This window comes from Oryctolagus cuniculus, chromosome 3 (genome assembly GCF_051225735.1).
Source record: "Oryctolagus cuniculus isolate XC-2025 breed Fujian yellow rabbit chromosome 3, ASM5122573v1, whole genome shotgun sequence".
Lineage (NCBI taxonomy): Eukaryota > Metazoa > Chordata > Mammalia > Lagomorpha > Leporidae > Oryctolagus > Oryctolagus cuniculus.
In genome coordinates this window covers 69,486,887-69,547,834 of record NC_142869.1, presented here as the reverse complement: position 1 = coordinate 69,547,834, position 60,948 = coordinate 69,486,887, and the positions used below count along the sequence as shown (strand labels likewise).

The 60,948-nt window shown below is 48.6% G+C and overlaps 1 protein-coding gene across 3 annotated transcripts; it reads left to right on the top strand.

Moving 5' to 3' along the window:
- Nucleotides 1-2,120: 2,120 nt before the first annotated feature.
- On the top strand, nt 2,121-37,608 carry CYBRD1 (cytochrome b reductase 1). Of its 3 annotated transcripts, none has more exons than XM_002712282.6 (4): nt 2,121-2,313; nt 17,289-17,497; nt 33,073-33,227; nt 34,094-37,608. In XM_002712282.6, the coding sequence occupies exons 1-4, from the start codon at nt 2,121-2,123 to the stop codon at nt 34,389-34,391; spliced, it is 855 nt and encodes a 284-aa protein (XP_002712328.1). In that variant the 3' UTR covers nt 34,392-37,608. The 3 variants fall into 3 exon arrangements, with proteins under 3 accessions (XP_002712328.1, XP_069926803.1, XP_008256948.1); XM_008258726.5 differs by lacking the exon at nt 2,121-2,313 and adding an exon at nt 9,491-9,764; XM_070070702.2 differs by lacking the exon at nt 17,289-17,497 and having other exon boundaries at nt 34,094-37,601.
- Nucleotides 37,609-60,948: the final 23,340 nt, after the last annotated feature.

The following is a 60,948-nucleotide window of genomic DNA, read 5'->3' as shown; positions in this document are numbered from 1 at the left end:
CGGTAAAGGTCACCAAGGGAGATAAACAGTATCGAATTCAACAGAGATGTTTGCAACATTCAGGAACAGAGTCATTCAGGAACAGGTCAGAGTAAATCAACAGAGCCTAGGAAGGTTTCCATGTATCCCTATAGAACTCCTCTGACCCTTCTGCAGCGTGGGCTCTGCCTGGGGAACTGACCTACATATACTACATCCGCTGCCCTCTGGCTTCTGGTTAGGTTCTGGTTAGCCATGGGGCCATAGCACCCAGGAGATCAGAGGGACGGAGGCTATGGTGGGACATGTATCTGTTTTCCCAGCCTTTCTTCTTGCCCTGCAGGCCTCCATGCCACCCCTCTGGTGGACTGCCCTCTGTACACCCATCTCCCTCTGGATTACAGCAACCAATGCTTCTTCAGGTGACGGCACTGTTCAACTGCTGTGGTTTCCTATACCTGCCCACAAGTGTGTCTCTCTTTTATATATATATATATATATATATATTTATTTATATATATAAAGATTTATTTATTTGAAAGAGTTACACAGAGAGAGGAAAGGGAGAGGGAGAGGGAGAGACAGAGAGAGAGAGAGAGAGAGGTCTTCCACCCGATGGTTCACTCCCCAATTGGCCGCAATGGCTGCGCTGCTCTGATCCAAAGCCAGGAGCCAAGAATTTCTTCCAGGTCTCCCACACAGGTGCAGGGGCCCAAGGACTTGGGCCATCTTCTACTGCTATTCCAGGCCATAGCAGAGCTGGATTGGAAATGGAGCAGCTGGGTCTTGAACCGGTGCCCATATGGGATGCCATCACCTCAGGCCAGGGCATTAACCTGCTGCGCCAAAGCGCCGGCCCCACAACTGTGTCTCTTAGTCGTCCTGTTCATCACTCAACTTCCCAGTTAGAATGTGCTATCTGTTTCCTGCCTGGACCCTCTTTGACACACTCACTCCCAGGAACCAACAAATGTTAAGTAACTGTGATATGCCAAGGTGGAATAAAGTGATAAAGTGGACAGTTAACGCCTGTAGGGGGGCAGTCTGGAGAGTGGAGAGGGCCAAACAGATCATTATGTTACATTCTGGTAGGTGATGCAGAGAGGTCTTGGGTGCGAAGGTAGGGTGTAAAATAGGAACATGGCAAACGTCCTAGCTTCCTGTCTGAAGAGAGGTCAGCAAATATAGAGGAAGGGAAGTGGGTAGGGAGCGGTGTACAGGCAAGGACATCCAGAGCGTCAGGTCAGGTCCTGAGAAAGGACTGAGTAGAGGGCTGGGCTGGGGGAAGGGATCTTTGCCTTCCATTTGCTTACTCTCCTGCTTTGGGGGGTAGGGAGGATAATGGCACAGGTGAAGTCTGCAGTCTCCTATCCCTCCATCCTGCCCCACTACCCCGGCTGGACGCCTGTACTGCTTTGGTCTAAAATCTCTATGGAAAATCACCCAGACATACGTGGGCACATTCTAAGGTCTCCGAATGCATTCTGGAAGCCCCGCTAAGGAGGACAGGCTCCTGGTCCAGAGCACAGGGTGACGGGCACGCTAGGAAGAAGGCAGAGACCCAGGTTCACTTCATCAAGGCGAGGCTGGGAGTCCGACTGGTCGGGGTGCGTGGGCGCTTCTGTGGCTATTTCTGTGGCACTCTCCACGGGAGGCCAGGGGCCAGGAGGTGCCAGTCTGCCCTCTCTCCCCAGCAAACTGCGAGCCTGGCCAAGCCCAGACCGCCCCGCGGCCTCCTCCCGCAGGAACCCTGGCACCAGAACACTACACACGCACGACCCCACCCGGGGGATCCCCGTATCTGACGTCCAAAAGAGCGTGCCTGAGCCCCTGCCCCCGCGGGGCTTTGGGCAGGGATCCAGTAAGAGGGCGTAAGGTCCTCGGCGCCCTCCCGACACTACCAATTTGGGGCGACGCGAGCCCTGGGCCAGGCGGCACGCGGGCGAGGGGCGGTGCAGCGCCATCCCGGGGGTGGGGCGCGCGGGTGGACACGGGCTAGGGGCGCGCACCCCCGGGAGGCCCGCGCAGGGGCCCCGGCCGAGAAAGCCCCTCCCCGGGGGCGGAGACAGCAAGCGAGAGTCGCCGCCCGGGGCCTGCCGCCGGGACCAAAAGGCAGCGGCGGCGCGGAGCATGGGGCTGTGATGGCCATGGAGGGCTACAGGGGCTTCCTGGTGCTGCTGGTGTCGGCGCTGCTTGTCGGCTTCCTGTCGGTGATCTTCACCCTCATCTGGGTCCTACACTACCGCGAGGGGCTCGGCTGGGACGGAGGCGCGCTCGAGTTTAACTGGCACCCGGTGCTCTTGGTCACTGGCTTCATCTTCATCCAGGGCATCGGTACTGAGCACCTCCTGGCGGGGTGGGGGGGACGGCGGGGCCGGGGGTGTGTGGGGTGCTCTTAGGTCTGGGTGTGCGCGGCCAGCGGTAGGAAAGCGTGGAGACGTCCGCGACCGCACGAAGGGAGCGGCGGGGAGCGCCCCGAGGGCACCTGTAAGGCGCGGCCTGGCACTGAACTTGCTTGCGGGCTGCAAATTTCGAGGCTGCGGCAGCGGGCGAAAATGGAGGAGCTAGAATTTGCTTCGAGGGCGACCTCCGCAGCCGCGGGGAAGGGTCTGGTCAGCCGAACGGCGCGCTCCGTCGAGCCGGGGGCCGCTGCCCTGCCCGGCCATGGGACAGTCTGGAACCGAGCTTGTTGATGTGGCGGCCGCCTGGCGAAAGCTCTTCCGTGGGGCTTTCTGTTGGGCGCTTGTCCCGAATGCGGGGTGGGAGCCGCCCGGAGCAGGCCCGCGGCTGCGCGGCCGTCCCGGGCTGGCCTGCCTTCCCGGGAATGCGGTTGGCGCTGGCCAGGGGCGTCGGTGTGGATCGCGGTTGTGTCGTGCCCGGGGTCCCGAGGGTTTTCTTTTCCTGTTTGGCCTCTAGCTGGTGGCGCAGGCAGCATTTGTGTGCGGCCACTTTCCAGAGAGCGAAGTCCAGGCTGTGATCTTGAGAGAGTATAGAGGAAACGGGGTCGTGCGTGGAAAATCGTCAAGCGTTTGGAAGCGCCGCCCACCCTGCCTTGTCCGCACCAGTATTTAACGCTCCACGAACAGCAACAGAAGCGCTGTCCTCCTTCCTAAAGGAAAGCGGTGGTTTTTGTTTTTCCCGTTGCACACTTGGCCCCAGCCGTAGGCGAGTGTGGCCTGTGTGCTCCCACTCCGGGAGGCGCTGGGGGACGCTGCCGGGCCTCAGGCCAGCCCAGGCTGTCCTGGTGCGAGCTTGGCATCAGGCCTCCAAGTGATCCCACTGCACAATTCCCGACTGTTTTGCCCCAGCACAAGAATGAGAAAAACACGCTCAAGTTCCATAGTCACTGGCATCAGAAGCACTTTTGGGCCGTGCGCAGCCCTGGGGTTGGTCCAGAGCTGGCCACGCCTGTTGTCTCACAGAAGAAGGAGCCGTCTCTCTCCTTTAACTTCTCCGAGCAGCTCCTAATACCCACGCACTTTTCAGAGGTTTGAAGTGTACTCTCGTGGAGTAAGGGAAGCACAGGTGATACCACGGTTGCCTGACTCAGCAAAGAGGACTTAAGTCACAAAACACGTGGTGCTCCCTGAGTGCTTTCTGGGTCACCACTAAGTGCATTCTCTGCAGGTGTCTGTGGGGCGCCGGGGCAGAGTAACCTATCAGTAACCTATCTGTGGAAGTAGCCGGTTCTCAGTGGCCTTAATTTTCAAGGTTCATTTCTCTGCTTTTTTTGGCAATAGGCTTGTTTCCTGTAAAATCTTGTTAGGGAAGCAAAAAGCTTCACCTAAAATGTGCTTTGAAGCCTCTTCTTTCACGTGAGAGGCTATTGCACAGTTCTCCTTGAAGGTCTTCTCCTTTCTCAATTTTGGGCTTGTCTTAATGTGCTTAGCCTTTGGGGCAAATTGTGTAAATGGATATTTGGGGATTTTTATCTGCTCCTCTTAAGCAACCCTGTTTTCTTTACCTTTTGTGCTAATGTTCCAGCGGCCCCCCTGTTTACTGTTCAGGTTGAGGATTTGTGGAGCACTCTGGTCACTCACGTCATCATACATTTAGTTGAGAGTGACATGAGATGTTGGTATGTGTAGACATAGGCGTAGGCCTCCCATATCTGGGCCACACACATGCCTCACTCAAGCCGTAGGAAGGCTTCAGTGGTGCTTTCCTACATACTGAAAAGATGACATTGCCCCAAGAGCCAAACTACATGGGAATCTGAAAAGGAGCAGTAAATACAGATGTTTCCCAATTTACTGTGGGGTCCCGTCCTAATAAACGCACCATAAATTCAAAATTCCAAGTATGGTTTCCATTGAATGCACTCCATTGTAAGGATGAAAAATTGTAAGTGGAACCGTCGCTGAGTAGGTGCTAGGTGGAGGTGATGGGCTGTGAGGGAGACACATGTTACAGATCAGCCACGACAGAACAGCATTTCTACTGTGTGCAGCTACTTCAGGGAGGATCACGTTAGGCGGTGAGATTTCACAGGTCCCATACTGAACTCACGTGATGTGGAGTTCTTCTCTCCAGTAGTGCACAAATATTTGGAGGTGAGGAAAGGAAAGCTAAAGTTTAGTTATCACTCTAAGCAAAGAATGGTTTATAAATGCAATGTAGCAACAGTGAACTGTATTTGAAACTGTGAGGATAAGTATGGTTCTTCTGAAACGTGCTGAAGAAAGCAAGGCTACCATAGAAGTTATATAATCTCCCTGTCTCTCTGACTCTGTCTCTGTCTCTCTCTGTCTCCCTGTCTCTCTCCCTCTCGTCTTCTCTCCCTCTTTCTCTCTCTCTCTCCCCCTCTGCCTTCCTCCCGACCTTCCCTCCCTCCCTCCCTCTCCACGTACAGCCATGCTCCAAGTGCATTTTGGAAAATGGATGTATTGTAAAATACAGTGTAACACACTATAGGAAATCTAACACTAAAATACAATGTTAAACTAGTGGGAAATCTAGCTAACAGACTCTGCCATGAATGAGGAAGAGTTTAGTAGAGGCTTTGTGCTTCTCTAAAAGGAGCATTTCTCATGAAATAAGTATACTGCCAGGAAATCAGAGAAACACACCTTGAAAAGGAGGCCGCCAAAAAGACTGAAACAAATCAATGCTTTCAGAGTGGCAGCTGACCTTTAAAAAGGCTTAGCAAGGTGGAATGTGTTCTTTAGTAAAAGGTAGAGAATTCAAGTGTCTACATTTAGCCAAAAAGAAGTCTTGGCAATTCTATACTCCTTACTTTCCCACGTGTAGGACTCCGTTATTGTAAAAACTGAAGGAAGAGAAATCAGATAGTTTAATGATCTCAGTTTGATTTCATGAGACAATATAACTACATTTGAGCAACATAAAAGATGGACAGAAAGAAATTAAGAGAAGTTCTTAAAAGGCAGTGGCAATGAGGGGCCCGTGTTGTGGTATAGCAGCTAAAGCTGCCGCCTGTGATGCTGGCATCTTATATGGGTGCCAGTTTGGGGTCTGGCTGCTCCACTTCGGATCCAGCTCCCTGCTAATGCACCTGGGAAACCAGTGAAGATGGCTCAAATGCATAGGCCTCTGCCATGCATGTGGGGAACCTGGATGAGGTGGCCTGTCCCAGCCCTCCAGCCCTCACTGTTGCAGCCATCTGGGGAGTGAACCAACAAATGGAAGATCTCTGTCTGGCCTTCTCTCTCTCTGTAACTCTGCTCTTCAAATAAATAAGTAAATCTTTTTTAAAGAAAGGCAGTGGAGATATCCTACTAGTGTATCTGAATGTGACCAGATTCCAACATCACTTACATATATTTCAAAAGGCTCTTGGGATAAGAGCTGGCAAAGAGTGAGAGAAAGTGTCCCAAATACCCACTCTCAAATAAAAGCCCTTCGCTCTTGGGAAAATGAGAGCTTTTTTCAAAGCATAAAAAGACAACTCAGAGCAGCTTAGAATCCATTTATAAACACAAGCAAATATCTTAATAATGTGACTAATAAGCATGATTTATAAATGATGATTTTGCTCAGTGCCATATCCCCGGCCTGCGGGAACTGGGGCGAGGTAGGCCTGCAAAGAGCAGCTGCATGAATGAGTGCTTATTTCTGCACCATAATTGCATTGCTAGTAACAAGATGCACTTTTCCAGCCCCTCACTGGTGACAGTGATGATAGAATCTGAAGTCCAGGTGCCTTGCCTTTTCTGTGTTAGACACACTGGCCTGGGCAGCCTCAGGGAGAACCGACGTGGTGTCCCTCAGGAAATGCACCCTCATCCCAAGGCCTCTGACTGCTCGGAACGTCATTGCATCAAGTGCCAGCTGAGCCCTTCCTGCCCGCCCGAGGACAGCACTTCACCAGTTCTCCCTTAATGATGCTTCCCAACATGCCGTGATCTCTGTCATCTTAAAAAGAACACCGTAGTCTTGACCCTGAACCCCTCCAGCAACTGCCTCAATTTGCTGCTTGCCTTACCACACAGCTTTCTGAAATCCATGTCTTTACCTGTGGCACCCAATTCCTTTCCTGCTGTTTTTTCTCAACCCTCTGCAACCATTGCTCCATGCCATTGCTCCACGGGGTTGCTCTTAGTGTAGTAACCAGTGGCCTCTGTGTTGCTACTGCCAGGGCTTGGTTCTTAGTCTTCATCTCACAGGACTGGGGGGGAGGGGCAGTACTGATGGAACTGTCTCCTCCCTCTCTCTTGGGATACTTCATTTACTTGGAATATTCTCCGGGATCCTTGGCCGCTTCCCTGGCTGCTACGCAAGGCTGTTTTTGTCTGTCTTTTCCTGCAAAATAGAAACCTTCTGAGGAGAAGGATTGTGTCTGTTTTCTTCGCTGCTGTACCCACAGCCTTACCTACCATGCATACGCACTTGGTGAATATTTATTAAATTGATGAAAGTTTGGCTGATCCTTTAAATCAGAGGCCACACCTACCAAGATCAGGTGCACAAAATACTTAAGTGAAGTCGATTTGGCGTGTAGCACCAGCAGAGTCAGCTGTACATTGGGACACAGATGACCAGGTCTGCACTGGGCACCGTTTACTGAGATGGACTCAGGTCAGGAATCAGAGCATGCAACAGGATGGTGTCAGGTGCTCCTCAGTGCGTTCCCTGCAGCAGCAGTCAGGGCCCAGGGCCCTCCGTAAACTCCCCTGTCCCCAGTGGAGCTTAGGCACCAGCACACGAGATCCACCATGGTGGGCTCAGAGCTTCAAGTCCCCAACCCCAGGGGAACCATTATTTTTGAGACACTCTATAGACCCAGATTCCATGATGCCCTCCCTGCCGGAGGCGGGTGATGGATTCAATAGTGCCCCCTTCCCCAAATATATTCAAGTCAATCCTGGATATCTGTAAATGTGACCTTATTTGGAAATAGGGTCTTTGCAGATACCATCATCCAGGGGCTGGTGTCCTTAGAAAGACGGAGTTTGAAACACAGACGCACGGCAGGGGGGCTGAAGTGGAATCAGAGGCGGAGATCTGGGCAATGTGTCTCTCAGGCAGGGAGCTCCCCACGGTTGCCTGCAGCCACCAGACACTGAAGAGCCCCCAGAAAGAACCAGTCCTGCCAGCTGCTTGGTTTTCAAGCTCTGGTCACCACAGCTATGAGATGTCGCTCCCCCTCTTCGCGGAGGAACGACACTAAACCCTGCCTAGGCTTCATATCCGAGTCACGGCACCATTATGCCTCCTAGGCTTCCTATTCGAGTCACGGCACCTTTATGTCGCTCCCCCTCTTCGTGGAGGAACGACACAGGACCCTGCGCTGTTCTTTCGTCTGCTCGGCCCTCCCCGGGTTTGCTGCTGGTTCTTCCCGGGTTGGCTACCGTCCCTTCCACTTCCGTGGAAGGGTGGTTCCCCCTGCCACTTTCCCCACTTCCGCGGGGGAGCGGCACACCGCCGGCCGGCTCTCTCGGGGGCTGCACAGGTGTTCCTTCAGATAGATGTTCCTGGTGCATGTTGTCTCTCCTCCTTTATAGTCCTCTTCCACCAATCCCAACTCTGCTACCCACACGCCGAGTACGCTGCTCTCCTCCAATCAGGAGCAGCTCCTACAGCTTGTCAAGTTGGTGAGAGGCAGCTGGGTAGAAGCTGTTTGCTCCTCTCCCAGCGCCATATTGTGGGAGAGCAGATGTATAGAATAAGTCTTAATTCCAGTAACAGTATAGTCCGAGTTGCTCCCCACAGTGAGAGAATACATTTGTGTTCAGTTAAGCCAGGTTTGTGGCAGCTTGTTATGGTAGCCCAAGGAAGCAATTAACTGCACAGCAATTAACACAGGTTCTCACTGCACCCCGGGGGGGCCCAGAGTGTTGGCCTCCTGCTTAGGTATTTCTAGATTTTTCCATCCTTACTCTCAGTCCAGATACAGTTTACTGATCAGGGATAGTTTTTATTATAAGCAGTGTTGCCAAACAACACTGGTAACAAGTTATTGTATCTGTTTATAAACACAATTAGCCAATGGTCAGAGCCTCATGCAACAGGAGATAGGTATGTACCTTGTTTTAGAAGTGACTCAATATGAAACTTATACTTAGCTCCAGTGGATTGTGTCTATATGGGGATGCTTCAATTTGCTGCTCTTCTCATTTTTTCTAAGCGAATCCAGATTTTGTAAAATTGGTTCAGGGGCAGGTGTTTGGCACTGTAGGTAAGTCGTCCCAGGTCAGAATGCCTGGTTCAAGTCTTGTCTCCACTTCCAGCCCAGCTGCCTGCCAGTGTGCACTCTGGAAGGCAGTAAGTATTAGCCCATGTACTTGGGTTTCTGCCTGCCATGAGGGAGACCTGGATTGCATTCCAGGCTCCTGATTTTGGGCTGGCCTTGCCCTGGCTGTTGCAGACATTTGGGGAATGAACTAGCAGATGGAAGATTTCTCTCTCTGTCTTTCTGCCTTTCAAATAAAACAAAAACAAAAGAATTTTTAAACCATTTTAACATTTTTAAGCCATTTTAAAAAATGTTTTAAAGTAAAACTAAATAAACAGTGCCCCTCCTCCACCACCAACTGGCAACATTGTGCTTATCAAACAAAACAACATCTGGGAACCAGATTCCAGCCCTTATCTTCCAGGTTACATGATTCTGCTAGGGTTTTCTGCCAGTTTCGTGAAGTTTAAAATGTTTTTTTTCTTTTAAAGAAAGACCAACTTTTTTGATTCATGTAATAACTGTTTTAAAAGGTGAATGGGCCTTGAAATGACTGTTGAGGCTTGAGCTGTAGTTTCCTAAGTTAGTTCTACTTTTATTCATGTAATTATTTTGTATTTTATCCTGTTCATTTAATTAGTGTGTTTCTGAAGCACTTCCTTTATGGCCAAATATTGTGTGAAACAAATGAGTAAGAGGAAGCCTTTAAAATGCTGTTCCCATGTGAGTTGGTTAAGGACGAGTTATGGTTTTCTTCTAGAAATGCAGGTTATGCTTACCCCTAAATAGTTAGAGCTGGCAGGGGCCTCAAGTTCAACTCCTCATTTGGAAAATCAAATACCTGACCAGGGTGGGGACAAGCAGGCAGTGTCAGAGCCAGTACTATTTCCAGTCTGTCATCATGTTGATACGAGGCCCAAGAAAATATGGCTGATCTAACAACACAGAAGTCTCTGGACACTTGTCTGTGTCTGGCCAGTCAGTTGAATTTTTCTCTTTTCTTGCACGCATTTGTACAAGTAGCTGCCTTTGTGAGGATTTCAGTCATTTCCGAGAGTTGTTTGCAAGGCCAAGGAGCTAACAGGAATCTTCCAGACTGCTTCCTTTGTGCTGACTCTCCAGAGGTCCTGGGTTATGCGCCGGTCAAGCTGTGAGTCTGTTTTGAATGCATGGGTGTGTTCCACAGTTCTGCTTCTCTTTGACAGCCACGCAGAGAGCTAAAAGAGGGTTTTCTGCTTTTTCATTTAAACTTGAATTCCTTTGGATAGGAGCTGGCAAACTTTTGGGTGCATGAGGAAATGAGTTCTAAAGATTGATAATCCTGATAATTCTGTCAAGGAGGGCAAAACCCTACTTACTCTGAGTGTAACGGGCACACTATGCTTAAGTAGAATTTCTAAGTATTTCTAAATTCCCATGTACTTCAAACTCAATAACTTGTTCTTATTTCTGAATTCACTTAAAGCTCTTAAGTGGGTGCAAGTGCAGAATACTTCTTATGGTTTTGAAAGGACCTTCTGGGCTTTCGTTAGCAAGTACTTGGGTCAGCAGTACAATTTGTCTAGAGTTTTTGATTTGTGCATATAAAAAGAGGCTCTGGGGCCAGTGCTGTGGCTTAGTAGGCTAAGCCTCCGACTACAGTGCTGGCTGGCATCCCCTGTAAGTACTGGTTTGTATCCTGGCTTCTCTTCTTCTGATCCAGCTCTCTGCTTAAGGCTTGAGAAAGCAGTGGAAGATGGCCTAAGTGCTTGGACCCCTGCACCCAAGTGGGAGACCCAGAAGAAGCTCCTGGCATTTCACAGTGTATTCCTCTAACAAAAAATCATGTTGTACATGTAAACAGTTACCATTTTTGTCACTGTGCCTTAATTTTTAAAAGTAAATTTGAACAAAATGGAAAACAGTTCTACTAGGAATACTGAATGAATTCCTGTGCTTTATTAAGATTTATTTATTCTCTCATATTTACTGAATTCCTGCTACATGCCAGCCTCCATGCTGACGGCTGGAATGTGACAGTGAACATGATAGACATGTTCCCACCCTTGTGAATCACAAGATTTAAACATAAGAACTAGAATCAAAATATTGTTCTTGTTTGGGAACTTTCTACTTTCTCTAAGTGTTTCTCTCCATGCACTTTGTCACATTCTGAATTTGCATTGCCAGTTATAAAGAAAACTCGTGTATATAGAGAGTTTTTAAATGCAATGTGAGTGGATAGCTGGTGTCAAACCGGAGGTTACATCTTACGAAATATGTTATTTTCTAAAAAAAAAATTCTTAATTTCCTGAGTTTTGATTGTGCAACTAGGAACTAACAAATTTTTGGATCATTACATTCAAATTCAGTTTACTGTCCGGCGGCTCAATAGGCTAATCCTCTGCCTGCGGCGCCGGCACACCAGGTTCTAGTCCCTGTTGGGGTGCCGGATTCTGTCCCAGTTGCCCCTCTTCCAGGCCAGCTCTCTGCTGTGGCCTGGGAGTGCAGTGGAGGATGGCCCAGGTACTTGGGCCCTGCACCCGCATGGGAGACCAGGGGGATGCACCTGACTCCTGGCTTTGGATCAGCGTGGTGCGCCGGCCACAGCGCACCAGCCGCAGCAGCCATTGAGGGGTGAACCAACGGCAAAAGGAAGACCTTTCTCTCTGTCTCTCTCTCTCTCACTGTCCACTCTGCCTGTCCAAAAAAAAAAAAAAATCAGTTTACTGTCTTTTCACCGTCATTGTCCAAAGAGTAGCTATACGCAGGTGTTAATTCTTCCTCCCTCCCTTCTTTCTTTCATTCTAAGGTTATCACATTAGCATCTTCTACCATGGATAATTTTTCCTTCTGAAGGCTTTCTTAAACATATTTATTTATTTATTTAAAAGGCAGGGTGACAGAGAGGGAGAGATGGAGAGAGAGAGCTTTTCCATCGATGGTTCACTCACCCAAATAACAACAACAGCCTGGCAGCCAGGGCTGGACCAAGCCAAAGCTAGGAGCCAGGAGTCAGGAGCGAGGAACTTCATCCAGGTCTCCCACATGGGTGGCAAGAGCCCAAGCATTTGGGCCGTCTTCTGTTGCTTTCCAGGTGTATCAGCAGCGAGCTGGATCAGGACTCAAACTGGTGTTCTAGTATGGGATGCTATGTCACAAGCAGCCGCTTAACTTCCTGTGCCACTCTACCACCTCCAACCCCCCTTTAAAGGATTTCAAGCGCATTGCTTACAAATATAAGTGCACTTCAGAGTTTGTAGGAAAATGGAAATAAAAGCTAAGGCTTTTTTTGTTTTGTTTTGTTTTTGGTAAAAAATGTATGTTTGGCTCCAAAACAGACTTCTTGTTGACTTCCCTTTCCAAGAACTTGAGAGGTGCCCTCACATGTGCTAGTGGGTCTTGCTAAGCAGAGCCTCTAACAGCATAGCGTGTGTTCAGTCCCAGGTGGCTGTTTGGTGACGTTTCCCCCTGGAGAGCCGAGGGCTCTTCTTCCTTCTCGCTGAGCCTCAGGAATGGGGTCTAGGTAAGTGCCAAGCCAAGGAAGCAAGAACTGTTTGAACTCCACTCTGCAGGCAGTTTTTGTAACTGGCGGGAGTCGCTTCTTGTTTGGGAAATGTGGTTTGATTTGTTGAGCTTGCCCTTTTCTATTGGAAGTCCACCATATTTCGGTTATTTGTGCGTTTCTGAAAGCACGTAAACAGCTTCTACAAATGCAGTGTTTGGCAGTGATCCCTTATTTATCGAGCGCATTTGGAAGCATGTTCAGCTGTGCAGCAGGGCCTCCATGTAGTCAGTCCAAATGCTGCGGATTCCCTGAGCTAAGGTCCTGTGTCCCACCTGTGGTCGCCACAGGCCACCTGTTGAGGAGTTTAGAGTAACTGGCCGTTGGTTTGCAAGCTTACAAAAATATTGTTTTAACTTTAAAACTATAATAAACTCTTTCAGCCACACAAAAAATAATAGATCACCCTGTACCCACCCTCCAGATTTAGCACATGTTAAGAGTTAGGGCAACATAAAAATGTATAAGCTGGAGCCAGATGTTTGACACAGCAGTTAAGACGTTGCTCAGGATACCCACATCCTACACACAAGGGCCTGGGTTTGAGCTCCAGCTCCACTTCCAATTCCAGCTTGCTGCTAATGCACACCCTGGGAGGCAGCAGGTGATTCCAGCTTCCTGCTAATGCATACTCTGGGAACCAGCAAGTGATGGCTCAAGTACCTGGGACCCTGCCCCCAGTCTGGGAAACAGGTTGAGTTCTTAGCTCCTGTTGCAGGCATTTGGAGAATGAACCAATGGATGATAGTCTGTGATAATGATAATTCTTTAAAAAGGATTCATAAGCTAGGACCTAGTGCTGGTGGGAATGAAGGATGCTAGAGTTAGGCTCCCCAGCCTGAAAAGAAGCTGAAGATCCAGAAAAACTCTAACTAGGCACAGAGACGCTAACATCGCAGTTGTGTGGGTCCCCCTGAGTCAGGAGCAAACACCTCTCCTGCTTCAGAAAATCCCAAGGGTTTCCTTTTACAGTAATAGGGCAACAGGTGTTTTGTTGATGACCCCAAATCATCAATGAGAGATTAAGTCTGTTCCACTTGTGTACTGCTGCAGAAGCAAGGCTAGTGTGCAGCTGACTGGAAACCATTTGGGTGAATGTAAGAGGTTTAACATCAGGTTTGACAAAGGGTAGATGTTAGCTGTGTGGAAGCTTTGACCCTTCCCTGTGTTGTTGCTGGTAGTATTGGGAAGAGTAAAAAGTCTTCGCTGGATGTACATTTGGCTTTGAACTTTCGGCAACATGTTGCTAAAAGTAAGCTTAATGAAGAATAATAAGCAGAAAAGTCTCCAAATTATAAGCCATGTGTTTGCCTAACAGAAACACACCTGAGTTGTCAGATCAAGAAATAAAATTCCAGGAGACCCAGAAGAAGCTCCTGGCTCAGCTCAGCTCAGGTGCTGCGGCCATTTGGGGAATAAACCTGCGGATGGAAGATATCTCTCTCTCGCTCTTTCTCTGCCTCGGCCTCTCTGTACCTCCACCCTTCTGTAACTCTGCCTTTTGAGTAAACAAATAAATCTTCAAAAACAAACAAACAAAAGAAATAACATTCCAAGTGCCCCAGAGTCCCCCGGTAACCACGCTTACTCCGTTCTGTCACAATCACTGCTCCAGACTTAACCTCAGAGATTCATTTTGATTCTGGAAATTTTTCATGTTCAACTTGGAAAAGGAAAAGCTGTTATGAATTAGTATTCATAACTCGCTTTCCAGCAAACACATCCTGAGCAGTTTCTTTTCATGTGTAGATGTTCAAGTTCACTCAGCTAAGATTCCTTCCTCCCAGCAGGACTTGGGTGATATGATGGTGCTGCTGCTGCTGATAACAATAACAATATTAATTTAAAACATTGAGGTTGAGCCAATCTACTTCTGTGTCTCAGCTTCCTCCTTTGTGCAATGGTAATAGTGTACCTTCCTCACAGAGTTGAGATGAGAAGATGGAAATATAAAGCAATTAGCATGGTGCCTACTACATAGCAAGATCTCAGTGTGTGTGTTTAATAAATTGGGATAACCCAGGAGAGGTCCTTATATATTGCACGTTTCTTAAAGTTTATTTATTTACTTATCTATTTGAAAGGCAGAGCAACAGAAAAAGAGACACAGAGATTTTCTATCAGCTGGTTCACTCCCCAGATGCCCACAATGGCCAGGGCAGGGCCAGGCCAAAGCCAGGAACCAAGAACTCCACATGAGCAGAATGGGCCCAAGCACTTGGACTGTCCTCCTCTGCTTTTCCCAGGCCATCAGCAGGCAACTGGATTGGAAGTGGAGCAGCGGGAACACAAACGACCTCCTGTATGGGATGCCAGTGTCACCGCTGTGGGTAAAGCCACTGCGCCACAATGCCGGCCTCTGTGCTATTTCTTACATCTGAATATGAGCCTACAGTTATCTGAAAATCAGTTACAACAACTTGGATGGAGCTACATACTTTGAGAGTGGGCTGTCTTAGGCTCTGCAGATACATAGGAGAAACATCAAAACACATTAACACCCTCAGAGAAGATGAGATGGGAGTGAGTGAGGCCCTTGGGTTTGAGGCATTACATTAAGTGATTTGAAAAGGTTCTTTGATGGGGCTGGCACTGTGGCACAGCGGGTTAAAGTCCTGGCCTGCAGTGCTGGCATCCCATATGGGCAGCAGTTCTAGTCCAGGCTGCTCCTCTTCTGATCCAGCTCTCTGCTATGGCCTGGGAAAGCAGTAGAAGATGGCCCACGTCTTTGGGCCCCTGCACCCACATAGGAAACCCGGAATAAGCTCCTGGCTCCTGGCTTCGGATCGGCACAACTCTGGCCATTGCGGCCATCTGGGGAGTGAACCAGCGGATGGAAGACCTCTCTCTGTCTCTACCTCTCTCTGTAACTCTGCCTTTCAAATAAATAAAAATAAATCTTTTTTAAAAAAAGAAAAGGTTATTTGAGGCGGTATGTCGCCTGGCAGGATGAGCTGCTGCCTGTGACGCTGGCACCCCAGTCCTGCCAGTCCTGTCTGCTCCGCTTCAGATCCAGTTCCCTGCTAACGTGCCTTAGAAGGCAGTGGATGACTGTTCAAGTACTTGGGACCCTGCCACCATGTGGGAGACCAGGACGCAGTTTCCAGGTCCTGGCTTTAGCTTGGCCCAGCCATGGCTGTTGGGGTCATTTGAGGAGCGAACCAGAGGACAGATTTCAATTTCTCTCTCCCTCTCTCTCTCTCTCTCTCTGTCACTACCTTTCAAGTAAATACATTTTTTAAAAAAATATATTTGAGTATAGAAATGATAATCCAGAAAGTCTCCATGTCCTCAAAGAAGTATAATCAGTAGCATCTTCAAGATGTCCATATAAGCAGTAAAATCATTGAGCAGCTCCTTCGGGCTGGGAGTAAGTGGAAGGAATGGTGCCCTACGGGGAGGCTGGCAAGGGTTGCAGGAGGAAGGCTGGTGTCTTGTGCGGACAGCTTCAAAAAGGTTGTCTTTGTAGTCTGAAAAAGGGCTAGATAATCCCGTACATTTTTACAATTCTAAGAAGTTTATGTATTCTGATGATAAATGCCTCCGATGGCTTCTTTTTTTTTCCTTGCTGGAATTAAGAAGTGTACAAGACATGCTGCTCATAATCTGGAATCCATCTTCCAAGAAGCTTTTTGTTTTGTTTTGTTTACTTATTTACTTGAAAGGTAGAGGGACAGAGAGAGAAATCTTCCCTCTGCTGTTTCACTGGGCCAGGCCAAGACCAGGAGCCAGGAACTCCATCCGGATCTCCTACGTGGGTGGCAGATGTTCAAGCACTTGAGCTATCTATCACCTGCTGCCTCCCAGGATGCGTTAGCAGGAAGCGGCATCCCAAGCACAGTAGCCAAGACGGAAACCAGGTATTCTAGTATGGGATATGGGCACCCCACGCGGCGTCTCAACCCACTGCAACACAACGTCTGATCCCCAAGACATATTCCTTAAATGTTTTTGCTCTGCCACACATTTCCAGAAAGTTCGTTTTTCCCTGACAAGGACAAGAAGGAGGGAGGGTAGCAGCAAGAAACTGTCTTCAGAATAAAAATTAATTGCCTACTGATTAAGGCGGTCTTGTAAATATATTCCTTAAAGTTGGACTCCTTTGTAAAATATTTTTTATTGAAATCTAGTCTTCGTGTAGAAAAGTCTGCATATACCTAATGAAATACGTGTCAGGAAGCACCTGTGTCACCAGCACAGGAAGTTGAGCTGCAGTATTAGGAGCCTGTGAAATCCCCTGAGTGTGTGGTGGTTTTTTTTTTTTTTTTTTTTTTTTTTTAACAGGCAGAGTTAGACAGTGAGAGAGAGAGAGACAGAGAGAAAGGTCTTCCTTTTTCCATTGGTTCACCTCCCAAGTGGCCACTACCGCCGGCCACAGCGCTGCACCGGTCCGAAGCCAGGAGCCAGGTGTTTCCTCCTGGTCTCCCATGCGGGTGCAGGGCCCAAGCACTTGGGCCATCCTTCACTGCACTCCCGGGCCACAGCAGAGAGCTGGACTGGAAGAGGAGCAACCGGGACAGAATCTGGCGCCCCGACCGGGACTAGAACCCGGTTTGCCGGTGCCACAGGTGGAGGATTAGCTAGTGAGCCGCGGCGCCAGCCGCTGTGTGTTCTGTTGTAGGTGCTATTCCCCTTCCTCACCAGGCAAGCTGCCCTCCAGACTTTCCTAATTACACGGATGAGCCTTGCCTGTGTTTGTGTTCCGTGCACTTGTTAATGTCTGGCTTCTTGGGATGGATAGTATGGGCTGATGTGTACCAGCAGGTGTAGTTCCAGTGGTAGATCATTCATTCTCTTTATTGTGTATTATTCCATGGTGTGAATATATCACAGTTTATTATTCTATTGATGGCATTAATTTGGGGGAGTTTCCAGCTTTTGGCTACTGTAACTGGTGTACTAAAACTCTGGTATGCAGCTAGACTTTTGAGCATATGTCTTTTTGGGCACAGACCCTGGAGTGAGATGGCTACAAAGGGGGAGCTGCTGAGAGGCAAAGTAACCTGGGTAAGGGATAGAAGCAGAGGCCAAAGGAGAGTGTTTCACAAGAGGAGGAGTGGAGTCTTCCCACTGTTCGTTTTCTGCTGGTTTTTTAAAAACACGTGTTCTCCGCTGTCCTCTGTCCTCAGCCATCATTGTGTACCGACTGCCATGGACCTGGAAATGCAGCAAGCTCCTGATGAAATCCATCCACGCGGGGCTCAACACCATCGCTGCCATCCTCGCCATCATCGCCCTGGTGGCCGTGTTTGATTACCACAATGTCAGGAACATCCCCAATATGTACAGTCTGCACAGCTGGGTGGGACTGACAGCTGTCATCCTCTACTTCCTGCAGGTCAGTGTCTCAGTGTTCCTTTAAACAAGGGATAAAGGGTAAAACGATTCAGAGAATGTCCACGTTTTCTAAACCTTCTTCACTTTTGTTTCTATGTAACGCTTTGTCTCAGGGTACCAGACGTACAGAATGAGCTTTTTTAAAAAAATTTGTTAGAAAGGCAGAGTTACATAGACAGAGGAAGAGACACAGAGAGAGAATCTTCCAACTGCTCATTCACTCCACAGATAGCCACAAAGCCAGGGCTGGGCCAGGCTGAAGCCAGGAGCCAGAAGCTTCATCTGGGTCTCTCACATGGGTGGCAGGAGCCCGGGCACTTGGGCCATCTTCTACTGCTTTCCAAGGTGCATCAGCAGGGAGCTTGGATTGGAAGTGGAGCATCTGGGGCTCAAACCGGCACCCACATGGGATGTCAGTGTCACAGGCAGGGCCTTTACCCACTGTGCCACAGTGCCGGCTCCTGTCTGTGAGCTTGAATGTGAGCTTCCAAGTGTTGACATACGTCTCTAGGGAAGTTGCATCCCCTGACGTCCTAGACTGATGTTACTTGGGCTTCAGGTTCCATGCACTGAATGAACTCACCGAGGCAAGAGTTGCAGATTTCTCTGTCACATTCTGCCACTTGCTTTTTCTAGGTTTACTTTTATGGGTAAAGAAATTATAACTTTGTGTTAGGTTTTTTTTTTTTTTTTTTTTTTTTTTTTTTTGACAGGCAGAGTGGACAGTGAGAGAGAGAGACAGAGAGAAAGGTCTTCCTTTGCCGTTGGTTCACCCTCCAATGGCCGCCGCGGCCAGCGCGCTGCGGCCGGCGCACCGCGCTGATCCGATGGCAGGAGCCAGGAGCCAGGTGCTTTTCCTGGTCTCCCACGGGGTGCAGGGCCCAAGCACCTGGGCCATCCTCCACTGCACTCCCTGGCCACAGCAGAGGGCTGGCCTGGAAGAGGGGCAACCGGGACAGAATCCGGCGCCCCGACCGGGACTAGAACCCGGTGTGCCGGCGCCGCTAGGCGGAGGATTAGCCTAGTGAGCCGCGGCGCCGGCCTGTGTTAGGTTTTAAAAACACAGGGATTATTTTATTTTCCTCCTGTCTCCCCTTCCCTTATTTATTTATTTGAAAGGCAAAGTTAAGAGAGGCAGAGGCAGAGAGAGAGAGGTGTTCTATCCGATGGTTCACTCTCCAAATGGCTGCAGTGGCTGGAGCTAAGCCGATCTGAAGTCAGGAGCTTATTCTGGGTCTCCCACCTGGGTGCAGGGCCCCAAGGACTTGGGCCATCTTCCACAGCTTTCCCAGGAGAGCTGAATTGGAAGAGGAGCAGCTGGGACTAGAACCAGCGCCCACGTGGGATACCACGCCTCTGGCAGGGGCTTGGCCTACTACGCTACAGCACCAGCCCCTGAAAGCTGTTTCTTTTTTTTTTTTTTTTTTTACAGGCAGAGTGGACAGTGAGAGAGAGAGACAGAGAGAGAAAGGTCTTCCTTTTTGCCGTTGGTTCACCCTCCAATGGCCGCCGCTGCAGCCGGCGCACCGCGCTGATCCGATGGCAGGAGCCAGGATCCAGGTGCTTTTCCTGGTCTCCCATGGGGTGCAGGGCCCAAGCACCTGGGCCATCCTCCACTGCACTCCCTGGCCATAGCAGAGAGCTGGCCTGGAAGAGGGGCAACCGGGACAGAATCCGGTTCCCCGACCGGGACTAGAACCCGGTGTGCCGGCGCCGCAAGGTGGAGGATTAGCCTATTGAGCCACGGCGCCGGCCTCCTGAAAGCTGTTTTTAAGTAGTTCGTGTTGCCTTCCCATAGAAGTGACAGAACAGGTTCCCCAGGTGTGCTCAGGGAACTATTCAGCGAGAGAACACTGCCTATGGACATGGAAGGAAACAGAAACGGTTCTGTGCTTGATTGCAGCTCCTTCCTTTTTGTGATTTACAAAGATTGCTGATGCCATATCCTCAGATGCGAAGACACAAGAGCCACAGAAGCCTTGTGCTTCGACTGAGGTGCTTTCCTGTCAGGTTTCTTAGGTTAAACGTTAAAAGGGGAAGCATTTTCCTGTCTGAGGCAAGATGACTGCTCTCCAGCTGGTGGTTTCTGGGGCTTCGCTTGTGGGTGGAGAACCGGAAGCCTTGACTCGCTGGAAGTCACTGGCAGCCTGGAAGTCACTGGCAGCCGTGGGTCGGTCATGGCCACCCTGCTGTGCTCCTGCCCAGGCCAGGAAAGCGCGTACCATGGAGCAGGAGGAGGCAGGGAGAGGTGCTCAGACAGACCGCTCACCTCAGCGCTGCCGGGGTTCAGGGGAGCTGCTTTGTGCAAAATCAGGATGTGGCTGCCAAAAGAAGCCAGTGTCTGGGCTGTTTTGGAAAAACAAGGATGTAAGCAAACAATAAACAGTACAACCACAACAAGTCGGAAGGTCCTCACCCCTGGTTGCATCCCAGGCCAAGAATTCTGTTCCGGTTGTGAGACACAGCCCACGGGGCATTTGCAAAAATAACAACTAAGTCACAACATCACTTTGAGCCTCCTTAGTGTATACACACAATTATATGAGGGCACTTTAAAAGGTTTGTGGAAAATGGAATTAAAGGGTAAGTTTATCTTAGTGCAAACATATTGAAATCCATGCATGTGAGGGGTCTTCAAAAACTTTATGGAAAATGCCTATTATGAAAAAATTATATGTGGATTTCAAAATCTTTTTTGTAACAAAATCAACTTCTTTTTTAATTCTGTTTTCCCATGAACTTTTCGAATACATTGTCAACTTACAATTTAAATAACAAGAAGCCTGGGAGTTCAACCTAAAGAATATATTCAATTATTATATGTATATAAAAGTTGTGAGTTAAGGCTGATATTGTGGGTTTTTTTTTTAAGGTTTATTTATTTATTTGAAAGAGTTACACACACAGAGAGAAGGAGAGGTAGAGAGAGAGAGAGAGAGAGAGAGGTCTTCCATCCACTTGTTCACTCCTCAACTGTCCACAACGGCCGGAGCTGTGCCAATCCGAAGCTAGGAGCCAGGAGCCTTTTCTGGGTCTCCCATGTGGGCACAGGGGCCCGAGGACCTGGGCCATCTTCCACTGCTTTCCCAGGCCTTGGTAGAGACCTGGAACGGAAGTGGAGCGGGTGGGACTCAAACCAGCGCCCATATTGGATGCTGGCACTGCAGGCTGTGGCCTTACCCACTACGCCACAATGCAGGCCACTGCCTGTAATGCCAGCATCCAATATAGATGCCTCTGGTCCAAGCCCTGGCTGCTCCACTTCTGATCCAGCTCCCTATTAATGCACTTGGGAAAGCAGCATAGGATGGCCAAAGTCATTGGGGCCCTATACCTATGAAGGAGACCCAGAAGAAACTGCTGGCTCATGGGCCCAGGCCTGGCCAGCCCTAGCTATTGCTGGCCATTTTGGGAGTGAACCAGCAGATGGAAGACCTCTGTCTCTCCCTCTTTCTCTATCTAACTCTGCCTTTCTAATAAATAACTCTTAAAAAGTTCTGAGTCAGGGTTAGTGCTGTAACACAGTAGGTTAATCCTCCACCTGTGGCACCAGCATCCCCTATGGGTGCCGGTTCTAGTCCTGGCTGCTCCTCTTCTATGCTCTCTGCTATGGCCTGGGAAGGCAGTAGAAGATGGCCCAAGTCCTTGGGCCCCTGCACCCACATGGGAGACCTAGAAGAAGCTCCTGGCTCCTAGCTTTGGATTGGTGCAGCTCCAGCTTTTGCGGCCATTTGGGGAGTGAACCAATGATGGAAGACCTTTCTCCCTGTCTCTCCCTCTCACTGTCTGCAACTCTACCTCTCAAATAAATAAATATATTTTTAAAAAAGTTCTTAATGAATTCATTCATTAAGAATCAAAGTTCTTAAAAAAATTCATAATGAATTAGTTCCCATGATTTCACATACAACCTAATTGCTCCCACATCTCTACTACCCACATCTCTACTACCCCAACTGGACCCATGTGGGAGACCCAGAAGAAGCTCCTGGCTCCTGGCTTCAGATCTGCCCAGCTCCAGCAGTTGTGGCCATTTGGGGAGTGAACCAGTAGATGGAAGACCTCTCTCTGTCTCTCCCTCTCTCTGGCTGTAACTCTGCCTCTCAAATAGATAAATAAAAATCTGTTAAAAAATTTGTCTGTGATATTTAAGTGCTTACTTCATGTGGAATCCACCTTAGTCTACGTTGCCATGTTGTGGCCCAACTTCCTTTGTTTCCTCTGGATAAACTATAAGCACTGTTTCTTGGCTTGTCCTTGCCCTTGTCTTTATCTGCAATGCTGGTTCTGTCATGTACCTTTTCCTGTGTCCCAGCTGGTACAGTGCAGTAGTATAGTAGAGAGCATTGATAAGTGGATATAGATAAGAGGTATAGAATTCAAATGGAGATAAAAATCCATCTGGTTCTTACTTTAGAGAGAATGCTGGCAGGTGTTTGGCACAGAGGGTTAAGCTGCTGCTCGGGACACCTGCATCCCACACCAGAGTGCTTGTCTGAGTCCAGTCTCATCTGCTCCCGATCCAGCTTCCTGCTGCTGCACCTGGGAGGCAGCAAATGATGGCTGCCAGCTACCCACACAGGAAACCAGGATGGAGTTCTAGGCTCCTGGCTTCGGCCCGTTCTGGGCACGTGAGAAGTGAACTAGCACATGGAAGAGCCTGTCACTCTGCCTTTCAAGTAAAATCAGTAAATCAACATTTTTAAAATAAGTAAATGAAGTGCATGCTTCATTTCCCTCCTCTCTGTGAACAAGTTTTGTTTTACTGTTTAAATCATGAATGGATGTAGAATTTTATGGAATGTCTTTTCTGTGTTGATATGCAAATATTTTTCTTCTTTATTCTATTAGTCAATTTTCTCAATAGATTCTAATTTTAAACTTCAGTGAATTGAAAAGATTTTTAATTGCCTCAAGATTCTCTTTTGCTGTATGAAACATCCAGATTCTTATCTCTCATTTCCTTGTGCTAACTGGGCTTCCCAGAAATACCATTTCACAACTTTCTGGCTCTTCGTACTAGGAGGAATTTTGGCTTCCAGCTTCTTCCTTGCTCAGATCCAGGGACCAGGTTGGGGTTAAGAACACAGGATTTGCAGCCAGGGAGATCTCACTTTGAATCAGGTTGGTGCATTTTGATAGCTGGTAACCTCGGACAAGTTGCCCAACTTCTCTGGATTTAGTTTGTTCACCTGTAAATTAAAGCTTGTGATCATTCATAACATCATAAGCCTCAAAGCCAAACAAGGCTCCTCCCAGGGCACAGCACAGTGGGATGATATAGTTCGCTGTTGTTAGAAGTCTGACTCTTGTTGGTGGGCTACTTTATGATCTGCAGGTGTCATTTTACATTTCCACCATAAGTTATAGGGGCCTTCGTGGTTGACAACATGCATTTTATGCCAGTGAAACTTCACTCCTGGCTTCATTTATTCAACAGAGAGTTGAATACCTGTTGTGTGCCAGTTAGCTTGCCAGGCTGTGGAGGATGCATTGTTCCCAAGACAAACATGGATTCAAAGAGATGTGCTTCCTGCCCGTGTGAAGTCTACAGGGGAGGACGAGTAACTGAGTATTTGTTAGACAGGGTGGTTATGGAGTGTTCTGGGAGAATTCTCACATGGGAAAAGGAATAAAGGAAGTCCCACTGAGACCTGAAGTCACAAGGCAGGTGTTGAAAGGGCAGAGTCTTCTGGGTGGATGCCATAGCGTGTGGGGAAATGTTTGCTTTATCTGAGGCATGGAAAGGAGGCCATGCTATCCAGAGTGCGGTTTGGAGGATGAATTGGAGGGTGCACAGGTATAAGCACAGGTGTTTCCAGAGGTTCAGGTAAGAAATGGTGGCGACTTAGAGGAGTAGCAGTAGCGGTTATGCAAGGTAATAGACAAAGATATTTCAGCAGAAGAGTTAGTAAGATTTGGGAAGTAAATGATGTGAAGAATGAGCAGGCTTGAGCAAGTGGGTGATTGAGAAAGGAAACATGGGGTAGGGGCAGAGGAATGGGCTTGAGGTGTGTCACATGTGACTGAGAAGCAAAGCAAAGAACTGAGAACTGTCCATCGGGGTGAGTGACCTGGAAGTCACTGCCGACCCGGAGGGCGGTGGACTGAAGAGGGAGTGTGCAATGAGGAGTCCACTCCGTCAGGAAGGTTGGTTGGGAGGAGAGCGAGAGGGTGGTAACTGGACAGGGACAGGAGCCAAGGCAGGTATTTGGGGACCTTTTTGTGTTTTTACTTTTTTTTTTTTTTTTTTTTTTTTTGACAGGCAGAGTGGACAGTGAGAGAGAGAGAGAGACAGAGAGAAAGGTCTTCCTTTTTGCCGTTGGTTCACCCTCCAATGGCCACCACGGCCTGCGCACCACGCTGATCTGATGGCAGGAGCCAGGTACTTATCCTGGTCTCCCATGGGGTGCAGGGCCCAAGTACATGGGCCATCCTCCACTGCACTCCCTGGCCACAGCAGAGAGCTGGCCTGGAAGAGGGGCAACTGGGACAGAATCCGGTGCCCCGACCGGGACTAGAACCCGGTGTGCTGGCGCCGCAAGGTGGAGGATTACCCTATTGAGCCACAGCGCCGGCCCTTTGTGTTTTTACTTCTGCTTTTCATTGTGAGAAGCATGGGCATGTGAAAATGCTGACAGGGTGGCGCCAGGAAAGAAGAGGTGGTGACTACTACGGGGGAGTGGCGCTCATCTGTCCCCAAGTCTTCAGGAAGCGCGTTGTGGGCACGCCGACTCCATTGTGATTGAAGACAGGAAGGAATCGTTGGCTTGGGGTGACTTTTTGGTCTGGTGGCAGGAAATTGAGGCTCTTCTCTGAAGGTGGGAGTAAGGCCATCTGCCAGTACTGGGGAGGCACAGCAGGGAGTCAGGAATTTGAGGCGGGAGAGGATGGAGAGCCAGTGGTAAACCAAGCAGTAGAATGTTTGTTGAGCGGCCTGGACTGCTCATGACCAGCAGCATCCCAGCCATGAGTGCAGTGATTGAGATTTCTTCCGGTAGCACCAGCAGGCCAGGGAGTCATGGAGATGGCTGAGCTAGGGTTCAGGTGTTGCCAGGTGGATGAAAGGAGAAGACAGTGTAGCGAGGAGATGTAGGGTATGAGCGGGAGGCTTAAAGGCCAGTTTGAGCATCTGTTATTCCCTTTATTAAAAAGCTTTGGAGGGGTTGGCACTGTGGCATAGCAGGTAAAGCCGCTTGCCTGCAGTGTTGGTGTCCCATATGGGCGCCGTTTTGAGTGCCGACTACTCCACTTCTGGTCCAGCTCTCTGCTATGGCCTGGGAAAGCAGCAGAAGATGGCCCAAGTCCTTGGACTCCTGCACCTGTGTGGGAGATCCTGAGGAGGCTCCTGGCTCCTCTCTTCAGATCCGCGCAGCTCCAGCCATTGCGGCCATTTGGGGAGTGAAACAGCTGATGGAGGATCTCTCTCTCTCTGCCTCTCCTCTCTGTGTAATTCTGACTTTCAAGTAAATAAATAAATATTTTTTACAAAAGCTTTGGACATATTCTGTAATATACAAAGTGATTTTTTTGACAGGCAGAGTTAAACAGTGAGAGAGAGAGACAGAGAAAAAGGTCTTCCTTTTCCGTTGGTTCACCCCCGAAATGGCCACTATGGCCGGTGCACTGCACCGATCCGAAGCCAGGAGCCAGATGCTTCCTCCTGGTCTCCCATGTGGGTGCAGGGCCCAAGCACTTGGGCCATCCTCCACAGCCTTCCCGGGCCACAGCAGAGAGCTGGACTGGAAGAGGAGCAACTGGGACAGAATCCGGCGCCCCAACTGGGACTAGAACCCGGGGTGCCGGTGCCGCAGGCGGAGGATTAACCAAGTGAGCCATGGCGCCGGCCTATACAAAGTGATTTTTTAAAAAAAGATTTACTTATTTATTAGAAAGAGCTACAGAGAGAGAGGGAGAGACAAAGAGATCTTCCATCTACTAGTTCACTCCCCAAATGGCCACAAAGGCCAGGGCTGGGCTAGGCCAAAGCCAGGAGCCAGATGCTGCTTCTGAGTCTCCTATGTGGGTGCAGAGGCCCAAGGACTTGGGCTGTCTTCTGCTGCTTTCCCTGGTCATCAGCAGAGAGCTGGATGGAAAGTGGAGCAGCTGGAACTCATGTCAGCACCCATATAGGATGCTAATTTTTTTTTTTATTTTTTACCTCCAGAAGAAGATGGGCCTTTTATTTTTGCTTATGAAGAATGCAGTTTAGGAATGACTTTGGACATTTTTCAAAAGTATGATCCTGAAGTGGGTGTTTAGTCTTGTGGTTAAGATGCCCACGTCCCATATCAGTACCTGGGTTCAATTCCTGGCTTTGGCTCCTGACTCTACCTTCCAGGTGCAGGCCCTGGGAGGCAGCAGTAATGGCTGAAGTAATTAAGTTCCTTCCACCCACGTGGAAGACCTGCATTGCGTTTACCACCCCATCTTCAGCCCCAGCCCAGCCCTCGCTGTTGCACACTTTTGAGGAGTGAATCAATGGATGGGAACTCTGTCTCCTCTGTCTCTGTCTCTCAAGTAAATAATAAATGAAGTTTTAAAAAAAATTTAAATATGGTTCCTGGAATAGCAGCATTAGCAGCACTAGGGAAAATAGAAGAACAGGTTCTCAGGTCCCACCCCAGACCTACTGGATCAGAAACTGGGGTGACACTCAGCAGGTGCTGTAACAAGTGTTCCAGGTGATTCAGGTGCACGCTAATGTTTGAGACATTTGACCTAAGAGACAAGGCTATAAATGGCCAAAAGGTCGGACTTTACGACAATAGAAATGAAAATAAGTGCTCGTCCTTGGAACACAGGGAGCTTGTCCGTTTTGTGTTGCATTCCCAGCACTCAGAACAACTCCTGGCATGCACAGAGGTTTCAGAGTGAGTGTTGAATGTAGGAGTGTAGGCGTGTGTAGAACAGGAAGATGAAGGAATGCTAGGAGCAGCTTCAATTACTTCTTTTCTTTAAGATTTTTATTTATTTATTTGAGAGGTAGAGTTACAGACAGTGAGAGGGAGAGAGAGAAAGGTTTTCCTTCCGTTGGTTCACCCCCCAAATGGTCACTACGGCCGGAGCTACGCTGATCCGAAGCCAGGAGCCAGGTGCTTCCTCCTGGTCTCCCATGCGGGTGCAGGGGTCCAAGCACTTGGGCCATCCTCCACTGCCTTCCTGGGCCACAGTGGAGAGCTGGTTTGGAAAAGAAGCAGCCAGGACTAGAACTGGCAGCCATATGGGATGCCGGCGCCGCAGGTGGAGGATTAACCAAGTGCACCACGGCACCGACCCCCATTTAATTCTAATAATCTGTAATTCACTGGATTGTTCACCAAATCTACCCCTTACCTCCTTGACTCCTGCGAAAATAGTGAACTGCAGCAACTAGCCAGGAAGATGTTCCCTGGTCTCATTAATGGCTTTTGCAACGAAAGTGTTTGCTAGGTTTATAAGTTTGTATACACTAACATTTTTTCAATGTTTATTGTATTTACTCGAGAGGCTGAGACAGACAGGCAGAGGGAGATGGGCAGAGCGATCCTCTGTCCACTGGTTCATTCCTCAGATGACTGTGATGGCCAGCACTGGGCCAGACTGAAGCCAGGGGCTGAGAACTCAAGCCAGGTCTCCCCTGTGAAGGCTCAGAATCTTAACTATTTGAACCCTCACCTGCTGCCTCCTCAGCTATGCGTTAGCAGGAAGCCGGAATCAGAAGCAGAGCTGGGACTTGAAAGCAGGCACCCTGAAATGGATGCAGGCACCTGCACTGGTGTGTTAGCTGCTGTGTCACAGGCTCCCCCTTTCCTCTGTTTAAACTCATCCATTGGTAAAGTGAGACAAACTGGCGTGCTAAAATACATTTGTATCTTTAAAGTAGTAATACTCAACTGCAAAAAGCCCAGGTATTTACGACAGAATTTTAAAAAAAGATTTATTTTTGTGAAAGGCAGAGAGACAAAGACAGAGATCCACAGAGAACTTCTGTCTGCTGGCTCCCTCTTCAGGTGTTATCAACAGCTGAAGTTGGGCCAGACCAAAGCCAGGAAGCTGGAACTCCATCCAAGACATGCATGTGGGTGACAGGAACCCCAGGTCCTTGCGCCATCCTTGCTTCCTCCCAGGGCATGCATAGCAGGAAGCCAGAATCTGGAGCAGAGCCAGGACTCAAAGCTTGGCAGCTATGACATTGATGCAGGTGTCCCAAACAGCATCTGAACTGCTGTGCCACTCACCCAGATATTTAATTTTTTTAAAAAGATTTATTTGATTTATTCAAAAGGCAGAGAGAAGAAGAAGAAGAGACAGAGAGAGAGAGAGAGGGAGAAATCTTTGATCTGTGAGTTAATTCCCCAGATGGCTGCAATGGCCAGGGCTGGGCCAGGCCAAAGCCAGGAGCCAGGAGGTTCTCCCATCTGGGTAGAGGGGCCATCCCTCAATTAGCAGGGAGCTGGATTGGAAGTGGAGCAGCCGGGACATGAACCAGCACCCATGTGGGATGCCAGCATTGCAGGCTTTACCTGCTACACCACAACAGTGGCCCCAGATATTTAATTTTAAATGTTATTAGGTTTGGGGCTAGTGCTTGTAGCACAGCAGGTTAAGCCACTGTGTGGTGCTGGCATCCCATATGGGTGCCAATTCGATTCCTGGCTGCACTACTACTGACCCAGCTCCCTGCTAGTGCACCTGGGGAAGTAGCAGAGGATGGCCCAAGGGTTTGGGCCCCTGCACCCACATGGGAGATTTGGATGAAGCTCCTGGCTTCTGGCTTTAGCCTGGCCCAGCCTCAGTCATTGTGGCCATTTGGGGAATGAACTAGCAAATGGAAGATCTCTGTCTCTGTCTCTTCTCTCCTCTCCCCCTCTCTCTCTCTCTCTCTCTCTCTATATATATATATATATATATATCTGACTTTTAAATAAATAAATAAATCTTAAACAAATGATTTATTTTTTTGAATGTTATTAGGGTTATACTTTCATCTTTAAGCATAACTTTTTGTGAGATTTTATTTGCCTTAGCTCTCCTGAGCACTTCCACTATAGTGGAGAACAGCTTCCTATAGCCAATAGTTCCTGAGTACTAGAGCACTTAGCAAGTCTTTGTAGACCATTGGTGATGGAGGATTCCGCTGCCTTCTCTTTGGGGGATTTTCCAGAATGCAGTTAGCCCATATCTCTAGGAAAATTTGAATGAATCAAAAGCAATGGTCTTCGCCAGCGCTGCGGCTCACTAGGCTAATCCTCCACCTTGCAGCGCCGGCACAGCGGGTTCTAGTCCCGGTCAGGGCGCCGGATTCTGTCCCGGTTGCCCCTCTTCCAGGCCAGCTCTCTGCTGTGGCCAGGGAGTGCAGTGGAGGATGGCACAAGTGCTTGGGCCCTGCACCCGCATGGAAGACCAGGATAAGTACCTGGCTCCTGCCATCGGATCAGCGTAGTGCGCCAGCGCAGCGCGCCGGCCGCGGCGGCCATTGGAGGGTGAACCAACGGCAAAGGAAGACCTTTCCCTCTGTCTCTCTCTCTCACTGTCCACTCTGCATGTCAAAAAAAAAAAAAAAAAAAGAAAGAAAAAAAAAGCAATGGTCTTCAAACTTCAACATATGTAAGAATAATGTGGGTGTTCTGTTAAAATGCAGACTCCTAGGCCCTACTGCAGAAATTCTGATTTCGTAGGTCTGGAGGTAGCCCGGGAATTGCTTTAAATACTTGAAGTGTCTCTGCTATGTCTTCTATGAACCACACCTTAGCAATGACTGACTTAGATAAAGGGGCTCATAATTTTTAGTTCACTAGGTTAAAAATTGTCATCTTCACTTGAAATAAGTCTAAGATAGTTAGAAAGGGATGGCATTGTTGTGCAGCGGGCTAAGCTGTCGTCTGTGACACCAGCATCCCATATGAGCTCTGGTTCAAGTCCCAACTGCTCTTCTTCTGATCCAGCTCCCTGCTAATGCACCTGGGAAAGCAGCAGAAGATGGCCCAGGTGCTTGGGTTCCTGCACCCTAATGGAAGACCTGGTTGGAGTTCCAGGCACCTGGCTTCAGCATGGTCCAACTCCAGCCATTGTAGCCATCTAGAGAGTGAACCAGCAAATGGAAGATCTTTGTCTGTCTCTCTGTCCCTCCCTCTCTCTCTATAACTCTTTCAAATAAACAAATCTTTAAAATAATAAAAAGGAAATAATGATTTCTATAAATTTTTATAAATTATAAATGTATTATTTATCGTTTGAAGCACTTTTCATAATTTTTTAAAGATTTATTTATTATTTGAAAGGCAAAGTTACAGAGAGGCAGAGGCAGAGAGAGAGTGAACCATCGACTGGTTCACTCCCCAAATGGCCATAATGGCCAGAGCTTGGCCGATCTGAAGCCAGGAGCCAGAGTGTCCTCCAGGTCTCCCATGCGGATGCAGGAGCCCATGGACTTGGGCCATCTTCTACTGCTTTTCCAGGCCATAACAGAGAGCTGGATTGGAAATGGAGCAGCTGGGACTCGAACTGGTGCCCATATGAGATGCCACCACTGCAGGTGTGGCTTTACCCACTATGCCACGGTGCTAGCCCCTGAAGCACTTTTTAAAAAAGATTTATTTATTTGAGGAGCAGAGAGAGAGAGAGATTGAGAGATTTTCCATCCCCAAATGACTGTAATGACTTGGGCTGGGCCAGGCTGAAGCCAGGAGCCAGGAGCTCCACCTGGGTCTCCCAAGTGAGTGGCCAGGACCCAAGTACTTGGACCATCATCTGTTGCCTCCCAGGAGCATTAGCAGGAATCTAGATCTTACAGGAGCAGCTGGGCCTGGAATCAGTGCTCCCAGTATAACCCATTGCACAAAAAACCAATACCCCTTCCTGCCCCCAAATGATTTCTAATATATGCAGGTGTGTGTGGTATTGAGCAAACAATAAAATGTGTAAATCAGCCTATCAAAGTGCACTAACATTTTTAAAATTATTTATTTGCGAGGCCGAGAGAGTTCCCATGTGTTGGTCATTCCCCAAATGCCTGTAATAGCCTTGGCTGGGCTAGGGCCTAGGACCACAATCTAGGACTTCTGTTACCACTGCCTCCCAGAGGACATTGGCAGGAAGCTGGAGTCAGGAAGCGGAGCTGGGAATTGAACTCAGGTACCGTGATGTGAGACGTGGGGGTTCTAAGCAGCATCTTACTGCTAGGCCAGATGCCTGCTCCTCCCTGTGCGTTTTTTTAAACTTCCTGTTCATTACCATTGCTCATTACACATAAGCCGGTTCTAAGTACGCACGAGGGTTCTGTGCCCCACTCTGCCTTGCTCCTCTGGTATCTCCGGTTACTCCTCGGATCTTGGGAAAGTCGCACAGGGAGGCCGCCGCCTTTGTTCCCCTTCTCCTGTCTCTTGGGGCCCTTGTTGGGGTGGGGGCCCTAAGCCAATACCTGAAAGGAGATGTGCCCTTAAACTCAGTAATTCAGTAGCCACTGAGTTTCTTGAAGAGAGAATACTTACTGGGTAGGGGCTGTGAGGGCCACAGCACAGACGGTGAACGTGCAGCAGACTCCAGTTTACACAGCAGTGTGGCTGCCTTCCCCAGAGATGAACCCTACTAGGGATTTGATCATCGAGGAAATGGGGATGGCTTTTCTGCAAAATTCCTTTCTTCCTCAAAAAACAAAGCTGTCGGCTTCTCACGTAGCTTTTTAGGTTGAGCTAACGAAATCGTGCATCCTAATGTATGTGGTTTTAGTGATTTAAGAAATATTTTACTCCCTTTCCTAATTGACAACCTTAGAACATTGTTAAAAAAAAAAAAGTTACTTGAGGCCGACACTGTGGTGTACCGGATAAAGCTGTTGCCTGCAGTGCTGGCATCCATATGGGTGCCGGCTTGAGTCCTGGCTGTTCCACTTCCGATCCAGCTCTCTGCTATGTCCTGAGAAAGCAGTAGAAGATGGTCCAGGTCCTTGGGCCCCTGCACCCACATGGGAGACCCAGAAGAAACTCCTGGCACCTGGCTTTGGATCGGCCCAGCTCTGGCTTTTGCAGCCATCTAGGGAGTGAACCAACAGACCTCTCTGCCTCTCTGTAACTCTGTCCTTCAAATAAATAAAGAAATCTTAAAAAAAAAAAAAAGTACCAAAATGTTCACTCTAGCCTTACTAAAGATGGCGGAGAAAACTAGAAATAGAAGCATCCATGAAGAACTGTATAAATAAATTCTGTCATAGCCTTGAAATAGAATTTCAGCCACTAGAATAATAAACTAGACACTTTTTTGTTTACTTAAAGATTTATATATTTACTTGAAAATCAGAGAAAGTGAGAGAGATATCAAGAGAAATCTTCCAGCCGCTGGTTCACTCCACAAATGACTGTAGCAGCCAGGGCTGGGCCAGGCCAAAGCCAGGAGCCAGGAGTTTCTTCCAGTTCTCCCACGTGGTCTGTCCTCTGCTGCTTTCCCAGGCACATCCACAGGGAGCTGGATCAGAAGTGGAGCAGCTGGGACTCGAACCAGTACCCACATGGAATATTGGCACTGCAGGTGGTGGCTTTACCTTTTACACCACAGTGTGAGCCCCAACAGATGTGTGTGTGTGTGTGTTTTTTTTAAGATGTATTTATTTATTTGAAAGGCAGAGTTACAGAGAGGCAGTGGCAGAGAGAGAGAGAGGTCTTCCTTGGTTCACTCCCCAAGTGGCTGCAATGCCTGGAGCTAAGCCGATTTGAAGCCAGGAGCTTCTTCTGAGTCTCCCATGTGGGTGCAGGGGCCCAAGGACTTGGGCCATCTTATACTGCTTTCTCAGGGCATAGCAGAGAGCTGGATCAGAAGTGGAACAGCCAGGACTCGAACTGGCATCCATATGGGATACCAGCACTGAAGGCGGTGGTTTTACCTGGCACAGTACTGTCCCCAACAGACGTGTTTTGGTTTGAGAATATTTTCAAAAAATACAATATATATTTTAGACCACTATACATAAAAGGTCCCATCTTAAAAGCTGATTATGGCTGGCGCCGCGGCACACTAGGCTAATCCTCCGCCTGCAGCGCTGGTACTCTGGGTTCTAGTCCCGGTTGGGGCGCCAGTTCTGTCCTGGTTGCTCCTCTTCCAGTCCAGCTTTCTGCTGTGGCCCAGGAAGGCAGTGGAGGATGGCCCAGGTGCTTGGACCCTGCACCTGCATGGGAGACCAGGAGGAAGCACCTGGCTCCTCCTGGCTTCGGATCGGTGCAGCGCCGGCCATAGCAGCCATTTGGGAGATGAACCAACGGAAGGAAGACCTTTCTCTCTGTCTCTCTCTCTCACTGTCCACTCTGCCTGTCAAAAAAAAAATAATAAAATAAATAAATAAATAAAAAATTTAAAAAAGCTGTATAGTATATATATGAATTATACCTTTTGCATATAACATGGTTATAAAGGCATAGAACTCTTCTGGAAGGATACATGAGAAGATGACTCTCCTAGCTGTCACCTGTGGGTCCTATAACCGGGGTGGGGACCCTCACTTCACTTTATGCTTCTCGGCTCCCAGTGAGAGGTTTTCTCATTTTGCATATGCTGATTTTATATAATAATCATTTAAAATTAACTTTGGCACTTTTTGGTGTTTAGCTTGTCCTAGGTTTTTTGATCTTTCTGCTTCCCTGGGCGCCACTTTCTCTGCGAGCGGTTGTCATGCCCATCCACGTGTATTCTGGACTCCTCCTCTTTGCAACAGTGATCGCAACATCACTGATGGGACTGACCGAGAAGCTCTTTTTTGTCCTGTAAGTTGTATAGTCTTCCTACCTGTAATACTTAAGCTATAAAATATTATATACTTGTTCAATGGGAAAATATAATATAAATGTAACAAATTAGTTTAAATATTAAAAGTTTTAAATATTTATGTTGGAATAACTTAATGGCATCATGCATGTAATATGATATTATTAAAAGCTTAGAAGGACCAAAAACATTCATCAGATGCACCTCTCTTAAGAAACAACTTCTTTAAAAATTTTGTGTTTGTTTATTTTAGAGACAGAGAAAGAGAGAGGCAGAGATAAGAAAGTTGTCATTCATTGTTTCCCCTAGCAAATGCTTGCAATGGCCAGGGCATTGAGGCTTAATGGTGAAACTGAAAGCTGGAAACTCCACCCAGGTCTCTCACACAGAGAGCCCAGCTAGGAGAGTTAACACCACTGCCTCTCAGGGTCTGCATCTGTAGGAACCTGGAGTCGGGAGCCAGAGCTGGCCCTGGACCCAGGCACTTTGATGTGGGAAGCAGGTATCTTAACTGCTAGGCCAAACACCCGCCCCCAAAACAACTGTTAAAATTATAAATTCTCTCGGTCTTTCTGATGTGCATGTTTTTATGTTAATAAAATTACAGTGTACCTTTGTTTTTGTTTTATCTGTTTTTCCATTTGTAAGTAATACCAGCATTTTTCCGGATGCCATATTGCTTTCATACTTAATGATGTTTAATAATTTCCAAATACGCTACTGAATTACAGCATAACTGAAATTTCTCCTGAATATCAATCTATAATGTACCAGTGTGCCTTTTGAGCAGGTGCGTTCAAGCCTGTTTTGCATGTTGCTGTGTCTTCCATGTGTAATTAAGCACGGAGATCTGTTTTTCTCCTAGGACAAACCCTGCCTACAGCACATTCCCACCAGAAGGCGTTTTCACAAACACCCTGGGCCTTCTGATTCTGCTCTTCGGGGCCCTCATTTTATGGATCGCCACCAGACCGCAGTGGAAACGTCCTAAAGAGCCGAGTTCTACCCTTCTCCAGACGAACGGGGGCGCTGCCGAGGGGACGGAAGGCTCCGTGGCCGTAAACCCTGGCAACAACCTGGACAAATCCGATTCAGAGCTTAATAGTGAGGCGAGGAAAAGAAACTTCGCCCTGGATGAGGCTGGACAGAGATCCACCATGTAAGGCGGCGTGGAGGCGTAGCCGTGTAACTTCCCCTTTAAAAACTAGCTCCAAAGCTTAGCTTCTCCTGTTTAGACATAAGATGATTGAGCTGCGTAGTGTCGATATTTATTTTAATCGGCCAAGAGGGTTTCTTGAAAGCGATTGCGTTGATCTAGGCCTGCGAATTTACGTGATTTAGAAAGATTGTGATGTATAGATAGTAGTTGATAACCAGCTGTGGTTATGTAACCTCTTTTCTTCTTGTGGACCAAAGCATTAGCACAGCGCCTTGCACAGAGCAGAGCTCAGAATGCAGCAGTCAGCTGATTAATTTGATAAGCTGGCAGCATCCCCTGCCTCTTGTCATGTGATTGTTTTGAGTTAATTCTGGGAGCCCAGTGATTTCCGAAGTAGGCAGAAACAGCCCTAAAGTTTTAAAATCGGGCGTGACTGTCTGGAACAGGATTTAGACCATTATGTAACACAGATGTCATGACTAAAGTACTGGGAGAAATTGAGGAGAACAACTAGTTCCCTTCTGCCCGTGGTGGCCATCTGCTCCCTCCCTGGCTGGTTTGGGTGCAGATTGGCCCTGGGCAGCGGGGCTTGTATCAGGGTATTTGGGGGCAGTTGCTGGGTGACGGGTAGCTGAAGAGATCTTGTCTGATGGACTTGGAAGATTCCCCAAAACTCAGCTGCCGAGTCGAAGACCTCCTGGGACTATTGTCCTTTATGATCCGGATTCTAGTGTTGTAGGATGACAATATACCTGAACCCTCAGGCAGCACCAACTGCCCCACCAGTCTCTAAAGAGCGTTTCCCTTAAGGATCTGGGTTGGGGCTGAGCACTTCCCAAGTGTTAGCTCGTTCAGTACCCAGACTGACAACCAGGTGTTACTTTACAGGTAAAGTCAGGGAGGTAAGGGACTGGCCTCCAGGTCACACAGCTCCTAAATGGAGGAACTGAGATTCAGATCCTGAATCTGGCTCCTCAGTGCATGATCCTCACCACTTCCCTGCTCTTTCCCTGTTCTGTACTAATTGGTACCTCCTTCCCAGCCCTGCACAAAACAAACCTCAGGTGCTGGCGCGGAGTGGAGTTGGTAAGAGAGGGCTCTTGGTTGCTGGCTCTCTTCCAAGGTTAAGAGTCCCCTGGGAACCGAGGAAAAGACTCCTCCCCCTCAACCCTACCCCCACCCCACACCACCCCGGTAGCTGGAAATATGTCATGGGGCTCCTGCCATGGCTAGCAAGCCATCGTCCCCTGGGTGCCCCTTTGATTGTTAAGTTGTGTCCAGATTGGTGACAGATTTGGACAAGAACATCTGTCCATTTCAAGATGAACTGAATGCAGTTTCGGGATCTTAGCCGCTGGAGCACTTAGTGTGGCGCTAGGGAACACCTGTCTCCTGGCCTGCCCCGCCCCAGGACAGCTGCCAGGGTCCTTGCTGATCTTGGTGGCATTGTAGGGGACGCTCTGAGCTCTGACTTCTCAGTGGTGAGTGGGGACTCGGGTCTGGGCGCCAGGCTGACTTGCAGTAAAACCCAGAGGAGTGCCTGTGCTGAAATGATGCTTTTCACTTCTTGATTGAATTTTGGCTTCCCTGCAGTTCTAAACAGAACCATGTGAATGCACAGGAAAACTGTACAGTTGGCACCACAGTCACTTGCTGCTATTGGTGCTTGTGGATTTCGTTTTTTTAAGATAACTGATGGCTGCTTCCAGAGGTACATGTGAGCTGCACTCCATCACACATCTCAGACATCACAGGCAACCAGTCAGGAGCCCCCTGCTGCAACACATGTCCTTCTTATTTAGTTTATTCTATTTCCAGAATAGCTAGTAGCAGCAGAGGGACCCCCAGGCACCCACCCAACACCTGCCATGAAGTAACAAAGTTAACTTCCTCACAGGTGGAGCAGGACAGGCTCCTGGTGTTAGAATAGAAGGAGTAAGTACATGGCCACCCACAACTGTATTTTGATAAGTGGTGTTTTATTACATAAAGGTGAACCACAAAATATCAGGGTTTGTTGGGGGGCTACAAACCAGGCCCCAAGAGTTGAGGCTGCCATCCATTCTCATATAGGCCAAGAAAGAGGTTATCAGTGCAGTTAATTGCAGATTTAGCACTAGAATAGCTCCATTGCAAATTATTTGAGTCCCTCTCATCTCAGCCCTTTATTTTATCTCTCCTGTGGGCTAATGTGAGGGTAATCTTACAGATATTATAGGAACTTCTTGTCTTTCTTTTTCAGCCTTTTTGAAAACAATGCATAGTAAAATATATCCAAAAACCCTTTCTGTTTGAGACTGTTAATGGGCTTTTAATTCTAATGCTAATTGCACTATTATCTTTCAAAAGCCCATATTTCCTATGTAAAACATCTCTCCCAAAAATATCTCATTAAAAAGCCTACAAAGAATAGAGGAGAAGAAAGCAGTAGGTATCAATTCCAAAACAGTGATTGAAACCGCCCAAAATAATTACAGCTTCTCTCATCTGCAGAGATAATCTGGCATGGCTCACCCCATAATCTAATTTCAGAAAAGAAAGCTTTATTTTAATATTCATCCAGATCAACAGGAGAAACCCAAATGAATATTCTTGTTTGACTTAATGTCACCCACAGCAGGCAGCTTCCTGCGCTGCCTGCTGCCTGTGTGGAGGCCGCCCTCCCATGCACTTTGCTTCCTGTGTGGATTCACTCTAAGCCATGCTGTCTGGAAACAGCACCTTAGACTTCACAATGAGATGACAAAGAAGGCAGTTGGACTTTTTAAGGAATGCTGACAAGTGGTTTCAGTTTTCTTTTTTCCCTGCTGAGTTGGAAACTCCAGGGCAATACTGATCAATCATAATTGCCAAATTTTAAGCCCAAACCAAGAAGTACAGCCTTATGCTAATTTTATGGCTGTAGGGTGGAAATTTTATCTTGGTATTTCCTTTTTTTTTTTTTTTGGATAACTCCAACAGAAAACTGTAGCTGCTCTGTCTTGTAGCTATCCACAGGAAAGTACATGAAAAAAGGAGAATTATTATTCCCTATCCCCTACAAAGTAGCTGAAAACTTTAAGTGGAAAAGAAGAGTCTGTCTTTAAGTTTGTCTTTTTATCTCAGCACATTAATGGAAAGATATTAAATATCTTGAATATTTTATAATTTTATAGAAAAATACACATCTATTTTTCCTTGACTTGTTTTTATATAGTAATAAAAGTTATTTTGCAAGCCTGCTTTGTGTTTTCAGTTTGTCCAGGTTAAAAGGTGTAGACGCTGTTCTGAAAGTTTCTTAATCATGGCTTTTGGGATTTTGTGGGTTTTTTAATTAATTAATTTATTTATTTATTTGAAAGAGCAACAGGGAAAGAGAGAGAGTGGGAGATAAATCTTCTATCAACTGATTTGTTCCTCAATGCCCACAGGAGTCAGAGCTGGGCCAGGCTGAAACTGGGAGCCAGGAATTCAATCTGTGTCTCCCACATGGGTGGCAGGGACCCGAGCACTTCGACCATCATCTGCTGCCTCCCAGGTGCATTAGCAGGGAGCTGGATTGGAACTAGAGGAGCTGGGATCAATACCAGTCGCACCACAGTATCATGTGGGTGATGCAAGCAGTGGCTTAATAACACCTGCCTCAACATGGTTCTAAGTTTCTTTATTGAAAATACTGTCGGGTTTCTATAGACAGCATCCTCTAAGTAGCATACTTTTTATATTGCTATCAGAGGACTTTTTATTTTTAAGATTCATTTATTTATTTGAAAGGCAGAGTTAGAGGGGGAGAGAAAGGGAGAGAGAGATATCTTCCATCTGCTAGTTCACTCCCCAAGTGGCTGCAATGGCTGGAGCTGGGCCAGGCTGAAGCCAGGAGCCAGAAGCTTCTTCTAAGTCTCCCACGTGCAGGGCCCAAGGACTTGGGCCATCGTCTACTGCTTTCCCAGGCCATAGCAGAGAGCTGGATTGGAAGCGAAGCAGCTGGGACTCGAAACGGCAGCCACATGGGATGCCAGCACCACAGGTGGTGGCTTTACCCACTATGCCACAGTGCTGGCCCCAGTGGACTGCTTCAAAACTGTCATGGATAGCCAGCACCGTGGCTCACTAGGCTAATCCTCTGCCTGCGGCGCCAGTACTCCAGGTTCTAGTCCCAGTTGGGGTGCCGGTTCTGTCCCGGTTGCTCCCCTTCCAGTGCAGCTCTCTGCGGTGGCCCAGGAAGGCAGTGGAGGATGGCCCAAGCACTTGGGTCCCTGCCCCTGCATGGGAGACCAGGAGGAAGCACCTGGCTCCTGGCTTTGGATTGACACTGTGTGTCGGCCGTAGCGGCCATTTTGGGGGTGAACAAACAGAAGGAAGACCTTTCTCTCTGTCTCTCTCTCACTGTCTAACTCTGCCTGCCAAAAAAATAAAACAAAAAGAAAAAATACTGTCATGATGCTTCCTTCCATTCAGGATCCACACTGCAAGCACACTGTGGTGTGGAAGGCAACCCCAGCCGGATTTAGGGTGGAGAAATCTAGAGGAAGTACCTAGTGCTCAGGCCGGGTTTTGACACAGTGGTTATGACCCACATTAGGATGCCCATGTCCCATGTCAAGTACTTGGGTTTGAGTCCCAGCTCAGCCTCCCCGTTCCAGCTTCCTGCTAATGCACACCCTGGGAGGCAGCAGGTGATGGCTCAGGTAGTTGAGGTCCTGCCACCCAGGAGGGAAAACTGGATGGTGTTCCCAGGTCTGGCCCTCGTGAGCATATGGAGAGTGGACCAGTAGATGGGATCTGTCTTTCTCCCTGCTTTGTAAATAATAATATAAAATAAATAAACAGGCCGGCGCCGCGGCTCACTAGGCTAATCCTCCGCCTTGCAGCGCCGGCACACCAGGTTCTAGTCCCGGTCGGGGCGCCGGATTCTGTCCCGGTTGCCCCTCTTCCAGGCCACCTCTCTGCTGTGGCCAGGGAGTGCAGTGGAGGATGGCCCAAGTGCTTGGGCCCTGCACCTGCGTGGGAGACCAGGAGAAACACCTGGCTCCTGGCTTCAGATATGCGCAGCTCTGGCCGTTGTGGCCATTTGGGGAGTGAACCAGTGGATGGAAGACCTCTCTCTCTCCCCCTACTCCTTTGTAACTCTGCCTTTCAAATAAATAAATCCTTAAAAAAAAGTTTGGAGGAAGATTTTTTTTTTTTTTGACAGGCAGAGTGGACAGTGAGAGAGAGAGAGAGACAGAGAGAAAGGTCTTCCTTTGCCGTTGGTTCACCCTCCAATGGCCGTCGTGGCCAGCACGCTGCGGCCGGCACACCACGCTGATCCGATGGCAGGAGCCAGGTGCTTCTCATGGTCTCCCATGTGGGTACAGGGCCCAAGCACCTGGGCCATCCTCCACTGCACTCCCGGGCCACAGCAGAGAGCTGTCCTGGAAGAGGGGCAACCGGGACAGAATCCAGCGCCCCGAATGGGACTAGAACCAGGTGTGCCGGCGCCGCAAGGCGGAGGATTAGCCTAGTGAGCCGCAGCACCGGCTGGAGGAAGATTTTTAAAGTGTATGTGTACTCACATACCCAGTGTACCCAGTGTACCCAGTGTTTTGGGGGCGATGCGCAGGGGGAGCTGGCAGTGCAGAGATGCAGAGGCGACACTGGTCTGCAGCAACAGCTTCTACTACTAGCCCTGGGGCATGCACCCCCGTTCTCAAGCGCTGCAGTGACAAAGTGAGTACTGAAGTTATAATTGTATTCAATTAATTCTAATAATTTGGATATTTTATTTTATTTTTGACTGCTTGATAACTTTAGCCCTTAACCAAGTATATGTGGTTATTTTTTTGTTTTTGTTTTTGGGTACAGCTGTAAAATATTGGGATATAGTAAATGTATTATTCTTGCAGCCTTGATATTCAGGGTGGATTGTAAAATATAAATTTTGGGGGCTGGCACTGTGGCGTAGCAGTGCAGTAGTGCCTGCAGTGCCAGCATCCCATACGAGCGCTGGTTCGTGTCCTGGTTGCTCCATTCCGATCCAGCTCTCTGCTATGGCCTGGGAAAGCAGTGGAAGATGGCTCAAGTTGGTGGGCCCCTGCACCTGCTTGGAGGACCCTGCAGAAGCTCTTGGCTCCTGGCTTCAGATTGGCCCAGCTCTGGTTGCTACAGCCATTTGGGAAGTGAACCAGCAGATTGAAGACTCTCTCTCTGCCTCTGTCTCTCTGTAACTCTGCCTTTCAAAAAAATAAATCTTTAAAAATATATATATATAAATTTTTGTGAGATTTCAAAGATTAGTTTGATAACATGTACAGATTTAAAAGAGGTGGTTATCACTGATCTGTTGAGGGGGAAAACCGCATAAAATAGCTAACTTGGAATAAATACTTTGCATCATTTAAAAAAAAGTGCTGGTTGTTATGAACTCTGTGCTTATAGTAACCTGTCCTTGAGAAAGTATAATTCACAATGCATGAATGAGTTTGTTTATTTGTTTTCCAATCAGAGAGATGAATCCGTTAGCATCCAGGTAGTGCCAACATTCATCAATCTTTAAGACCACTTCTTTAGCCTTTTTGTTCTTTTTGTCTCTTGGGAAATGTTTATGCTATTTTATGCCATGTATATATTATTATGCAATAGAGCTGTAATATTGGATGTGACTTTAGTTTTTATGTTACATCATATTTTGTCACTGACATTAATATTAGGAGCAGTATATTTCACTTCAGATTTATCTTAACTGTGAGTACTTCTAATACTGTATGTGGTTAAAGCATGATAGCATTAGTTTTGAATATATTAGCTCATTTAATTTTAAAGAAATAACCATTTATTTATTTATTTGAAAGAGTTCAGAGAGGGAGAGAGAGATCTTCCATCCACTGGTTCACTCCCCAGATGGCTACAATGGTCAGGGCTGGGCGAAGCTGAAGCCAGGAGCCAGGAACCACCATGTCCCTACTGGTGGTTCTGGGGCCATCTTCAGCTGCTTTTCCCAGGGCACGAAGCAGGGTCAGAAGTGTGGAGCAACAGGGACGTGAACTAGTGCCCATTTGGGATGCCGGTGTTGGAGATAGCAGCTTTGCCCGCTACACCACAACACCAGTTATTTAATTTAATTTGAAGTTGTATTAGATATGTCAGTCATGTGCCCAGCCAGTCCAGGCAGCCATGTTTTCCTGACAACATCTCAGCCACAGCCAATTGGATGGGGTGGAAGAGCACATACCGCATATAGCCTCTCCATGGCTCCCCAACGTACCTACGGCATCCCAGCATGAAGAGAGGCTGGGCGTTTTGGTTCTGTCTCTTCTAAGAACTTGGAAATACTTGAAGAATAAGCCTGTGAGAACTGAAACTAAAAGAGCGCCTATGGACAGGTGACATGAGGAAAGTGTAGACCAGCAGTCAGGAAGGTTGGTGAAGCGTCAAGTAGAGACACTCGTGGGCCACGCCGTGACTGTTGCACCTGCTCAGCTTGGCAGTTGTAGCAAAGGGGCCACAGACAACACAGAAATGAATGAGCCGGCGCCGCGGCTCACTAGGCTAATCCTCCACCTTGTGGCGCCGGCACACCGGGTTCTAGTCCCGGTCGGGGCGCCGGATTCTGTCCCGGTTGCCCCTCTTCCAGGCCAGCTCTCTGCTGTGGCCAGGGAGTGCAGTGGAGGATGGCCCAAGTGCTTGGGCCCTGTACCCCATGGGAGACCCATGGGAGACCAGGAGAAGTACTTGGCTCCTGCCATCGGATCAGCACGGTGCGCCGGCCACAGCGCGCTGGCCGCGGCAGCCATTGGAGGGTGAACCAACGGCAAAAGGAAGACCTTTCTCTCTGTCTGTCTCTCTCACTGTCCACTCTGCCTGTCAAAAAAAGAAAAAGAAATGAATGAGTAAGGCTGTGTCCAATGAAACTGCACTTACAAAGCATGTGCTCCACAGGCTAAATTTGCTCTCATTTCTAGACCAGGAGATAGGCCAGAATGATGAGAAAATCCTGAGGCCAAGTGGGGGTGCTGATGGCAGAGAGGAAGAACTGGTGGTTGCTGACAGGGGACGCAAAGGGGCAGCCACGGGTGGCAGAGCTTGCATCATGGCAGCCACTGAAATGAAGACCACGAATTCCTCAGGGTGGGGGGCTGTGGGGGGTTCCTCAGGGCCGCCCAGGGTTCAGTTCGTCTCCTTAGTGACTGCCCTCCTGGGAGTCACGAGAATCTGTCTCCTTTTAGACCTTAAATAAAAGTCGATGAGTTAGGTCCAAATGAGGTTCCGAGAGGTGGGGGCGTGGGTCCAAGCCGCCCAGCTGGTAGCAGACCAGTCGCCTGGGTGTTGTCCCAGAGTGCTTTCCTCTGTCCCCAGGCCTGGCACTCCTGTGCGCTGGGCTCAGAAAGCCGTAGCACAGTGAGGCCTCGGAAGTAAGGTTTCTCTTTCACCCTCCTGTCTCGCCCCTCACTCTCCCCAGGCCAAGTCATGGAATCTAGAATTCATCTTCCCCAAGGTGGGTCAGAAACTGGAACTTCTCCTCCCAAAACCTAAAAATACTACTTGCCTCTCTCCTCCACCCATCTGTGTGAGAGTTGGCTACAGGGCTGGGTGCCATGGCACAGGGGTAAAGCCACTGTGTGGGATGCTGGTGTCCCATATGGGCACGTATTCAAGACCCAGCTGCTCTACTTCTGATCCAGCTCCTTGCTAATGCATCTGACAAAACAGTGGAAGATGGCCCAAGTGCTTGGGCCTCTCTGCACCCACGTGGGAGACCAGGAAGAAGCTCCTGGCTCTTGGCTTTGGGTTGGCCCAGCCCTGGCCACCATTGCCACCATTTGGGGAGTGAACCAGTGGATGGAAGATCTCTGTCTCTGTCTCTTCCTCTCTCTGTGTAACTCTGACTTTCAAATAAATAAATCTTAAAAAAAAAAAAGTTGTTGGGCCGGCGCCGTGGCTCAATAGGCTAATCCTCCACCTTGCGGCGCCGGCACACCGGGTTCTAGTCCCGGTCGGGGCGCCGGATTCTGTCCCGGTTGCCCCTCTTCCAGGCCAGCTCTCTGCTATGGCCAGGGAGTGCAGTGGAGGATGGCCCAGGTGCTTGGGCCCTGCACCCCATGGGAGACCAGGAAAAGCACCTGGATCCTGGCTCCTGCCATCGGATCAGCGCGGTGCGCCGGCTGCAGCGGCGGCCATTGGAGGGTGAACCAACGGCAAAGGAAGACCTTTCTCTCTCTGTCTCTCTCTCTCACTGTCCACTCTGCCTGTCAAAAAAAAAAAAAAAAAAGTTGTTAACAGCAACATCCTCAGACCAATCTCGTTTTTTTAATAGAAAACTTTTATTTAATAAATATAAATTTCAAAAGTACAACTTTTGAATTATAGCAGTTCTTCCCCCCATAACCACCCTCCCACCCACAAACCATCCCATCTCCTACTCCCTCTCCCATCCCATTCTTCAATAAGATTCATTTTAATTATCTTTATATACAGAAGATCAGCTCTATACTGAGTAAAGATTTCAACAGTTTGCACCCACACAAGACACACAAAGTATAGAGTACTGTTTGAAGATTAGTTTTCTCGTTAATTCTCATAGTACAACACATTAAGGACAGAGATCCTACATGGGGAGCAAGTGCACAGTGACTCCTGTTGTTGATTTAACAATTGACACGCTTATGTATGACACTCTGACCAACCTTGACTGCAAGTCCTGAGACCTCGCAGAAGAGAAGGATGCTGGGCGTGGAGCCCAGAAGGTCTGACCAAACAGCTGAGACTGTTCCATCAGACCCCTTATTTCCAGTTATGTTTCTACATGGCCGTTCCTGCCTCATCAAACCTGAGCATAAAAACGGATGCTTCACCTGTTCTTAAACTACATCATAGAAAACTGATCAGGGGGCCGGTGCCGCGGCTCAACAGGCTAATCCTCCGCCTAGCGGCACTGGCACACCAGGTTCTAGTCCCGGTCGGGGCGCCGGATTCTGTCCCGGTTGCCCCTCTTCCAGGCCAGCTCTCTGCTGTGGCCCAGGGGTGCAGTGGAGGATGGCCCAAGTGCTTGGGCCCTGCACCCGCATGAGAGACCAGGAGAAGCACCTGGCTCCTGGCTTCGGATCAGCGCGGGTTCTAGTCCCGGCTGCTCCTCTTCCGATCCAGCTCTCTGCTATGGCCTGGGAAAGCAGCAGAAGATGGCCCAAGTCCTTGGGCCCCTGCACCCGCATGGGAGACCCAGAAGAATCTCCTGGCTCCTGGCTTTGGATCAGTGCACCTCCTCAGCCATTGCGGCCATCTGGGGAGTGAACCAGTGGATGGAAGACCTCTCTCTGACTCTACCTCTCTCTGTAACTCCATGTTTCAAATAAATAAAATAAATCTTTTAAAAAAAGCTGAGTTTGGTTGCAAACAACTTTTTTGGAATCCGTACATAGTTTTTTAATAATAAATATTTTCCATGAACTTTGAAGACCCTTCATATATACCTTTAGTATCTATATAGAACTAACATTGTGGCAAAAATTTTAATATATTAGGCTTATTTACTGACTCCTCATTCTAGTCTTGTCATATATGACAAGTAACATATACATGTTATTTTTTATTGTTATTTCTTTTTTTAACTTTTATTTAATAAATATAAATTTCCAAAGTACAGCTTATGGATTACAATGGCTTCCCCCACACACAACTAACTATACATGTTATAAACTCACAATATAATGTTAAAAATTTTGCTTTACATAATCAAGTGTGTTTTAGAAAAATGAAGCAGTGGGTGGGTGTTGTGGCTCAGAGGGTTGAGTCTGTGATGCCCTTATCCCACACTGGGGTGCTGGTTTGAGTTCTGGCTACCCTGCGTGCCATCCAGCTCCCTGCCAATGTACCTGGGAAGCATCAGACAATGGCTCAGAACTTGAGTCCCTACCACCTGTGTTGGAGCCCCACATGGAGTTCCTGGCTCCTGGCTTTGTCTTGGCCCAGCCCTAGCTCTCAGGCATTTGGAGAGTGAAGCAGCAGATGGAAAATATGTTTCTCTCTTTCTCTGTCATTCTGCTTTTCAGATGAATTAACTAATTATTAGAAAAAAAAAAAAGCAAATGCATCAGTAAAAAAAGAACTGCCTTTCCAAATTTACCCACATATCTGCCGTTGCCACAGTTCATCATTCCTGCCTGAGGGGTGGGTTTCCATCTGACATCATCTGCCCCCATCCTGCAGAACTTTCTTCAGTATTCTTTGTAGCGTAGGTCTGTTCTGCAGAATTTTTTTTTTACTTTTGCTTTTCTAAAGATCTATCAATATCACTTGCATTTTTAAGAATATATTCACTGAATATAGAATTCTAGGTTAATAGGCTTTTTTGTTTATCTGTGTACTCCAAACTGCAAAAATACTTCCTGACAATAAGCAAGCAGCCATTTGTGTCCTTTTTCTCCTGCTTGCTCCCATGGTTCCCTCCTTATCTTTGGTTCTCAGTCATTTAATTATGATAAACCGGGGTGTAGCCTGGGGGCTTCCTGAAGAGGGGTCCCCTCCCTCAGCGCATGGGGCCTAGGCAGAATCAGGTGGTGGGGACGCAGGGTCAGTGAGGGGTTCACCTGCCAGACTCTGCTCTTTTTGGAGGAAGCCCCCACCCAAAGCCCAATTTATCTGGACAGCAGTGTTGTCAGACAAAGTGCACCCGCTGAGGGACCCCAGCCTGTTTGTTCTGATCCTGCTGGAATGGAGCTAGCTGCCGTCCTTTCCCTCTCTTAAAGGAACGCGGAGTCCATGGGGCAGGAGGAAGAAGTCTGAGGACAGGATTGCACTGGTGAGAGCTCCCTTCTGTGGGGGTTCTGGAAGCCAGCATGCTTTCTGAACGACTTTCAAGTACTTGGCAACTTTGCCTGGTTCCAGTCTACTGCATAACTGGTGGGTTTCCAGGCTCAATGGGGTCAGATGAGTTTTCCTGTTGTAGCGGCAAGAATGTTTGCTCTTCGGCATCTTACATAAGCAAATCCCCCAGTTTGGCGGCTAGTCTGAAGTCCAGTCCAAATAACTGCTTTGTGTACTCTTATATCTGTGTATAAGAATCTATCGCACAAAGACTAGACGGAGGCCGTCACAAATATCCCTCTTGTATAATGAAGGGGAAATACAAGCTTTGCAGAAGGCTGAGCGAACTCGCACTCAGCGGGCACACAGGCAGGCAGGCCCGTGTCCTGTTCTGCCAAGTGCTCTTCCCTCCCCAGGGTGGAGGTGGGAGGAGGAGGCATCCTGGCCTTTCCCCGTTCTAGTCACGCTCACACCTCCCGGTAAATCTCTAGCTGGGGATCTTTGTGTTGTGGGCAGGAGAGTCTGACCCCATGCTGAACACCCAAATGGAGAAAGGAAAGGGAGAGAGCCCTTAGGCAAGAGGGCAGGGCCCACTCTCAGTGAGACCTCACTTAACCGAAAGCAGGAGCCGAAGTTCAAGTTTAAATCACCACTGTGCCACAAGTGTGGAGTGGTGACTGTGGTCCGCACCCCATTGGATGAAAAACCATTGCTTCTTTATTTCTCTCTCTCTTTCTCGCTCTCTCTCTTGCTCACTTTCTTGCTCTCTCTCTTGCTCACTCTCTCTCTCGCTCGCTCTCTCTTTTTCCAGAGCACTGGATTGCAAGTCAGGTGTAAGTGGAGACTGAGACCTACTACTGCAGAGATTGTATTTGTGTGGCAAATCTTTAACAACTTTGTCTTTGGAAACAATAAATAGAAAGGGAATGGCCAAATACAAACTCACACTATGCAAAACTTATGTCATTTGAAAGGATAGGGTAAGTGGGTAAGTGAACAATGAACAATAGGGAAAGGTGTTCATAAGCAATTAAGTGAAACCAATGGTATATAAAACAATTTGCAAATGCACACATACTTGCATACCTGGAAACATTATGTAGCAAATAGTGCATTAATTAATAATGGTTACCCCTGGGGCCGGGTAGGATAATGGTAATGTTTTTAATCTTTTTTTTTTTTTTTTTTTTTTTACAGGCAGAGTGGAAAGTGAGAGAGAGACATAGAGAGAAAGGTCTTCCTTTGCCGTTGGTTCATCCTCCAATGGCTACCGTGGCCGGCGCGCTGAGGCCTCCGCACCGCGCTAATCCGAAGGCAGGAGCCAGGTGCTTATCTTGGTCTCCCATGGGGTGCAGGGCCCAAGCACTTGGGCCATCCTCCACTGCACTCCCTGGCCACAGCAGAGAGCTGGCTTGGAAGAGGGGCAACCGGGACAGAATCCGGCTCCCCGACCGGGACTAGAACCCGGTGTGCTGGCGCTGCAAGGTGGAGGATTAGCCTAGTGAGCCGTGGCGCCGGCCTGGATAATGGTCATTTTTTAATTTCCTGGGGTTTTTTGTTTGCTTGTCTGCTTTATCTGCTTTTTGTATAATTAACATTTATTACTTTCGTCCTAAAAAACATTACCATCACTTTAAAATATGTTATCAGAACTCCACTTGCCTGTTGACATCATCCAGATCTTTGTTTAGTCTAGTTTAACAAGAGGTTGAAGAGCACATTTTTAAAAGTAGAATAAGGGCTTCCTTAGCACCAGGAAAGAGGAACTAAAACATTTATCAAGAGTAGACTTGGTCAGATACCAGATGGGCCTGAGGACTCCTTCACTTTGCAGCACTGTCAATCCCCAGGTCCCTGGGGACATAAACATCCACTAGGCTTCCAAAGGTGATGCAAATTCCTGGAAGCTGGGCAGTGCAGATTCTGAGAACTGGGCCAACAGGAAGAGCCAGATTTTTGTAAAGATTGTCGGGATCCAGAAGTGTAACCTTGGACTAGCTTCTTAATCTCTCTGTCCACTGTAAAACCAGCTCCTTTCTTATGCACTCGCCAACCAGCTCTTGAAAATCTTCTGTGTGCACAGCACTGCTCAGAGCACTAGTCTGAGTACATAGTGGAGTGCTGTGAGTCTGTGACTTCACGGTCCTCAGGTTAATGTATGCCACCGTTTCCACCCTTCAATGCAGAATTGTCCAGAATTCTTATGGCCTGTGAATGGTATGGAAGGCTCCAGAAAGGACAGGAGGCAGGTGGGCTTTGGAAAGGTGACGAAAGATGCAAGGATTGGGCAAAGGGAATACTGAGTAGAGTGAAAGATGGAGCAGAGAGGCCAGCACTGTGGCATAGCAGGTAAAGCCACTGCCTGCAGTGCTGGCATCCCATACGGGCACCAGTTCGAGTCCTGGCTGCTCCACTTCTGATCCAGCTCTCTGCAGTGGCCTGGGAAGGCAGTAGAAGATGGCCAAGTCCTTGTGCCTCTGCCCCCTAGTGGGAGACCTGGAAGAAGCTCCTGGCTCCTAGCTTTGGATTGGCGCAGCTCTGGCTATTGCAGCCAATTGGAGAGTGAACCAGCAAATGGAATTTCTCTCTCTCTCTCTCTCTCTCTCTCTCTCTCTCTCTCCTCTCTCTCTGTGTAACTCTGAATTTCAAAAAAATAAATAAATTTTAAAAATGTTTTAAGAATTTATTTGACAGGTAGAGTTATAGACAGTGAGAGAGAGAGACAGAGAGAAAGGTCTTCCTTCCGTTGGTTCACTCTCCAAATGGCTGCCACGGCTGGCACTGTGCCGATCTGAAGCCAAGAGCCAGGTGCTCCTTCTGGTCTCCAACGTGGGTTCAGGGCCCAAGGACTTGGGCCATCCTCCACTGCCCTCCTGGGCCACAGCAGAGAGCTGCATTGGAAGAGTAGCAACCAGGATTAGAACCTGGTGCCCATATGGTATGCTGGTGCCACAAGCGGAGGATTAGCCAAGTGAGCCACGGCGCCGCCCCCCCCCCCCAAAATAAATAAATCTAGAAAGAAAGAAAGCAGGGAGGGAGGGGGGGTGAGGGAGGAAGATGGAGCAGAGCAGAATGGGCTTGGCCGGAGCAGCTTGGAAGGAAGAGGCAAGGAAAGACGCCCTGAGCAAGAGCCCTGGGGAAAGCTACAGATCGAGGTGGTGAACCCCCAAACGCGACAGTCTAAAGACCTTATTTCCCACAAGGTACAATTCATGAGTGTTCTGAGGCAACAGCGATCTGAACTGAACAACATTTACGTGTTTACTTCTGGCCAGAGAAGGAGAGATTGGAGCACGACATCTTTGTCCTTAAAGATCTGGTGTTGTACCTAATGGCTAAAGTCATTGATTTTGACAAATGTGGGGCGTGTAAGCCAAAATCAATAGGCACCAGTGTTTGGTTCCATGAAGGAACATATGTGGTGTCAGGATAAGTTGTTTCGTATGCTCCCCAAGATTTATTTGGATGTTTTCATTTTGGTATCTCATAATTTGATTATCTTTCATCATTGCACAACCATTTTGTTCAAGTGATTTTTTCCCTCATTGTACAATGAAGCATTCATCAAGAAAGCCCAAGAGCTATTAGTAAAAAACAACTGGAAGGGTAGCTCACTCGGTTAATCCTCTACCTGTGGCACCGGCATCCCATATGGGCGCTGCTTCTAGTCCTAGCCGCTCTTTTTCCAATCCAGCTCTCTGCTGTGGCCTGGGAAGGCAGTGGAGGATGGCCCAAGTGGTTGGGCCCCTGCACCTTCGTGGGAGACCAGGAGGAAGCACCTGGCTCCTGGCTTCGATCCAGCCATAGTGGCCATTTGGGGGGTGAACCAACAGAAGGAAGACCTTTCTCTCTCTCTCTCTCTCACTGTCTAACTCTGTCAAAAAAAAAAAAAAAAAAAAACTGGAAAGCAAACTTGTTGGAAAAATGTCCTCATAAAGGTATGCACTCACACTCAAACACAGACACACATAGCCACAGACAAATGGCTGAGAAAAAGAAATGAGATATTCAATAAAGAAAACTGATCATTAACAAGAAATTTAGCTATGAAACCAAACACACTCTGGGCAAGTTTTCATGAGTACATTCCCTCTTTGTGACAAAGCAGAGAACCTGCTGTCATGTTCTGTCCAAGAACTCCCCCTGAGTTCAGTTGTCTTAGCCAAACATAGCGCATACAGAGCTCCTAAGGTGAAGGTATATGATATGCGGGATCTTCAAGAAGTTCATGGAAAATTGTATTCTGTAAAAACTACACATGTGGGGTCATCGCTGTGGCTCAACAGGTTAAAGCCCTGGCCTGCAGCGCTGGGACCCCATACAGGTGCTGGTTCAAGTCCCGGCTGCTTCACTTCCAATCCAGCTCCCTGCTAATGTGCCTGAGAAAGCAGCAAAGGATGGCCCAAGTCCTTGGGCCCCTGCACCCATGTGGGAGACCCAGAAGCTCCTGGCTCTTGGCTTCAGATCAGCTCCACTCTGGTCATTGCGTCCATTTAGGGAGTGAATCAGCGGATGGAAGACCTCCCTCCCTCTCTCTCTCTCTCTCTCACTCTATGTGTGTGTGTGTCTACCTCTCTCTGTAACTGTCTTTCAAATAAATAAAAAATAAATCTTTTTTTTTTTTTTTGACAGGCAGAGTGGACAGTGAGAGAGAGAGAGAGAAAGGTCTTCCTTTGCCGTTGGTTCACCCTCCAATGGCCGCCGCGGCCGGCGCGCTGCGGCCGGCGCACCGCGCTGATCCGATGGCAGGAGCCAGGAGCCAGGTGCTTTTCCTGGTCTCCCATGGGGTGCAGGGCCCAAGCACCTGGGCCATCCTCCACTGCATTCCCTGGCCACAGCAGAGGGCTGGCCTGGAAGAGGGGCAACCGGGACAGAATCCGGCGCCCCGACCGGGACTAGAACCCGGTGTGCCGGCGCCGCTAGGCGGAGGATTAGCCTATTGAGCCGCGGCGCCGGCTATAAATCTTTTTTTTTAAAAAAGCAACACACGGATGTCAAAATTTCCTGGCATCGAAATTAAGTTATTTTTTGATTCCATTTCCCATGAAGTTTTAAAAATTGTATGCTGACTATTCTGACAACTTGATTTGTTAAGTGAACACGTAGAGCAAAACGAACTTATGTATCATTGTACAAAAGACAAAGTTCCTTGATTCCTGGGCCTTCCATGTTTTCTTTCCTGTGTCAGGAAGGCAGGGAAGCTCAGTGAGCTCATGACTAATGCGCTGTGCACCAGTGGCTGTTGTGTGCCTTCCATTTCCTCCATTTTCCGACAAAAGCATCTGTCCCAGTTCTGTGCTGGTTCTGCCGCTGCATGCTGGGAGCAGGGGGCTGAGGGTCTGTCCCTTGGTTCACGGTCTGCAGGTGGAAAGGAGCTGCACAGGTGGGGACCTGATTTACATCTTGACATCATGTGATGGTTTTAAATGACGCCAAGTTCTTTGATATTCTTCTCAATGAAAAGTAAGGTCCTATTCTCCAGCCCTTGAATAATGGTGGCCTCACTGACTTGCTTTTTAACAAGTGGCATGGCAGAAGGGATACTATATGACTTCTCAGACAAGGGCACCAAAAGGGACACAGCTTTTGCCTTATTCTGTTCTCTCTTGAGATTCCTGCCTTGGGAACTCAGACACCACAGTACGCAGAAGCCAGGCAAGCACATGGGAAGGTCTAGGGTTGATGTGCTAGCCCTAGCCCCAGCAGAGGTCCTAACCAACAGCCAGTAGCAACCAACTGAGCTGGGAGTAAGCGAGGTGAGATGGTCCCAGCCACTAGTCTCTAGTCACCCAAGCTGATCTCAAGGGACTCAAGATTCACCAGCCTTTTCAAGCCCTGCCCAAACTACAGCTCCATGAGCAAAATGAACACCAGCATTGTTTGGGGTGGCTTGTTATGCAACCAAGGAATATCAGAGGTTGGCATGCAAATGTCTACTGGAAATATTCAATATAAAATCTTTTTTTAAAGATTTATTTATTTGGAAGTCAGAGTTATACAGAGAGAAGGAAAGGCAGAGAAAGAGAGGTCTTCCATCTGCTGGTTCACTCCCCAGTTGTCTGCAACTAACGGAACTGCACTGATCTGAAGCCAGGAGCCAGGAGCTTCTTCCAGGTCTCCCACGTGGGTGCAGGGGCCCAAGGACTTGGGCCATCTTCCACTGCTTTCCCAGGCCATAGCAGTGAGTTCCATCGGAAGTAGAGCAGCCAGGTCTCGAATCTGTGCCCATATGGGATGCTGGCACTGCAGGCAGAGGCTTTCCCCACTACGCCATAGCGCCAGCCCCCACTTATAAAATATTGTAAGAATTACAACGCTTTCCACATTATGAATGACAATTATGGGGGCAGGCAATTTAGCCTAGCAATTAAGATGTCCACATCCCACACTAGAATACCTGGGTTTGGAACTCGGCTCCAGCTTCCAGCTAAAGTAGACCCTGAGGGCAGCAGAAATGGCTCAAGTAATCGAATTCCTGCTGAATGCAGGAGACCTGGAATGAGTTCCTGTCTCCTGGGCGCAAACTGACCCAATCCCAGGCGTTGTGGGAATTTCAGGAGTGAACCAGCAGGCAGGCAGGAGCGCTCTCTCTGTTCATCTGTGCCTCCTTCTCTGTCTCTCAAATAAATAAAGAATTTTAAAAGTCAGGGTTCCTTTCTGGTTCCTGGACTTGCTAAGTGTGGAAGCTCAGGAAACCAGTTCCCTGAGCTTCAGTTTCTGCACTGTGAAGTAGATGTGAGAATACCTGCTTTATTTTCTCTTTTCCAGCTTTATTGAGAACTAATTGACAGATGACAGTGTGTATATTTACAGTGTATGATGTGAGGATTTGATTAACAGGTGCACTGTGAAAGGATTATCACATCTAGTTAACACATCCATCGCCTGCAAAGCCTACTTGTTTTTTTTTGTTTGTTTGTTTTTGTTTTTTTTTTGCAGTGAGACCACTTAAGATCTGCTGTCTTACCAAATTGTGAGTATACAGTCAGTATAACACAGTCACCATGCTGTACACTGGAACCTGTCTTATTTGAGAAAATTCCTGGGGCTGGTGTTTGGCCTCGTGGTAAGGATGCTGTTTGGGATGCCTGCATCCCCTATTGGAGTACCTGAGTTACCATCCCGGCTACAGCCTGAATTCCAGCTTCCTGCTAATGCTGAGGCAGCAGGAGATGGCTCAGGTCTTGGGTCCCAGCCACTCATGTTGGACACATAAATTGATTTCTTGGCTCCCAACATCAGATGTTATGGGCATATTTGGTGGCAGAGGAGGGGGGTGGTGGTGAACTAGTGGATGGGAGATATCTCTCTGTGTCCCAAATAAATAAATTAAATAACAATTTTAAAAGAAAATTTATTTATGAGTGCTGCATAGCACAAAGGAAAAATGGTGCCATATTGTAGGTCTTAAAGCTAGATTCAAATAATTACAGTGGTAAAAATGCACAAGTGAGACACAGGAATTCTACTAGTGGGGATGAAAATACACTTGCTTTTCATTTTCCAAATTTTCTGCCTGACTATTTACTTTAGTAACTCTAAAATGCATGAATTAAAACCAAGAAAAAGGCATTGTGCGTTCCCAGCCCAAACCCAGGGGGTGGGTCAGTGGTGATTTCTGCACATCGGCCTCCCGAGCTGTGAAGTCAGATCAAGTAGCTTGGAAGAAGAGCAGAGACAAGACATCATCCTGGGGCTTGAAGGCTGGGGCCCAGTAGAGAGTTGGCTACAGGACCCAGGTTTTCCACCTCCCCAGCCCATGTCCACGTCTCACCCTGAGCCCCTCAACACTGGTGAGGTCTCATCTGGGAGGGCTCAGCATTAGACCCACTGACACATAAACACCCAGCTACCTTAGCTTGGAAGGACTGCAGTCCATTGCCAGGCGTCGGGCTGGGGTCGAGATGCTTAACTTGGAAACTTGCCCCTGCCACCCCTTGTCTGAGGTTGGGGGTATAATCAGGACCCTCAGTTGCAGTCATCCTGGGTTACCTGGATGGGCCTGAAATCCAGCGATAAGCATCCTTACAAGAGAGGAAGGCAGGCTGGCACTGTGGCATAGAAGGCTAAGCCTCCGCCTGCAGCACTAGCATCCTACATGGGCACTGGTTCAAGTCTCCGCTGCTCTACTTCTGATCCAGCTCCCTGCTAATGCGCCTGGGAAAGCAGCCCATGCCCTCGGGCCCCTGCACCTGCATGGGAGACCTGGAAGAAACTCCTGGCTTCAGCCTGGCCCAGCCAGCATCATTGCAGCCATTTGGGGAGTGAACCAGTGGATGGAAGATCTCTCTCTCTCCCTATTTCTCTTTTCTCTCTCTGTAACTCTGCCTTTCAAACATAAATAAACAATTCTTAAAGAAGAAAGAAAGGCAGAGAGCGAGAGGGAAGGAGGGGAGAGAGAGGCAGGAAGAGAACACAGAAGCAGAGCCTGGAGTTGTTGCCACAAGCCTAGGGCTGCCTGGAGCCACAGGAGACTGGACAAGGCAAGGACCAGACCCTTCCTGGGAGCCCCAGAGGCAGTGCAGCCCGGCCAACACCCTGAGTCCTGACTTCTGGCCCCAAAACTGTGAGAGAAGAGGTTTCTCGTGTTTTATGTCACCCACTTTATTGCTTAAATTTGTTATAGCAGTTCTAGGAAAGTAACACAACAAATGACTCTCACAATCATAATGCTGAATTTAAAAAATTAAGTTACAGGGAAAAAAAAAAAAAAGACACCAAAGCCAGGAGCCAGAAGCTCTCTCCAGATCTCCCACATGGGTGGCAGGGGCCACCCCCTGCTGCCTCCCATGATGCACTGCAGCAGGAAGGTGGACTCTGAAGTGGTGCTCTGCTCAGGGATGCAGGCATCCCAAATGGTGTCTTCACTACTGCCCCCTAAATAAAGTTGGACAAACATGAAACAGTGTTTGCAGTGTGTGTAGATACACAGGTGTTGATAGAAGCATAAAGAAGCAAGGCTCAAGGGGAGTGGAAGGCCTGCAGTGACGGGGGGAGGGGTCCAGTGGAGGCGGGTACCAAGAGCTTCTGAGCGGGTAGCAGCTGATGGCCGAGGCTGAGTGGAGGGGCAGCATGATCAGTACCATCCTTTCTTTGTTTTCAAGGTTTATGTTGGGGCCAGTGCCGTGCCACAGAGGGTAAAGCCACTGCCTGAGATGCCAGCATCCTATATAGGCGCTGGTTCAAGTCCAGGCTGCTCCACTTCTGATCCAGCTCCCTGCTAAAGAACCTGGGAAAGCAGTGGAAGATGGCCCGAGTACTTGGACCCCTGCGTCCACGAGGGAGATCTGGATCGGGTTCTTGGCTCCTGGCTTCCGCCTGGCCCAGCCCCAGCTGTTGGAGCAATTTGGAGAGTGAGTTTGGAAGGCAGAGTGACATAGAGAGAGGGAGACCAAGAGAATCTTTCATCTGCTGCTTCACTCTCCAAATCGCTCCAATAGTCCGGGCTAGGCTAGGCAGAGAAGCCAGGAGCTAGGCTCAGTCCAGGTCTCCCACATGGGTAGCGGGAGCCCAATGACCAGGGTCATCTTCTGCTGCTTTCTTAGGCTCATTAGCAGGGAGCTGGATCTGAAGCAGAGCAGCCAGTATTTGAACCGGTGCTCCAATATAGAATGCTAGCTTTGCAGGCAGAGGCTTAACCTGCAGGCTACACCACAACCCTGGCCCCCTGGTATCATACTCTTATGCCATCGTGTAGGGCTCGATTGTTCCAAAGAAAAAAGAAAAAAGGGTAAGAAAGAAGGCTTTTTGCACCTGGAAGGTGGGGGAGCTTCTTTCCTGGATCCCGGCGACCTTTCCAATGGCAGGCGGGGATGGGGCACACGTGTCTCTCCCAGTCCTTAACAAGCAGGGAGGAACCACGTTGTTAACAGTCAGTGTGCTGATGCAGTGTATAAATAATTCCAACCGTAACCTTTTTCATTGGGAAAACACCTGTACAGTGCCGACTCTGATTACTCCCTGTGGATCTTGCTTAGCTAAAAATTAATATATCATACTTTCCAGAATGACAGACTGTGGGCCGGAGGAGGAGAAAACAGTAATTTATAAGACGGAGTAATTACGGGAGGATCCAGGTACTATTTACCGACTTTGGTCTTTGTTCTCACGCCAACAAAATTATCGAGTCCACCTTCCCAGAGCCCTTTGTTAGCCTTAATCTTAGGTTGTCTATCAAAAACAATGCCGTTGTGGATTAATAAACACCACTAACCCATAATAAACCGCACAGGCCCCTCTTCCTCCTGGGTAATAAGCGCGCTCAGCTGAAGCATTAGCCAAGTGAGTGACTAGAGGCCGCTGGGCGGCGGTGCCCCCCTCCAGGCTGCACTGCCCACAGTAGCCGCGGGGTGGCAGCAACTCCCCGGCTGCCGGCGAGTCGCCTCCCTGGGCTTCCGGAGGCTGCGGTTGTGACATCCCCGTCACCACTCTGGGCGTTCTGGCTTCAAACTCGGGCTCTTTTGGAGCTGGGATTTAGAAAAGCATTTTGATCAATTTCGAGGAAGAATGCTTCATGCTACGTGTAACAGATGCATAAAAAATAAGTTTATAGGGGCCAGCGCCATGGCTCACTAGGCTAATCCTCCACCTGTGGCTCTGGCATCCCAAATGGGCGCCTGGTTCTAGTCCCGGTTGCTCCTCTTCCAGTCCAGCTCTCTGCTGTGGCCCAGGAGTGCAGTGGAGGATGGCCCAAGTGCTTGCACCCATGTGGGAGACCTGGAGGAAGCACCTGGCTTCTCTCTTTGGATTTGTGCAGGGCGCCGGCCGTAGCGGCCATTTGGGGGGGTGAACCATGAACCAGCGGAAGGAAGACCTTTCTCTCTCTCTCTCTCTCTCTCTCTCTCTCTCTTACTGTCTATAACTCTACCTGTCAAATAAAAAATAAGTTTATATCTACTATAAGTGGTCTGTCCTTATCTCCCACCCCCTTTTCTCTTTTTGTACTCCTGATGGTGACATATTTTGTTATTTTTTAAAACACGACCAGGCAAAACTATGGAATTCATGAAAAGATCAGCGCTTTCCAGGGACTGGGAGGGCATGAAGAGGTGGGGCACGGAGAATTGCTAGGGGACTGAAAATATTCCGTGCGGTACCTACCGCTGGGGGGTTGGCTAAGCAGGCTCCATGCATAGCCTGTGTGTATAATCTACATTTCCATGAACTTTTTGAAGTACCCTCATTTGTATATGTAGTTACACTTGTACATTCATGCAAACCCACAGAAGCCACCCGAAGGTGAACATTGGACTTTGGGGACAGTGGGGGACAGTGATGTGTCAGTGTAAGTTCAGGGTTCCACTCTGGTAGGGAATGTGGTGTGTGGGGCAGGGGGAGGTGGGAAATCTCTGTAATATCTTGTGCTCAGTTTTGCTGAGAACCTAAAACTTATCTTGAAGAAAGCAAAGTCTAAGGTGGGTGTTCGGCCCAGTGGTGAGCTTGCACTTGGGACTCCCCCACCCCATATCAGAGTGCCTGGTACAGATGCCAGCTCCACTTCCACTCCAGCTTCCTGCTAATGTGTACCCTGGGAGGCAGCAGGTGATGGCTCAAGAACTTGGGTCTTGGTCTGGCACTGTGGCCTGGTAGGTAAAACCACACAGTACGGGTGCCTGTTTAGGTCTCAGCTGCTCCACTTCCAATCCAGCTCATTCTTAATGCACCTGGCTCCTGGCTACTGCTTTTAGCCTGACCCCAGCCCCAGCTGTTGCAGCCATCTGGGGAGTGAACCAGTAGGTGGAAGCGTCCTCTCTCTCTCTCTCTGTAACTTTACCTTTCAAGTAAACTTTAAAAAAAATCATTTAAAATATTTTTTAAAAAGGGCTTGGGCCCCTGCCAATCATGTGGGAGACCCCAGTATAGTTCTGGATTTCTAGGTTTAGCCTGGCATAGCCCTGGCTATTGTGGGCATTTGGAGAGTGAACCAGAAGATGAGTGATCTCTTCTCTCTCTCTCTGTCTTGCTCTCTATCCCTTTCTCATAAATTTTAAAATAAAACAAGAAGTCTAAAAAATGCGAATTTCCAACAGTGCACTAGGCATGTGAATATCTTAAAATCAGAAGACATACATTTTCATGGAAGTCAACACGAACAGTGTTCAAAGAAAGTCTTGTAAACAGTCAGCACTTTACAAAGGGCAGACTCATTTGACAGCAGGTAAATTATAAATGGTTTCACACATCTCTACTCGGAGGGCATAGCACGAAAATGCAGATGCGGCTGAGAAATGTCACATCTGAGAATGTCACATCAGGTTTGCTTGCTCTGTCTCACAGCGCCGGATCTGGAAGCTCTGAACTCTCGGGACTTCAGCCACCAAAGAGAAGATTTCACGGCGGGCTGCAGAAGCCGATGAGACAATACTGCCCAGTTTCCAATGTCAGAGAAGACTCTCTCCCGTCTCTCAGAGGGAAATATTCTGAGCATACCTGAGATGTGCAAAGAGAAAGGCAGAACTGTGAACTAGAAACATGCTTGCTCCGGAGATAAATGTGCAATACTACAGAGCGCGTGGTGAGCAGGGGGCACTGGCTGTGGGGTCAGGACAGAGCATGGGTCCTCAGCGCGCATGGTGGGCAGGGGGCACTGGCTGTGGGGTCAGGACAGGGCGTGGGGCCTCTCCCTAAGGCCTGGGGAACCTGGGCGTTCGCCTGCTCACCTTGTAGGTGGCTGAGGTGCAGGGGAAATGATTCCAGGCTCAGTGTGTGTTGACTGTTGTTGGTCAGAGGACTTTGAAAACTGCACTTGAATAGGCAACCCCAAGTACTATAGGGTACAGTTATACTGTAGGGTTTTGTGACTGTTTCACACGAGAATTACATATTCCCCAGATCCTGGCACAGAGCTCTAAAATGCTGGGGATGTTGAATCTTCCAAGTGAAAGGCATGAGAGGAGCACCTTTTTTTTTTTTTTTTAAATTCATTTGTTTACAGAGAGCGAAAGAATCTTCCATCTACTGGTTCACTCCCCAAATGACCACAAAGGCCAGAACTGGGCCAGGACAAAGCCAGCAGCCAGGTGCTTCCTCCAGGTCTCCCACGTGGGTGCAGGGGCCCAAGCACTTGGGACATCCTCCACTGCTCTCCCAGGCCATAGCAGAGAGCTGGATAGGAAGAGGAGCAGCCTGGACTAGAACCAGCGCCCATATGGGATGCTGGCATTGCAGATGATGGCTTAACCTGCTGCACCACTCTGTGTTCACTTTGTGTTCCACACGGTTGTCTTTATGTGGGAGCCGGGATCGTGGGCCTGGTGCCTCCCTGGCTCCCTTGCACCACAGACCATGTGATTGAGGCGGGGGTGGGGGGGGGCGGTCACGGGCTCCTGGCTTGCAGGTGTAGGGTCCCAACTGGCACATGGCTGTAACAAAAGCCAGCTTTATTTAATTCAGGTTTTTGAGAGCCTTCAGTAGAAGACCCCAAAACCCCAGACAGGTGTGTTTTCAGCTCAATGATCTATGAAGCATCAGCAGCCATGTGGAAGTGGCCTGGGCAGCAGCGCAGGCGGGAATGGAATAGAGTTGCAGTGGGAAGCTGCCGGGGCCTGTTTGGGTTGTTTGGCCTCTGGGTGGCGCTCCTCCCTGCCGGGCAAGGGCAGGGCCCTCCTGGAATGAGCGTCTCGTGCTCCGTCAGACAAGGGACATCCAAGAACCTCTTTGTGGCCAGCTCTTCCATGAGGGGCCAGGGAAGCAAGGAGCAGCGTTTCCAGCTGTGGCCGTCGGCCTTGGGGAACAGGAATTCTGCTTGCTTGCTTTTCACATTTTTATTTATTTGAAAGGCAGAGTCATAAGTCTTCCATCCACTAGTTCATCTCCAAATGCTGGCAAACAGACGGGGCTGGGAGAGGCCAAAACCAGGAGCCCAGAACTCCGTCCATGTGAGTGGCAGGACTCCAAATGCTTGAGCCATCACCTACAGTCTCCCAGGGCATGCATTGGCAGGGAGCAAGATCTCACGTGGAGAATGGACCTGAACCCAATCACCCAATATGAGATGCAGGTGTCTCGGGCAGTGCCTTAACTACTGCACCCAAAATGCCCGCCCCCAAAGAGGTCCAGCTTCTCGGGCAGCCCTGGGAGAAGAGGGCGGAGAGGAGAATGAAGGGCAAGAGAAGGCCGGAATGCGCTTTTTTCTGAGCCCCTGTTCTTTCGCTTCAAGGTACTCAGCACGCAGGGCCCCTGCTCTGGGGCATCAGCCACAGTGCACAGAAGTAGGCGTGACCTGGGGACCCACGGGCATCTGAAGTGCGGGGGTCAGTCTTGAGGGACCGAATCCTTCACCTGTGGGACCTGCGCTTGAAGTAGGCAGGTGTACTCTAGTAGGCCAGACCTACGAGATGAGCCCCTGGAAAATCCAGATGCCGAATGGTTTACTGATGGCGGCAGCGATATGAAAGAGGGAGTTAGAAAGGCAGGCTATGCCGTAGTGGGTCTTACTCAGATGATAGAAGCCCAAGCACTACCACACAATACTTCAGCCCAAAAGGCGGAGCTTTTTGCATTGACTAGGGCTTTACAACTGGGAAAAGGCCAGCGAGTTAATATATACATGAATTCCAGATATGCTTTCCTTGTGTTACATGCACACACAGCAATCTGGAAAGAGAAGGGCTTACTGACTGCAAAGAATGCCCCTGTTAAATATGGAAAAGAGATACTGGCTCTACTTCAGGCAGTACTAGAGCCTTTAGATGTCCACTGCAAGGGACATCCGAAGGGAGATAATTATGTTAACCAGGGAAATGCGTTAGCAGATAGGGCAGCAAAATGAGCAGCTACACAGGAGAGTATGGAAATGGCCCTTA

Bases quoted from the DNA above. Each gene is read 5' to 3' on its own strand.
- CYBRD1 (XM_002712282.6), top strand. From the start codon at position 2,121: ATGGCCATGGAGGGCTACAGGGGCTTCCTGGTGCTGCTGGTGTCGGCG. The intron at 2,314-17,288 runs GTACTGAGCACC...CTCTGTCCTCAG, and splicing joins CATCTTCATCCAGGGCATCG to CCATCATTGTGTACCGACTG. The intron at 33,228-34,093 runs GTAAGTTGTATA...TTTTTCTCCTAG, and splicing joins GAGAAGCTCTTTTTTGTCCT to GACAAACCCTGCCTACAGCA.